The sequence below is a fragment of the Oncorhynchus gorbuscha genome, linkage group LG05 (assembly GCF_021184085.1).
Source record: "Oncorhynchus gorbuscha isolate QuinsamMale2020 ecotype Even-year linkage group LG05, OgorEven_v1.0, whole genome shotgun sequence".
Taxonomy (NCBI): Eukaryota; Metazoa; Chordata; class Actinopteri; order Salmoniformes; family Salmonidae; genus Oncorhynchus; species Oncorhynchus gorbuscha.
In genome coordinates this window covers 52008546-52080634 of record NC_060177.1, presented here as the reverse complement: position 1 = coordinate 52080634, position 72089 = coordinate 52008546, and the positions used below count along the sequence as shown (strand labels likewise).

At 41.6% G+C, this 72089-nt stretch overlaps 1 protein-coding gene, 1 long non-coding RNA gene and 1 pseudogene across 7 annotated transcripts; 2 read left to right on the top strand and 1 right to left on the bottom strand.

The window, feature by feature from the left end:
- Positions 1–5916: 5916 nt before the first annotated feature.
- Positions 5917–7717, bottom strand: LOC124035430 (annotated as a pseudogene).
- A 10359-nt stretch (positions 7718–18076) lies between these two features.
- LOC124036020 (formin-binding protein 1-like) lies at positions 18077–42093 on the top strand. 6 transcript variants are annotated; one of them, XM_046350066.1, is made up of 18 exons: positions 18077–18391; positions 19615–19730; positions 21679–21735; positions 22225–22372; positions 23622–23684; positions 23782–23886; positions 27242–27256; positions 31612–31740; positions 33826–33972; positions 35378–35563; positions 36085–36267; positions 36682–36696; positions 36992–37101; positions 37247–37379; positions 37630–37757; positions 38120–38256; positions 40144–40302; positions 41589–42093. In XM_046350066.1, exons 1-18 carry the CDS (start codon positions 18317–18319, stop codon positions 41594–41596), a joined length of 1914 nt encoding a protein of 637 aa, XP_046206022.1. In that variant the 5' UTR covers positions 18077–18316; the 3' UTR covers positions 41597–42093. The 6 variants fall into 6 exon arrangements, with proteins under 6 accessions (XP_046206022.1, XP_046206021.1, XP_046206023.1 ...); XM_046350065.1 differs by having other exon boundaries at positions 40144–42093; XM_046350068.1 differs by lacking the exon at positions 18077–18391 and adding an exon at positions 19865–19947 and having other exon boundaries at positions 19634–19730; positions 40144–42093.
- A 5640-nt stretch (positions 42094–47733) lies between these two features.
- On the top strand, positions 47734–49315 carry LOC124035143. The gene is made up of 2 exons (XR_006838694.1): positions 47734–48076; positions 48783–49315. It is a non-coding gene; the product is annotated as an uncharacterized LOC124035143 (long non-coding RNA).
- Positions 49316–72089: the final 22774 nt, after the last annotated feature.

Here is a 72089-nt window from a genome sequence, read left to right as displayed (position 1 = left end):
AAATAAATAAATAAAATAAATACAGTAGGGAAAGAGGTAGTTGTTTGGGCTAAATTATAGGTGGGCTATGTACAGGTGCAGTAATCTGTGAGCTGCTCTGACAGTTGGTGCTTAAAGCTAATGAGGGAGATAAGTGTTTCCAGTTTCAGATAATTTTGTAGTCCGTTCCAGTCATTGGCAGCAGAGAACTGGAAGGAGAGGCGGCCAAAGAAATAATTTGTTTTTGGGGGTGACCAGAGAGATATACCTGCTGGAGTGCGTGCTACAGGTGGGTGATGCTATGGTGACCAGCGAGCTGAGATAAGGGGGACTTTACCTAGCAGGGTCTTGTAGATGACATGGAGCCAGTGGGTTTGGCGACGAGTATGAAGCGAGGGCCAGCCAACGAGAGCATACAGGTCGCAATGGTGGGTAGTATATGGGGCTTTGGTGATAAAACGGATTGCACTGTGATAGACTGCATCCAATTTGTTGAGTAGGGTATTGGAGGCTATTTTGTAAATGACATCACCAAAGTCGAGGATTGGTAGGATGGTCAGTTTTACAAGGGTATGTTTGGCAGCATGAATGAAGGATGCTTTGTTGCGAAATAGGAAGCCAATTCTAGATTTAACTTTGGATTGGAGATGTTTGATATGGGTCTGGAAGGAAGATTTTACAGTCTAACCAGACACCTAGGTATTTGTAGTTGTCCACATATTCTAAGTCAGAGCCGTCCAGAGTAGTGATGTTGGACAGGCGGGCAGGTGCAAGCAGTGATCGGTTGGAGAGCATGCATTTAGTTTTACTTGTATTTAAGAGCAATTGGAGGCCACTTAAGGAGAGTTGTATGGCATTGAAGCTTGCCTGGAGGGTTGTTAACACAGTGTCCAAAGAAGGGCCAGAAGTATACAGAATGGTGTAGTCTGCGTAGAGGTGGATCAGAGACTCACCAGCAGCAAGATGTATCATTGATGTATACAGAGAAGAGAGTCGGGCAAGAATTTAACCTTGAACGCTTAGCCAAGCTAAATTTGTTTAGCATCAAGCTAGAAAACTATTAAACACTATTTTGTTGTGATAGCACAGATGTACATTACCTAAAGTAAACTGAGCCTTTGTTCTTAGAAAATAAAACAAATTGGATCTAGAACATTGTTGAAAGAAAGTACAGAAAGTTCGGACACCATCTTATTCTCTTCTCTTACATGTAAACCATTACCAATCTAGCCTAACTCCATTACTTATAATGGGGAAATACCAACCAGTTTTTCACTCTATTAAAACTCCCTTCAATTGACTTCAAACATCACCAAACTTAATTACATAAATTAAACATGTTACCTCAATATTTTGATCACACATACCTCAGCACACATAGAAGGTCACTTTGCCTGCTTGCAAATGTGTGCTAAAAGTGGGGATGTTTCATAGTATTTCTGATTATAATAATTCCCCACCACCACTGCAATACAGTCCTACACTAAGATAAAAGGTGCTATCTACAAACTAAAAGGATTCTTCCGCTGTCCCCATAGGAGAACCCTTTTTGGTTCCAGGTAGAACCCCTTCTCTGTCTAGGTAGAACTCTTTTGGGCTCCATTCCACAGAGGTTTCTTCATGGAACCAAAAAAGGGTTCTCCTTTGGTGACAGCCAACGAACCATGTTGGAACCCCTATCTTAAAAAATGTACTCTTTAGCTTGTTACGTTTACACCAATTCATTCTGTACCCAAACATCTGCCTGATATTCAAGAAAACATGCAACATAGCACAACCACCTTAGAAGGTTTTCGTCAACATCTGCTCGGACTTAAATAGCAGTGTTCCAAGAACCTCCACCAGGGGTGACTGTAGTATCCTCAAACGGACAAAAAGGAGACAAGAGGGCACCCCACACTCATTTTAGATCCCAAGGGGCATGCACTCATTTTCATCACTATCTCACTATCTCTCTACTATCTCCATGTTCTCATGTCTTTTCTTGAAACTCCATACACACACACACACACACACACACACACACACACACACACACACACACACACACACACACACACACACACACACACACACACACACACACACACACACACACACACACACACACACACACACACACACACACACACACACACACTGCTGTAGCATCTTGTTTACATTTCTCACGTGTCCAGCTTTGGCATTGGATGGAACATGTTGCAATTAGATGGGCACAGAGGTATGTATGTATGTACAGTCCTTTCAGCGTGGTGGCAAATTAATTAAACAGGAGAAGAGGACATGGTTGCTTGTGGAGGGAGAGCTGTGTGGCTAAAGGGGTAGAACATCTACAGTGTCGCTGATTGGTTGCTCTGGCTCATCACTTCTTGACTGAAAGAAAGATTTAGAAATGAGTTAGACCAGCAGAAAAGCCTTCATTAATATACTCCCAGAGATAGCAAGGTACCCTGAACCCTAAACCCTAAACTATAACCCTTAACTAACACTAAACTTAACCATGTTACATTTATACTTGATTGAGGAAGGGACATCCCAAGGATCCCGAATAGCACGGACCACCAGGGAAAGCCTATGAACTCCTCTATTCAACCGAAAGCCATGGACACAACTCGTATTGGTTGTCCGATGTAGGCTACTGGGAACTGGTAACAACACAGTATGTGAGTGATTGGCTAGAAATATTTAGATATGTATACAGCGAGATAAGATAACATACCATGCCATGAGGTGTTGAGGGAAAGACTGATTACCTATAGATTGGACATAATATTCTCTAGGCAATTAGCGATAACAGGAAATACACAAGCCGTAGGTTACACTATAGCTCACGGTGGCTACTTCGGAATGTCGGCTTGCACAGGAAAAACTGTCCATTTCTAACATTTATGGTTGAAATTGAATTAATATAAATATAAACTATGAACCTTGTAACTTTCCTTAACAAACAGGCGTCACACAGACGTTAGTAAGGCGTTGGTATGATGACATGTTACACGCAGGTGTAATGTAGACGTTAGTAAGGCGTTGGTATCATGTCATGTCAGTCAGACGTTCAATGGTAGGCGACAGCCACACGGTGGTACGGTTTAATTATAATCTGCTCCCTGTCTGCCCTTTCTCCCTGTGTCTGGTACAGGTACTCCAGCCACCCCCCCCTCTCTCCAGACACACACTACAGACTTTGGACAGATCTGAATGTTTTGTAGGCTAATTAACTTTTACGCTCATTCTGTGAGCTTTACTCAGAATTAACTAGCATAGGCCTACCATTTATTTATTTTTTGACTTTTATAGACTACTGGACTTTTATAGCCTACTAGAGAGCTACTGTTTCAAGTAATTTTGTTGTGTTGAATGACTCTTGAACTTACAATGGCTGTTATTTTTTTTTTCTTGTGCTTTATATGCTATTTGCTCCATGACTCCTGCGCGCTTTGTTGACTTGCTTGTTCAGATGATGTTTGTTCCCACACTCTAGATTCTGACTCTGTTGCTTACACATAATCTTGGCTCCCATCCTATTATAATCTAACCACCTCTCACCATCTTTTGTATTCATGTTACCTGATGAAATTTCTGTACAATATGATCTTGTTGACTGATGCACATTCAAATGTAATAAAATATCAACACTGCAGAGCTCTCCCTGTCCTCTGAAATGTGGATATCTGGAAATGTGCATGTACACCCTGGCCCATCTACTGTCGCTAACCCCAATTCTAACTTGTGCTCTGATTTCTGCTTCACAGATTTCTGGTCTTGTAAAAGCCAGGTTTTTCTGCACGTTAACACTAGAAGCGTATTACCTAAAATGTATCAATTGAAAAAGTGGGATCACAGCTTCAATCCAGATGTGTTGGTCCCTTACTGAGACGTGGTTAAGAACGTGTTCTGAGTACTGATGTTAACCTTTTTGATCTTCCAAAGGTGATGGAGTGGAAATCTTTATCAAGGAACACATTCAGTGCTCATTTGTCTCTACCAAGTCTTTCCCCAAACAATTTGATTTGCTGGTTTTAAGCATTCTGCTTTCAGATAACTCTTTGTTTACTGTTACTGGGTGTTATCATCCTCCATCAGCACCAGCCTGTACCCTACTTGCCCTAAACTCTCTCCTGGCCCCTTAGACTAAGTCTGAATGTGTCCTACTAAGTGACCTAAACTGGGACATGTTTAAATCACCTGACCAAGTCTTAAAACAATGGGACTCCTTCAATTTCTCTTAGATTATTAACAATCCCACAAGGTATGACTCCAAACACACAGAAAAGGCTACTCTCCTTGACGTTATCCTCACAAACAATCCTGTTAGGTGTCAGTCTGGGGTTTTCTGTAATTACCTTAATTATCACTGTTTTATAGCCTGTGTTTGTAATGGTTGCTCAGTTAATTGACCTGTCCTGATTTGTCATAGACGTTTGCTAAAAAAATTTCAATGAGCAAGCCTTCCTTCATGACCTGGCCCCTTTAAATTGGTATAGAGTCAGCTTGATCCCCTCTTTCGAAGATGCTTGGACCTAAACAAGCACACTGTTACGATGAGTGAAGGGGGGGGGGGCAAGAGCGGATTCAGAAGAGGAAGCCGGGATGAATGCACGAAAAGGTTTATTGATCACAGAGAAATGTGGAGTGCAGAACCGGGGTAGCTCAGATGAGGTACAAAAACCAGAAGTGTAGACTGAGGTTGGAGTTGGCTGAGTAGAGCAGAGGAACAGGTCCTGAGGGGAATCCAAGGTAAAGGTGGTGAGTGATATCCAGAGCAAAGTGGTTGGTGGTGAGATGTGGAACAGGAGAGAGGAGCCAGAGACAGAGCGGTACTGAGCAGAGATTACAATCTGAACAACTTGTCAATAATCAAATGACTGGCTTTCTTGATGTCTATAGTGTTATCTATGGTATGCAATCTGGTTTCTGCTCAGGTTATGTATGTGTCACTGCAACCTTAAAGGTCCTAAATAATGTCACCAATGCCCTTGATTCTAATTAATGTTGTGCTGCTATTTCTATTGACTTGGCCAAAGCTTTTGATAGGGTAGACCATTCCATTCTAAGGAGTATGTGTGTCTCCGAGGGGTCTTTGGCCTGGTTTGCTAACTACCTCTCTCAAAGAGTGCAGTGTATAAAGTCGGAACATCTGCTGTCTCAGCCACTGCCTGTCACCAAGGGAATACGCCAAAGCTCGGTCCTAGACCTCAAGCTCTTCTCAATTTACCTTAACAACATAGCTCAGGCAGATGGAAGCTCTCATCCATTTATATGCATATGATAGTCTTATACTCAGCTGGCCTCTCCCCAGATGTTGTGTTAAACACTCTACAACAAAGCTTTCTTAGTGTCCAACAAGCTTTCTCTGTCCTTAACCTAGTTCTGAACACCTCCAAAACAAAGGTAATGTGGTTCAGTAAGAACAATGCACCTCTCCCAACCGGTGTGATTACTAGCGCTGAGGGTTTAGAGTTTGAGGTAGTCACCTCATACAAGAAAAAACAAATAATAGCAATTTTCTATCATCCACTCAACTGAAATATTTTTAAAAGAGTAGTGAACCTAATTGAACCTACTGAAAACCTAACAAATATATTCCAATATGATCAGATAAATAAAGCAATATGATCTGTCAGTAATATTTTCAACAGACACAAAAGACAAATTTCCTTTATATAAAAATCATAACATGAACATTAAATTTATTCAAGGCACCATCAGTAGCCTATATTTTAGCAAAAGTGGGATTTACTTCAAAGAAAAAAACAATAATAGCAATTTTCTATCATCCACTCAAATTGAAATACAATAAAATGCAAAAATCTATTAATCAAAAACAACACTTTGTTTAAGGAGAAGTAACATGCATGAAAACAAATATTAAACTTTAACTTTTAAACTTGAACTGAGTAAAAACTCTAAATATGTGATTGCACAGTAATGCTTGTTTGAGGTTGAGGGTGATACTTGGTGGTGTCCCATCTTTTCCACAAGTTCATCAATGTTCTAGGCTCTGAGCTGAGGAAATCCTCAGAATTGAGTGGAGGTGTTCAGCAGTAAGTCGACTTCTGTGTGATGTTTTGTTCAAGTTCATCAAAGAAAACAGTTGTTCACACAGGTATGTGCTGCCAAACATAGACAACGTTTGAGCAGCCTGGATGCGCAGCTGGGGCATTGTGTCGGGGAGGAAACGGGCGAACTCCGCAGCACCCACTGCCGCATATTTTGCCCTCAGTGCATCATTGCATTGGAGGTCAATCAACTCCATTTGGAGGTTTGGTGGTGAGCTTTCCACGTCAACAGCAAATGGGTTACCGAGCAGTTCCAACCTGCTTTTTGTGCTTCAAAGTCAGCAAATCGGCGTCGAAAGTCAGCGGCAAGCATACCTATTTTATCAGCCAACTGTGCGCTCGGGAACGCACTGGTAGAGAGCTTCTCTTTCATGGTCTGGCAGCTGGGAAAGTGGCTCAAATTTTCTTTCCGCATCTGCGTCTCCCACAGAGTCAGTTTGGTTTTAAATGCCTTCACTGTACTGTACATATCAGAGATGATCCCGACCCTGCAGCTGCAAGTTCATTGCATTCAGATGACTCGTAATGTCACACAGAAAAGCCATTTCACACAGAAACATTTCGTCTCGGAGTTGTGTTGTGTCTTTCCCTTTGCTGTCCAAGAACAGACAAATCTCCTCACGAAGCTCGAAACATCTTTGAAGCACCTTTCCCTGGCTTAGCCATCGCACCTCTGTGTGATAAGGCAAATCACCATGCTCCGTTTCTAACTCCGTCAGAAATGCCTTGAACTGGCGGTGATTCAAACCTTTGGCTCTGATAAAGTTAACTGTGCGTGATGATGATGCTCATTACATGCTCCATTTTCAAGGCTTTACCGCACAACGCTTCCTGGTGTATGATACAATGATAAGCTGTCAGCTCACCTGTCGCGTTTTCCTCTTGCATCTTTTCCCGTATCTTCGTCACCAGTCCGCTCCTGTGTCCACACATCGCAGGTGCTCCGTCGGTTGTCAAACCCACGAGTTTTTCCCAAGGCAGCTCCATCTCATTTACACATCTTGACACCTCTTCATACAAATCATGCCCCGTAGTTGTGCCATGCATAGGACGTAAAGCCAAAAACTCCTCTGTCACGCTTAGGCTGGAGTCCACTCCGCGGATGAAAATTGACAACTGGGCAATGTCAGAAATGTCGGTGCTCTCATCCACAGCCAAGGAATATGCAATGAAATCTTTTCCCTTTTTCACAAGCTGCTCTTTTAGATTGATGGACAACTGGTCTACTCTCTCGGCAATGGTGTTTCTGCTCAGACTCACATTTAAAAAGAGTTGCCTTTTTTCTGGGCAAACTTCGTCACAAACTTTAATCATGCAGTTTTTGATGAAATCCCCCTCCGTAAATGGCCGGGCTGATTTAGCGATCTCTTCTGCCAAAATAAAACTGGCCTTGACAGCAGCCTGGCCTTGTGATTTGGCTTTTTGAACAGAGCCTGTCGAGATTTGAGGCCTCGTTTTAATTCCTCTGCCTTTTGTAGCCTTTGTTCCATGTCCATATTCTTGTTTTTGTCCGCGTGTTTCGTTTCATAATGTCGTCTCAGATTATACTCTTTCAGTACCGCCACACTTTCTCCACACAGAAGACACACAGGTTTTCCAGCTACCTCCGTGAACAAATACTCCGACTCCCACCTTGTTTGAAACCCCCGGTTCTCAGTGTCCACCTTCCGTTTTGCCATTTTTGATGGGTATCTGAAAGTTAATTTTACTGTGATGCTGACAACTGCTGTGCCAATAAATATTGAAATGAAGCAGCCTACTGCTCGGTGCGTCACCGTTGCATTGTGGGAAATGTAGTATTGGTGCGTGTAAAAGATCTGCGGGCTGCCGGCTTGCTGCGGTCTGCGGGCCGGTTCTAATAACAAATCAAGATCATCCCAGGGGCCGTAAAAAACCTTCTCGCGGGCCGGATGTGGCGGCCCGCGGGCCTTGACTCTGACATATGTGGGCTAGATGGTACACTGTCCTTCTCTCAGCATATATCCAAGCTGCATGCTAAGGTTACATCTAGACTTGGTTTATTCTATCCTAATCGCTCCTGTTTCATATCAGCTGCCAAACTAACTCTGATTCAGATGACCATCCTACCCATGCTAGATTATGGAGATGTAATTTATAGATTGGACGGTAACGGTGCTCTCGAGCGGCAAGATGTCCTTTACAATTCGGCCATTAGATTGTCCACCAATGCTCCTTATAGGACACATCACTGCACTCTATACTCCTCTGTAAATTGGCCATGTCTGAATACCTGACGAAAGACCTACTGGTTGATGCTTGTTTATAAAAACTCTCTTAGGCCTCACTCCCCACTATCTGAGCTAACTACTGCAACCCTCATTCTCCACATACAGTACCTGTTCTGCCAGTCACATTCGGTTAAAGGTCCCCAAAGCACACACATCCCTGGGTCGCTCCTCTTTTCAGTTCGCTGCAGCGAGCGAATGGAATGAGCTGCAAAAAACACAAACTGGACAGTTTAATCTCCATCTCAACATTCCAAGACTCAATCATGGACACTTATTGACACTTGTGGCTGCCTCACTTGATGTATTGTTGTCTCTACCTTTTTGCCCGTGGCGCTGTTGTCTTTGCCTAACAATGTTTGTACCACGTTTGTGCTGCTACCATGTTATGTTGCTGCCATGTTGTGTCGCTACTGTGTTGTTGTCATGTTGCGTTGCTGCCATACTGTGTTGTTCTCTTAGGGCTCTCTTTATGTAGTGTTTTGGTTTTGTCTCTTTTTTTTTTTCAAATTATTCATATGCCATTTCTCTCCTGGGTGTATGTTTTGTCCTACTTGCATTTTGGCAAATGTTTGAAAATTTTCATTCTGTCATTCATTCTGAGCACCTTGGGTTGTCAAAAGTGCGCGCAACTGGTTAACTGAAGTTAGGTGCTGGATAGCAGAGATGAGTGAACAGGCACACTGTAAAGTGTCTGTGTGTAGCTGGTGAGATGAGTCAGGCGCAGGACAGCAGATATGAGTAATGAAAGCAATTTTACTCAAAATATATCACAATACGCGTCGTATAAATACAAGGCCACAAATATAGACCGCAATTCAATAAACAATTACTCACAAACAAACATGGGGGAACAGAGGGTTAAATAATGAACAAGTAATTGGGGGATTGAAACCAGGTGTGTAAGACAAAGACAAAACAAATGGAAAATGAAAAGTGGATCAGCGATGGCTAGAAGGCCGGTGACGTCGACCGCCGAACACCGCCCGAACAAGGAGAGGGACCGATTTCCGTGGAAGTCGTGACACACACTTTATTTGGAAGAAGGAAAACAGTCGGACGCAACTGCGTAACGACACTCCCGCCAAAGGCAAAAGCGAATAGCGCACTCGTCACACAAATAATGTACAGCATACAATACCACGGGTTCCAAACAAGACCCAGTGAAAAACCAGCATGAAGAGTCACACATGACACGTAACGAACAATTACACACACAGATATGGGGGGAACAGAGGATAATATACACGTAGAGTGATGAGGGGATTAAAACAGGTGTGCGGAAAAACAAGACAAAACAAATGGAAAATTAAAGGTGGAGTGACGATGGCTAGAAGACTGGCGATGTCGACCGCTGAGTGTCGCCCGAACAAGGAGAGGAGCCGACTTTGGCGGGAGTCGTGACAGTTCCCCCTCCCTGACGCACCTCAGACTCCTGGAGCGGGCCAGCCACCACCGGCCTGAGGAGAGACACATGGAATGAGGGGTTAATACGGTAATCGGGGGGAAGCTGTAACCTGTAACTAAGCTCGTTCACTCTCCTCATGACTTTAAATGGCCCCACAAACCGCGGACCCAGCTCCCTGCAGGGCAGGTGGAGGGGCAGGTTTCGGGTCGAGAGCCAGACCCGGTCGGGGCCTCACTGGGGTGACGGTCTGCGCTGGTTTTCTGGCGCAGCATGGCCTGAACCTGTCGTCCACCGCAGGAGCCTCGGTCTGACTCTGATGCCAAGACGCCAGAACCGGCTGGTACCCCGTACACACTGGAAGGGGGAGAGGTTAGTGGAGGAGTGGCGGAGCGAGTTCTGATCCATCTTGGCCCAGAGCATGAACGCCGCCTACTCCCCGGGCCGGTCCTGGCAATAAGACCGCAATTTGCCCTCATCCTGGTTCACTCTCTTCCACCTGCCCATTACTCTCAGGATGAAACCCAGAGGTAAGGCTGATCGAAGCCCCCAGACGTTCCATGAATGCCTTCCAGACCCTCGAAGTGAACTGGGGACCTCGATCAGACACTATATCCTCAGGTACCCCGTAGTGCCGGAAGACGTGCGTAAACAAGGCCTCCGCAGTCTGTAGGGCCATAGGGAGACCAGGCAGAGGGAAGAGACGGCAGGACTTAGAGAACCAATCCACAAAGACCAGGATCATCGTGTTTCCCTGTGCGGGGGGAGATCGGTAAGAAATTCCACCAACAGGTGCGACTAAGGCCATTGTGGAACGGGTAAGGGGTGTAGATTCCCTCTGGGCAGGTGCCTAGGAGCCTTACACTGGGCGCACACCGAGCAGGAGGAGACATAAACCCTCATATCCTTGGCCAAGGTAGGCCACCAGTACTTCCCACTCAAACATCGCACCGTCCGACCGATCCTATCAATATACACCACTACACCCTGCACATGCAGGTCCCTGAAAATCTTGTCTACAAGGGCTAGGAAGACTGGTGGAGCATTCATCACCCCATACGGCATGACGAGGTATTCTAAATGGCCTGAGGTAGTACTGAAAGCTGTCTTCCACTCGTCTCCCTCCCAGATACGCACCAGGTTATAAGCGCTCCTGAGATCTAGTTTGGTAAAGAAGCGCACCCCGTGCATTGACTCAATCGCTGTGGCTATGAGAGGTAGCGGATAACTGTACCTCACAGTGATCTGGTTTAGACCTCGATAGTCAGTACACGGGCGCAGACCTCTTCTTCACAAAAAAGAATACACCCCCTTTCCTTGCATGTATTTCCATAATTTGCCCCTCAGAAAAACAATTCTGACACTGTATATGCAGTGGTCGTGTATTCATGGATGCCAAAGGAAGCAAGGCTTCCCCAAATATTTGACCAATAAAAATGATTAAATAATACATTTTTCATCTTACTTTGTTATCACAATTTTCTGTAAATTCGCATGTGGCAGAATCTCACTGGAGAAATCAAACTAGCGAGGGAAACAGCGCCCCTCTGTCTCAGTATGTGCAGCCCATGCATCTGATGCTGTATGGACTAAAAGAGTATAACATGTTGCCTTGCGCCATAGCATTTGTTTGATTGACGCCAGGAAGCATTTGGCCTCCCTTGATAAAAAAATATGAAATAATTAGCCAATCAGCGTTGCACTGAGCTCAACTGTGGGTTGTCCTGGTGCAGAAAAACGCCCTCCAAGGAAGGCCAGCTTGGAATTGTCTTCAAACCAATCCAATCACTTCCTAAGCAAAACATAATTTTCAGAAAACGTGTCTGCTTCAGGTCTGCTTGTGTTGATGTCCTGCATTAGCTAGATTGCTAAATTGGCCATTTCCTAAGCCATGGATGGAGATGGGGATTTAGACTTGTGGTTTTGCATAAAGGGCAATGATGATTCTGATCTAACCATAAATTAATGTTGTGCCACTGGCCTGAGACGATTGAAGTTCAATATGTAGGCTAGATGTAACCTAGTAGGCTCACATTAAACCTCTACAGGATCAATGTCCCCCCCTACGGGATGGTTGAGCTAACGTAGGCTGATGTGATTAGCATGAGGCTGTAAGTAACAAGAACAATTCCCAGGACATAGACATATCTGATAAGGGAAGAAAGCTTAAATTATTGTTCATCTAACTGCACTGTCCAATTTACAGTAGCTATTATAGTGAAATAAATACCATGCTATTGTTTGAGGAGAGTGCACAGCTATGAACTTGAATGTGTATTAATAAACCAATTAGGCACATTTGGGCAGTCCTGATAAAACATTTTGAACAGAAATGCAATGGTTCATTGAATCAGCCTAAACCTTTGCACATACACTGCTCCCATCTAGTGGCCGAAATTCTGCCTAACCTGGAATAATACATTGTGATCTTTCTCTTGCATTTCAAAAATAAAAACGCATGTTTTTTTCTTTGTATGATCTTTTACCAGATCTAATGTGTTATATTCTCCTACATTAATTTCACATTTCACCTAGTATCAAAGTGTTTCCTTTCAAAAGGTATCAAGAATATGCATATCCTTGCTTCAGGTCCTGAGTTACAGGCAGTTAGATTTGGGTATGTCATTTTAGGCTAAAAAAAATTTAAAACGGTCCGATCCTTAAGAGGTTGTTTAACTAGCTAGGTAACTTCACTGGTTCATCGTTGCCCATGCAAGGAATTTAGGCTAGCAATTATTTTAGCTATAGGCTATGACAACAAAAACGAAAAGTGTACCATGTGACAGAGCCATAGATCGTTTCACCAGCATGAAATAGAGGAAGATGGCATAGGCATTCAACTAGTCTACAAGTAGGGTGAGTCAACATTGTTTGTTTTACTTACACACACGCACACACACACACACACACACACACACACACACACACACACACACACACACACACACACACACACACACACACACACACACACACACACACACACACACACACACACACACACACACACACACACACACACACACACACACACACACACATATACAGAAATCAGTTCTAGGGGTAGCCACATGAAATTTAGCAACATTGATTGGACTAAATGTTTTTTGGTATCTTTACGTTTGTTTTCAGTGTATTAAACTAAGCATATACAGTATAGCCTTGTTGCTTTGATGTTTAAATGTTAAAGTTTAAATGGTGCTGCAATAGCGGAGGCAGTGCTCCTGTTGTCTTTGTGCTAACTTGCTGTAAATCCATGGTTCTAAATCAGTTGAAAACATTTCACTTGCTTGTCCATGCTGCAGATGATATAACTGTTTGTTACAGTGCCTTGCGAAAGTATTCGGCCCCCTTGAACTTTGCGACCTTTTGCCACATTTCAGGCTTCAAACATAAAGATATAAAACTGTATTTTTTTGTGAAGAATAAACAACAAGTGGGACACAATCATGAAGTGGAACAACATTTATTGGATATTTCAAACTTTTTTAACAAATCAAAAATCCTACTCGGATGGTATCGCGCCGTCCCAACCTTCGCTCTCTCTCCCCCGCTACTCTCTCCTCTTCCATCCTATCATCTCTTCCCTCTGCTCAAACCTTCTCCAACCTATCTCCTGATTCTGCCTCCTCAACCCTCCTCTCCTCCCTTTCTGCATCCTTTGACTCTCTATGTCCCCTATCTTCCAGGCCGGCTCGGTCCTCCCCTCCCGCTCCGTGGCTTGACGACTCATTGCGAGCTCACAGAACAGGGCTCCGGGCAGCCGAGCGGAAATGGAGGAAAACTCGCCTCCCTGCGGACCTGGCATCCTTTCACTCCCTTCTCTCTACATTTTCCTCCTCTGTCTCTGCTGCTAAAGCCACTTTCTACCACTCTAAATTCCAAGCATCTGCCTCTAACCCTAGGAAGCTCTTTGCCACCTTCTCCTCCCTCCTGAATCCTCCTCCCCCCCCCCCTCCTCCCTCTCTGCAGATGACTTCGTCAACCATTTTGAAAAGAAGGTCGACGACATCCGATCCTTGTTTGCTAAGTCTAACGACACCGCTGGTTCTGCTCACACTGCCCTACCCTGTGCTCTGACCTCTTTCTCCCCTCTCTCTCCAGATGAAATCTTGCGTCTTGTAACGGCCGGCCGCCCAACAACCTGCCCGCTCGACCCTATCCCCTCCTCTCTTCTCCAAACCATTTCCGGAGACCTTCTCCCTTACCTCACCTCGCTCATCAACTTATCCCTGACCGCTGGCTACGTCCCTTCCGTCTTCAAGAGAGCGAGAGTTGCACCCCTTCTGAAAAAACCTACACTCGATCCCTCCGATGTCAACAACTACAGACCAGTATCCCTTCTTTCTTTTCTCTCCAAAACTCTTGAACGTGCCGTCCTTGGTCAGCTCTCCCGCTATCTCTCTCAGAATGACCTTCTTGATCCAAATCAGTCAGGTTTCAAGACTAGTCATTCAACTGAGACTGCTCTTCTCTGTATCATGGAGGCGCTCCGCACGCTAAAGCTAACTCTCTCTCCTCTGCTCTCATCCTTCTAGACCTATCGGCTGCCTTCGATACTGTGAACCATCAGATCGTCCTCTCCACCCTCTCCGAGTTGGGCATCTCCGGCGCGGCCCACGCTTGATTGCGTCCTACCTGACAGGTCGCTCCTACCAGGTGGCGTGGCGAGAATCTGTCTCCTCACCACGCGCTCTCACCACTGGTGTCCCCCAGGGCTCTGTTCTAGGCCCTCTCCTATTCTCGCTATACACCAAGTCACTTGGCTCTGTCATAACCTCACATGGTCTCTCCTATCATTGCTATGCAGACGACACACAATTAATCTTCTCCTTTCCCCCTTCTGATGACCAGGTGGCGAATCGCATCTCTGCATGTCTGGCAGACATATTAGTGTGGATGACGGATCACCACCTCAAGCTGAACTTCGGCAAGACGGAGCTGCTCTTCCTCCCGGGGAAGGACTGCCCGTTCCATGATCTCGCCATCACGGTTGACAACTCCATTGTGTCCTCCCAGAGCGCTAAGAACCTTGGCGTGATCCTGGACAACACCCTGTCGTTCTCAACTAACATCAAGGCGGTGGCCCGTTCCTGTAGGTTCATGCTCTACAACATCCGCAGAGTACGACCCTGCCTCACACAGGAAGCGGCGCAGGTCCTAATCCAGGCACTTGTCATCTCCCGTCTGGATTACTGCAACTCGCTGTTGGCTGGGCTCCCTGCCTGTGCCATTAAACCCCTACAACTCATCCAGAACGCCGCAGCCCGTCTAGTGTTCAACCTTCCCAAGTTCTCTCACGTCACCCCGCTCCTCCGCTCTCTCCACTGGCTTCCAGTTGAAGCTCGCATCCGCTACAAGACCATGGTGCTTGCCTACGGAGCTGTGAGGGGAACGGCACCTCAGTACCTCCAGGCTCTGATCAGGCCCTACACCCAAATAAGGGCACTGCGTTCATCCACCTCTGGCCTGCTCGCCTCCCTACCACTGAGGAAGTACAGTTCCCGCTCAGCCCAGTCAAAACTGTTCGCTGCTCTGGCTCCCCAATGGTGGAACAAACTCCCTCACGACGCCAGGACAGCGGAGTCAATCACCACCTTCCGGAGACACCTGAAACCCCACCTCTTTAAGGAATACCTAGGATAGGATAAAGTAATCCTTCTCACCCCCCCCCTTAAAATATTTAGATGCACTATTGTAAAATGGTTGTTCCACTGGATGTCATAAGGTGAATGCACCAATTTGTAAGTCGCTCTGGATAAGAGCGTCTGCTAAATGACTTAAATGTAAATGTAAAAACTGAAAAATTGGGCGTGCAAATTTATTCAGCCCCCTTAAGTTAATACTTTGTAGCTGTCACGCCTTGGTCATTGTATTTTGTGTTTTCGTTATATATTTGGTCAGGCCAGGGTGTGACATGGGTTTATGTTATTGTATTTTTGTATTGGGGTTTGTAGTATTTGGGATCGCGGCTGATTAGGGGTGTTGTATAGGCTTGGCTGCCTGTGGTGATTCTCGTTGTCTCTGATTGGGAACCGTATTTAGGTAGCCTGGTTTCGCTTTGTATTTTGTGGGTGATGGTTCCTGTCTCTGTGTAGTTTCACCAGATAGGCTGTAATAGGTTTCACGTTCCGTTTGTTGTTTTCGTATTTGTATAGTTATTTCATGTATCGCTTTTTTCCTTTCATTAAAGACATGAGTAACCACTACGCTGCATTTCGGTCCGACTCTCATTCTACAAACGAAGAACGCCGTTACAGTAGCGCCACCTTTTGCTGCGATTACAGCTGTAAGTCGCTTGGGGTATGTCTCTATCAGTTTTTCACATCGAGAGACTGAACATTTTTCCCATTCCTCCTTGCAAAACAGCTCGAGCTCAGTGAGGTTGGATGGAGAGCATTTGTGAACAGCAGTTTTCAGTTCTTTCCACAGATTCTCGATTGGATTCAGGTCTGGACTTTGACTTGGCCATTCTAACACCTGGATATGTTTATTTTTGAACCATTCCATTGTAGATTTTGCTTTATGTTTTGGATCATTGTCTTGTTGGAAGACAAATCTCCATCCCAGTCTCAGGTATTTTGCAAACTCCATCAGGTTTTCTTCAAGAATGGTCCTGTATTTGGCTCCATCCATCTTCCCATCAATTTTAACCATCTTCCCTGTCCCTGCTGAAGAAAAGCAGGCTCAAACCATGATGCTGCCACCACCATGTTTGACAGTGGGGATGGTGTGTTCAGGGTGATGAGCTGTCTTGCTTTTACACCAAACATAACATTTTGCATTGTTGCCAAAAAGTTCAATTTTGGTTTCATCTGACCAGAGCACCTTCTTCCACATGTTTGGTGTGTCTCCCAGGTGGCTTGTGGCAAACTTTAAACGACACTTTTTATGGATATCTTTAAGAAATGGCTTTCTTCTTGCCACTCTTCCATAAAGGCCAGATTTGTGCAATATACGACTGATTGTTGTCCTATGGACAGTGTCTCCCACCTCAGCTGTAGATCTCTGCAGTTCATCCAGAGTGATCATGGGCCTCTTGGCTGCATCTCTGATCAGTCTTCTACTTGTATGAGCTGAAAGTTTAGAGGGACGGCCAGGTCTTGGTAGATTTGCAGTGGTCTGATACTCCTTCCATTTCAATATTATCGCTTGCACAGTGCTCCTTGGGATGTTTAAAGCTTGGGAAATCTTTTTGTATCCAAATCCGGCTTTAAACTTCTTCACAACAGTATCTCGGATCTGCCTGGTGTGTTCCTTGTTCTTCATGATGCTCTCTGCACTTTTAACGGACCTCTGAGACAATCACAGTGCAGGTGCATTTATACGGAGACTTGATTATACACAGGTGGATTGTATTTATCATCATTGGATCATTCAGAGATCCTCACTGAACTTCTGGAGAGAGTTTGCTGCACTGAAAGTAAAGGGGCTGAATAATTTTGCACGCCCAATTTTTCAGTTTTTGATTTGTTAAAAAAGTTTGAAATATCCAATAAATGTCGTTCCACTTCATGATTTTTTTGTTGTTGTTGTCACGGCCTTATTGTATATCACGGTGGCCTATGAATTAATGGGTTACAGAGAAAACAACGCAATTATAAAAAATATTTTTTTGACTTTGTTTACACACCGCTACTGTGTGTGTGACTGTTTTCCCAGGTGATGTCATACCTGAGTTAGTTTCTGAGAAGATACCAGATGTCTTGAAGCAGACTGAGAGTCCCTTTGAATTAAATAAGATAAGTCATTGATAGTGCCTAAAACGCAATTAATGTGGGCTAAGACTGATTAGCAGGTAAATACAAAACAAACATTCCTTTTTTGGGGGTTCAGATGTAGGCCTACTACATGTCTGATTATTATGATTGCTTTATTGTATAGTTCAACTCTTTCAAGGTAATTGATCAGCTCAACCTCTGAATGACCTCTCTGATCCCACAGGTGATAGTTCAACTGGCCAAAAATGCACTCCACAGGGCAACAAAAAGCTGTTATCAACCTTATTCAGAGAAAATTATTACCTTATCCATTCAACAGTTTTATTACATTATCCAAGTGATTCATCACATTATCCAGTTTTATTACATTACCCTATCAAATAACACCATCACAGTAAGTTATTACAGTATCCATTATTATTACGTTGTTATAGCCTACCAGTTGAAGGGCTACTGCATAGATATGTTGGCCTTATCATATGTTTGTTATTTATAATTATGTTCTACTGTATTTAGTTATGTCGTCTACAATTTACAAACCTGCAACTTTTGGCGTGCCTTGCTGGAATTGAACCCGTAATAGTTCCACGTATACACGTACTGTTCAAAAACATATCCACCGTTTTGAGTATCACAAAGCCTATCATTTCATTGTCCATCACAGCAAGCGCTCCAGACTCTACCCGTGAGCAGAGGCTCTAGCAGAGATTTCTATGTGAAGCACGCTGTCATCGGGCTAGGCGGGTGGATGCCCCACATGTAGGAGCAGCAATCAACCCAATATCTGAGGACAAAACACCGTTTGTTATGAGTGAATGCGTCGGTGAAAAGCTACACAAACATTGTGGGATCTTATGACATACGCTGGTACTCAGATACAGGCCTGAATAATATCATTGGACGCATATGCATAGAAATCGTGGATCATTTGGAAGAAATTGCACTGAAACGATGAGTTGCAGATGGGGGACAGAGCTGTGGGTAAGTAGAACCGCGGAAGCACGACCGAGTGATAGGGGCGCAAATATATTAGTATATGAAACATGTTTTAACTATTGCTTTAATTTGATGGACCTCCTTTGATCTGTTCCGATACAAACGACATGTGGATGGCATTGTCTTGCAACAGGGTAGCGAGCTTAAAGCTCCTGCTGCCATGATGCTTCTCTGCGCGTGCATGCAGCCTTTATTATCGGAGGCATAGTGGCCGATTCTATACTGGGTCGCCTGTTAGACGACACGGTCGGCTACTCCATCTGATTTTACAGTCACTAATGTATATAGCGTACTTTTGTTTTTAACCTCAAGATCTATCCCGCCATACAGCCTACGTTAGAAGCAATAGGCTAGTTGTTTTCAATATCCTACCCTATTAGCCTATTACAATCACTAAGCCATTGCAAATGGGGTCCATACTGTGCACGTACAGCTACACAGCGACTCTAGTAACGTTCAATTTGAAAAATTGCCCCCGAGAGCGGTGTTGTAGGCTACGCATTTGGGAATGGGTTTCCTCCGTTGTCTGCCTTAATTGACATTATAGCTGAAATAGCTATTAAAGCAAGAACAATGACGAACAGGGCCAGCAGGTTGAACGGATCCTCATACACCCCTTTTTCCCGCACATAGAAGGGCCTATTGCAAATATCAGAGAGAGTGACGTCTAAAATAATGCATTAAATATGTGTAACGTCATGGAATTCGTTTTTATTTGGAAATGGAAACAATGCCTATAGTTGAAGAGGGCTGTTTTTAAAAATGTTATGCCTACAGGTGTGCACAAATAGGCTATGAATTGCAGAGATGCAAACGTAACCCGCCACCACATATGTTAATTTGAGTTCACAACATATACTATTACACCCCACCAACTGAATGCCAATAGTCTTATTATATTCCCAATTTGCCTCCTGTAGTTTAGGTTGTAGGCCTACATACAATGTGCAGAAGTGTTAGCCCAGACATACTGTTTCAACAAAGACTGTTCTAGACTCTATCCCTCTCTAATTGAACCATAATAGCTCATTTCTATACATTTTTCATAAACATTGCCTCTTGGCTGCAAAATAAATTAGGAAGAAAACACACATCAGAGGTGGTGTAACCTGGTCTAGTTACTGGATGTGAGTTTGGGAATTAAATTGAGGATATGGCTTTGTTTTGATCATGTATTCTTATTTTATTCTTAATCTCTTTTCTTATAGGACCAGTTTGACAACTTGGAAAAGCACACCCACTGGGGCATTGAGTTTGTGGAGAGGTATACAAAGTTTGTTAAAGAGAGATCTGAAATTGAAATCAGCTATGCAAAACAAATCAGGTAAGGCTGGGAAAACATTATCCTCTTCACTTCCCATTTTGATATTGTCATGTCTCTCATGGCTGAGGCGTTGCGGTAGGAGAAGCCTGCCGTACGACTAAAACATATGTTTCGGTATGTTTTGTCGATTTCAGTAACTTTGATAAAAAGACTACAGAGCCTGCATCACCAATGTCATCCAAGTCATGCCACACTCAAGTGCAACGCATGTCATAAGGTGATGCTCACAAGTGACAAAATGATCTCTGGTATCCACATTTTCATATACATTTCAGACATGCATACACCAGAGCAAGAGGGTCCAGTGGTACATGTGTCAGCTGTCTCTCTAGTGTATCACTGCACCGTCTTGTTCCGGTGATTGTCGTAATTAAAGAGAATGACTTCTCAATAAACCCCCGGGTTAAACAAAGGTTAAAAAAATTAAAAAATACATGTTAAATGTAAAGTATGAATTTCAGCCCACTTCAAAGCAAACTTCTAAATTCGGAGGTGAATGTAACCAGGCCTACCCAAAGGTGGTAGTTTATGTAGCAAGTAGCAACAAAGTGAAGTAGATTAATACAGATACATACAGGCCTTCAACTACGTGCAACCGGAAGTGTAAGCCGGGTAGGCAACGCATTACCATGGTTACTAGGTTATCCACAGCAATGACCCACATTCGTTTTCTTCCAATGGTCTTGGGAGCTTCCCACTGTATCATATGGGGTTATTGCCAGACAGTGATAGTCTCTGACAGAGCAGTCCCCGGGGACAGTGGATGAGTTGGATCACTGTCTGCCGTGCACTCACCAAGGAATACACAGCAGCAAATCCCTGCATGCATAATCATCAACCTTGTTTCTGGAGATCATATCAAGAGGTTTTCTGCCTCAGCAATAGTGCAGCCATCAGCTCTGGACTGGATTGGGTGTGTTTTGTTCTCCAGCCAGTATCATTGATAATGGCGCCATTTTAAGTTGCATATGAAGTGTTTTGTTAAATTACGCTTTTTTCATCACCAACCTTAATAGATTTGTAAGTCGATAGTACAGTTGATGTAGTATATTGATTAAGGCAACCGTAGACTACACAAACCAGACTATGGAACGCACAGATTGGACACTGAATGGAGGAATTAAGCCTTCCAAATGATGCAAAAAGCCCCAAAAGACAAGCAGGTGCTTAAAAAGACTAGAGCAAACAAGACAGCTAGGGACTTGTTAGTCATTTTATTTTCAAAGTGTTAACATGAATCTGGGCGTATGGGATTTGTGCCATGTGCTGTGGTGTCAGGATCCAGATTTGTCACGTGGCTGCAAGCAGACAAAAAGAGGCGGCTGGCGCGGCTGGCAATCTGCCTAGCAACACATCAGAATAGATGGTGTGGATCAGAGCACAGGGGGTGGAGGCTACCAGTGGAGGCTACCAGTCAGAGGGGGAGATTGTTTTTACCACTGTGTCATTATTCTAGCCTCAGTTTCTGCTCACGATAGTCCACTCAGAGGCTGTATAATTACAAATGTAATATTTATCCTTTTTTATTTCATAAGCGTCATTGTACAGATAGTACGATGATATTTTAAAGGGGAATCTTGCCGTGAATGCTTTCATAGTAAGTGTAGGCTCTATCTCCAGTTGGATGAATCATCCTGAGATTTACATTTACAGCTAAGGGATGACTTCCTGATACTGCCCCTCTAATGCTGCTCTTTCTTGTCAAATCACTCTGTTGTTTTTAGAGATGTGTACGTATGAGGCCCAGATGCAGAGGTACACAGAAGATTATCCGCCAATCAGCTTGTACTTTTGATACCCTGTCACTGGGCGTCCCTTTCCCATGAGTCCACAAACATACAATATTTGTGTTTACACACCTCCCTCTGTATTTCTCCACAGTCCCTGATTTACAGTGTACTGTATGTTTTCCACGCCTGTACTGAAATTTGTTCCCATTCCCTAACAGAAACCTCTCTAAAAAATATCAGCCCAAGAAAAACTCAAGAGAGGAAGACGAATACAAGTGAGTGAAATGCATCAAGGATTAATGTTCACAGTATCAGGTTGACCGTGCACATTAATGTGGCTATTATTTTTGTGATGATTGTACAGTCATGTAATTCATATACCATCTCCACTCATTACCGGCTGTTAGTGGGTAAAAATAGCTGTTTTAGATTAACAAGGCTGCACTTCCATGGCTTGCAGCGAAACACTCCATTCTGCCCGGAGAACACTGTGTAGCTAAAGCCAAGGGTTTTTCCACAAGGATTGTCTTTTCATCAAGATGTTATCCTTCATAATACCGGGGAACAGTGGGTTAACTGCCTAGTTCAGGGGCAGAACGGCAGATTTTTACCTCGTCAGCTCGGGGATTCGATCCAGCAACCTTTCGGTTACTGGCGGCCCAACGCTCTAACCACTAGGCTGCAGTTGTGATTAGAGTAATTAAATGTGAAATAAGTGAGTGTTTTTAAACACGTTTTGTGGTCACCTCTCGTCTTGTTACCAGGTATACGTCCTGTCGGGCCTTCCTGATGACCCTGAATGAGCTGAACGACTATGCCGGACAACACGAGGTCATCGCTGAGAATCTCACCACTCATATCATCTGTGAGCTGACACGCTATATCCAGGAGCTGAAAGCAGAGAGGAAATCGGTAAAAAAAAAATCCCCTTTCCTGCGCATCGCTCACTTAGTCATGAATTGTACTCTCTCGGATCATGCTCATTGGCGGCTCAAAACTATTTTGAGGCTAGAATACGCAGAGATTATTGATATCACATGATCTGAGCCAAACCAGCCAATCCCTGGTCAACCAGTGGCGGCTCGATGCTTCCAAAAAAATGTTTGAAGATTTTTTTTTTTATCCCCACTCCCAAAAATCAAATCAGCAAATGCAATTGCTGGAACAGATGCAAATATGTCATTGGTGATTGTCATTACTCTGTACCACAGAGCCAGGGATCAAGCTCAGAATCTGTTATGATGTTGCTCACAATTGTATGCCGCCACATCCAATACATCCCAGGGATGGAACTGGGTCAAGTATCCAGGTCAATGGATTGGGAACATGTTGACCCTACTCCCCCCACCAATCCATAGTAGCCTCAACCAGGTCTCTGTCTGGAGCTGGTGGCTGGAACTAATATGATGGGAGGGGGATGTACAACAGCTCCCCCCACACACACACACACACACATAGTTTTGTAAGGCGTTGGTTGTGGCCTTTTGTCTGACAGCATGTCTTTGACGATGGCTCAGCTCAGTGCGAGAAGAGTTAATACTTCTTACTTTTATAAAAAAAATATATAGAAAATCTGGACTGCCGTTCGTGTCGGATTGTTTTTCTTTTCTAACGTGTAGTAAAGGTAGCTTCCATCGATAGCTCACTCCAATGTATGCTTTTTCATTCATTCAATTCCCAACCCGAACATGGTGGAAGTTAAATGAGGTCATGCAACCAGGCATTGAGCATAAGCTTTGTACATCACATTCATATTTACTGCTCCTATATTTTGAATTGAACTTAAAACAAAAGCAGAAGTGCCTTTGAGTCTTCATCTGTGAATTCCCTTGGAAGTCGTATTATACGCTGTGAGCAGCATTGAATCAGTCAAGAATATGCACATCATCAAGTCACAAGTTAGTTTAGTTTTGGCTCAGTAGTTTCACTTCAATGCAAAGGCTAAGTAGTGGATTTTATGCCTTTTTGTTGTGGATATTGTGTGTTTTGTCTAGCTTTATTATTCATCATAAGGAGTATCGTAAGAGCTGCCGTAAGAGATCGACAAGTCTCTTGACTGTCTAGTTATAGATACTAAATTGCTCAGAGGTCAAACCAGAAATTATTCTACTACTGTTTTAAGTGTTTTAACTTATTTTATGATGTGTTTTTTTTTACCCAGCATTTCCATGATGGCCGAAGAGCTCAGCAACACATTGAGAATTCTTGGAAACAACTGGAATCCGTAAGTGTCCTCGTGACGAGTAGGTTTGAGTAATTGAAGAGATGAACGATATGCGACTGAACCATTCCAACTTGACTTGTGAATTGCCTCTCCTCAGAGTAAACGGAGATTTGAGAGAGACTGCAAAGAGGCGGACCGAGCCCAGCAGTACTTTGACAAGATTGATGCTGACATCAATGTGACCAAAGCAGATGTCGAAAAAGTAAGTTATTGACTGACAATGGGTAGCAGTGTGTGTGGGTGCGTGTGTGTGTGCGTGGGTGGGTGACTGCGAATGCCTTGCCTGTCTCTGTGTGTCTGTGCGTGTGCGTGTGTGTGTAAAAGTGCAGCTACTCTTAGTCACCACTCACCCACTCATTAAGCTGTAAGCATGGTTTGCGTGGTAACAGCTTCACTGACAAGAGAGTGCTGTGGCCCTGTTGGAAGATGGGTTGGAGCCAAATATGAATCACTGCTGGTAGACAGTGGTACAGTGCTTCATGGAGCTCCAGCTATAGGCTTTTTCTCATTGTTCCCTCTAAATGTAATGCCTCAGATGGTAACCAAGCTGTGTTACTGTCCTAGTGTACTGCTGATTCCAAAATCTGTACTATTATTTCAGTATTGATTGCAAAAAAAAGTGATAGTACTTTGACATGTTTATCAGGTATCCGATCTATCCAATGTACTGTAGAAACAAAGGTAACTTAATGTACAGTAGTGTCAACGTGCAACATCCCTGTGCTCAGGAAGATTGACATCAACATTGCCCTAGCTTTCTGCCAGTTGTGATAGAACTTCCCTAGAATGTTGTTACTTTGATAAGTTTGGTATTTTAGACCTTAAGAGTTTGATGATTTCTTACCCAGACAGTAGTCTAGAGACTGCAATCCACTGTCTAGAGTTTATTAAACAACCACTACTAATCCAGCTAATTTAACACACCACTAACCAAAAATATATGGGACAGATGGGGGGGGCAAATGTGCAATGTTACAAATATTTGGCCAAATCACATTGAAGTAACTTCAAACCAGGTCATTGTGTTGATTTCAGTTCATTTGGCCATGATATTGCACGGTTGCCTGTATCTGTATAAAGATGCAAAAAGTTTGCAAACCTCCTCAGGGCGCAATTGACTTCGCGCTGTGAAATGCACCACCTACTGTACACAAGTCAAGAATCTCATGAAGCTAATATGAACCAAAATAAACCAAATCAAATAACCAAACTCTGGTTGTTTTGGACCCCCCCCCCCCCCCAACGAAAAAACGTGTCAGTAAATAGAAAGTGACATATCATTTGAAAGCTACAGCCTTTGTCTGCTTGTAAATGAAACTCAAATCTTACTGCTGACAATGTCATAAGAACCCCCCCCCCTCCACCACCCCTCCATAAAGGGCATAAACAATGCGGTATGGTCATATTCATAGAGTATGCAATGTGGGTCAAGTCACCAAAAATGCAAACATGTAATATGCCTGGAAAGAATACACCCTGAGGGTCATTGTACAGCAATGAATTTCCTTGTCGAGCCACTTTACCTTGTACGCATCCTCCACATGGGCCGTGGATCTACTCGTTTACAATAGGAAAAGTGAATGGGAAAAGAAGTTGGAAATGTCCTCAACTGTCTGTGTCTTGTTTAAAAAATCCCGGTAACTTGAAAGCAATGATTGCGAGGGTCATTTTAAGATGTCAGGCTTGAAAATCCGTTCAGCGATTCTACCCCAAACCAGACCAAGCGCCGTCTTGTGATCTCCTAATGCTATCTAGTAGATGAACTGGCAATCAGAAAGGGGATTTACACCAGTGGATAGGTAGAGACTTCAACTTTCTCCTTACAGTGCATTAGAAAAGTATTCAGATCCCTTGACGTTTTCCACATTTTGTTACGGTAGAGTCTTATTCTAAAATGGATTCAATTGTTTTTTCCCCTCATCAATCTCCACACAATACCGCATGATGACAAAGAAAAACACATTTTTATTTTAAAAATGCAAATTTATAAAAACAAACAAAAAAATAAATATCACATTTACATAAGTATTCAGACCCTGTACTCAGTACTTTGTTTAAGCACCTTTGGCAGCGATTACAGCCTTGAGTGTTCTTGGGTATGACGCTACAAGCCTGGCACACCTGTATTTGGGGAGTTTCTCTCATTCTTCTCTGCAGATCCTCTCAAGCTCTGTCAGATTGGATGGGGAGCTTCGGTGCACAGCTATTTTCAGGTCTCTCCAGAGATGTTCGATGGGGTTCAAATCCGGGCTATGGCTGGGCCACTCAAGGACATTCAGAGACTTGTCCCAAAGCCAATCCTGCATTGTCTTGGCTGTGTGCTTAGGGTTGTTGTCCTGTTGGAAGGTGAACTTTTGCCCCAGTCTGAGGTCCTGAGCGCTCCGGAGCAGGTTTTCATCAAGAATCTCTCTGTAATTTGCGCCGCTCATCTTTACCTCGATTCTGACTAGTCTCCCAGTCCCTGCCACTGAAAAACATCCCCGCAGCATAATGCTGCCACCACCATGCTTCACCGTAGCATAGGGGTGGTGGCAGGTTTCATCCAGACTTGACACTTAGCATTCAGGCCAAAGAGTTCAATCTTGGTTTCATCAGACCAGATAATCTTGTTTCTCATGGTCTGAGAGTCCTTTAGGTTCCTTTTGGCAAACTCCAAGCGGGCTGTCATGTGCCTTTTACTGAGGAGGGGCTTCTGTCTGGCCACTCTACCATAAAGGCATGATTGGTGGAGTGCTGCAGAGATGGTTGTCCTCCACAGAGGAGATGGGAGGAGCTCTATCAGAGTAACCATTGGGTTCTTGGTCACCTCCCTGACCAAGGCCCTTTTCCCCCGATTGCTCAGTTTGGCCGAGCGGCCAGCTCTAGGAAGGGTCTTGGTGGTTACAGACTTCTTCCATTTAAGAATAATGGATTCCACTGTGTTCTTAGGGACATTCTGTCACCCTTCCCCAGATCTGTGCCTCGACACAATCCTGTCTCGGAATTCTAAGGACAATTCCTTGGCTTGTGGCTTGTTTTTTTGCTCTGACATGCACTGCCAACTATGGGACCTTGTATAGACAGGTGTGTGCCTTTCCAAATCATGTCCAATCAATGTAATATATCACAGGTGGACACCAGTCAAGAAACATCTCAAGGATAATCAATGGAAACAGATGCACCTGAGCTCAATTTCGAGTCTCATAGCAGGTCTGAATATTTATGTAAATGTCGTATTTCAGGTTTACATTTTTAATAAATTTGCACAAATTTCTAAACCTGTTTTTGATTTGTCATTATGGGGTATTATGTGTAGATTAATGAGGTAAAAATTGTATTTAATCAATTTTAGAATAAGGCTGTAAAGTAACAAAATCTGTAAAAATCTGTAAATTCTTTCCGAATGCACTGTAACCACTATGTTCCTTACAGTTCAAGCCTTTTTGCAGTCTAGTAATTTATTCAGTACATAAATAATAATTAAAAAAAAAATACTTTCACATAATTAGAACGTCTAAAACCTGTCTGTAGTGCTCTGAAACTAACTCAGTGTTTTTGTTTTCTAACATGTCTTAAAGCGGTGCTCTCTCAAGGTAGGTTTACGAGGTCTGTGAGGATCTGTCTCTGTGTTCAATGTATACCCATAGACATAACATTGTCTGTTTCACTCGGAGCATCATTTCAAATTAAGATCTCCAAAGATCTTCTAAGGCTTGTTATGGTTTGGAATGGGTATTTACAGTAAGAAACTGCTGGGGTCTTTTAGTGTGTACAGGATTTCCAAATGATAATTGAGAGAAGACACATCTAAACATATTCATATGCAGTACCAGTAAAAAGTTTGGACACAATGGTTTTTCTTTATTTAAATTTTTTATTTAATCCCCAGTTTACAATTGGCTCATTCTTCCCCCTCCTCTCCCCTGTAACTATTCCCCAGGTCGTTGATGCAAATGAGAACGTGTCCTCAGTCAACTTACCTTGTAAAATAACGGATAAATAAATCATTGTCTACATTGTATAATAATAGTGAAGACATAAACTATATAATAACACATATGGAATCATGTAGTAACCAAAACATTGGGAAAATAATCTAAATATATATTTTATATTTGAGATTTAGCAAAGTAGCCACCCTTAGCCTTGATGACAGCTTTGCACAATCTTGGCATTTTCTCAAGCAACTTCATGAGGTAGTCACCTGGAATGCATTTTTATTAACAGGTGTACTTTGTTAAAAGTTAATTTGAGGAATTTATTTTCTTCGTAATGAGTTTGAGCCAATCAGTTGGGTTGTGACATGGTAGCGGTGGTTATACAGAAGATAGCCCTATTTGGTAAAAGACCAAGTCCATATTATGGCAAGACCAGCTCAAATAAGCAAAGAGAAATGACAGTCCATCGTTACTTTAAGACATGAAGGTCAGTCAATCTGGAAAATTTCAAGAACTTTGAAAGCTTCTTCAAGTGCAGTCGCAAAAACCATAAAGCGCTATGATGAAACTGGCTCTCATGAGGACCGCCACAGGAATGGAAGACCCAGATGTCATGCAGGTGAAAGAGGACCCAAAAGCGACTTGGCGAAAACAGAGTCTTTAATCCAGTAAAGTAAATACAAACAAAAAACACAACTTTCACTCGAAATGACGAGGACAAACTGGAGACTCGATCTTGAACAGCAGGTGAACAGCAGGTTGCCTCGGGAAGGCACTTGAACCAGACAGACTCAGACACCTGCTCACCACGCAGCATCTGAGGAAAACACGACACGACAGGGCGATACACAAACACAGCACGGTGAATTCTAGACAAGGAACCGACAGGACAGGAACGGAACACAAAGGATGAAATAGGGACTCTAATCAGGGGAAAGGATCGGGAACAGGTGTGGGAAGACTAAATGATTGATTAGGGGAATAGGAACAGCTGGGAGCAGGAACGGAACGATAGAGAGAAGAGAGAGCGAGAGAGTGAGAGAGGGAGGGGGAGAGAGAGGGATAGAAAGAGGGAAAGAACCTAATAAGACCAGCAGAGGGAAACGAATAGAATGGGAAGCACAGGGACAAGACAAGATAATAAATGACAAAACATGACACCAGAGTTCAAGTAACAGCCACATCTCAACATCAACTCTTCAGAGGAGACTACGTGAATCAGGCCTTCATGGTCGATTCACTAGTAAGAAGAAGAAAATTGCTTGGATGAAGCAACACGCGCAATGGACATTAGACCGGTGGAAATCTGTCCTTTGGTCCAAATTAGAGATTTTTGGTTCCAACCGCCGTGTCTTTGTGAGACGCAGAGTAGGTTAATGGATGATCTCCGGATGTGTGGTTCCGACTGTGAAGCATGGAGGAGGAGGTGTGATGGTGTGCGGATGCTGTGCTGGTGACAATGTCTGTGATTTATTTAGAATTCAAGGCACATTTAACCAGCATGGCTACAACAGCATTCTGCAGCGATATGCCATCCCATCTGGTTTGCGCTTAGTGGGACTATCATTTGTTTTTCAACAGGACAATGACACAACACACCTCCATGCTGTTTAAGATATATTTAAACAAGAGGGAGAGTGATGGAGTGCTGCATTAGATGACTTGGCCTCCACAATCAACCGACGTCAACCCAATTGAGATGGTTTGGGATGAGTCGGACCGCAGAGTGATGGAAAACAGCCAACAAGTGCTCAGCATATGTGGGAACTCCTTCAAGACTGTTGGAAAAGCATTCCAGGTGAAGCTGGTTGAGAGAATGCCAAGAGTGTGCCAAGCTGTCATCAAGGCAAAGGGGGCTACTTTGAAGAATCTAAAATCTATATTTATTTGTTTAACACTTTTTGGTTACTACTTGATGCCATATGTGTTATTTCTTAGTTTTGATATCTTCACTCTTATTTTACAATGTAGAAAATAGTCCAAATAAAGAAAAACCCTTGAATGAGTAGGTGTGTCCCAACTTTTGACCCGTATTGTATACAGTGCCGTGAAAAAGTATCTGCCCACTTTCGGATTTTTGTCGAATTCTGCATCATTTTTTACACTGAATGTTATTCGATTTTCAACCAAATCCTAATATTAGATAAAGGGAACATGAGTGAATAAATACCACAACATTTGGATACTTATTTCATTTATTTAATAAACAATGCCCCTGTGTGATAAAGTAATTGCACCCTTACACTCAATAACTGGTTTTAACACCTTTTAGCTACAATGACTGCAACCAAACACTTTTTTGTAGTTGTTAAAGAGTCTCTCACGTGGCTGCGGATTAATTTTCTTCATTTACATTTACATTTAAGTCATTTAGCAGACGCTCTTATCCAGAGCCATGCAGTTCTGCTTTAACTCAGCGACATTTGTGGGATTTCGAGCCTGAACCGCTCGTTTCAGGCCCTGTCACAACATCTTAGTAAGGTTTAGGTCTGGACTTTTAGTAGGCCTTTCCAAAACATTAAATGTGTTGCTTTTCAGCCATTCTGATGTAGACTTGCTTGTGTGTTTTGGATCAGTGTGGAAAACCAAACACTGCACTCCACGGAAAGAATCTCATACCGACAGCCAAAGTATGGTGGTGGTAGTATGATGCTTTGGGGATGCTTTCCTGTCTCAGGACCAGGATGACTTGCCATCATTGAAGGAGCCATGAATTCTGCTCCGTATCAGAGAATTCTAAAGGAGAACGTCAGGCCATCCGTCTGTGAGCTGAAGCGCAGCTGGGTCATGCAGCAAGACAATGATCCAAAACACACAAGCAAGTCTACGTCAGAATGGCTTGAAAGAAACACATTCTAATTTTTAGAATGGCATTGTAGCAGGACCTCAAACAAGCAGTTCATGCTTGAAAACCTTCAAATGTCGCTGAGTTAAAGCAGTTCTGCATGGAAGAGTGGGCCAAAATTCCTCCAAAGTGACGTAAGAAACGGATCATGAAATACAGGAAGCATTTGGTTGCAGTCGTTGCAGCTAAAGGTGGTTATTGAGTGTAAGGGGGGAAAAATAGAGGATATCAGAAAGGAGGCCAATACTTTTTCATGGCGCTGCACACAAATAACAAATATAGACACAAATAAAATGCATAATCGCTGAGATTGTAATCTCTCATGGACAGATATATACGTAAAAATAACTGATACCCTAGAATCTGTCTGGAAGGAGTGGGATGGGTGAGATAACGAGCAGCAGTAGTTCCAGTGTTTGTGTTTTTCATCACAGGTTATTTGCACACATCGCGATTTCAACGGTGTTATCATCTTTGGAATTTTGGAAGAGGAGGGCACATTCGGGCCCCGTAACTTGCAATGAGAGCAAATGGAGCTCTTCATTACGGTTCCCTTCCTCGTTCTAGCATCTCTTCATCTCTTCTCTTAACATGTATGGAACCAGAATTTATTCGAGCAGCTGACCAATTACATGAGATTTTAGTTCAGGGTTAACCAAGATTATTAAGATTGCAACGAATACTGTTAGGCATACAAAATGTTACCCTTCAGTTTTGTTTGCTTACTTCGAGTCTTGTGTTATGAAGACAGTCTTCAACTGTCTGCTGGAAGCAGCACCTAGATCTTGTCCTGTCAGTGTATAGTGTGTCTCAGTGCTCACACTGTATGTTTGTGGGTTATGTGCATGCAAAATGAGCCCTTTTGTGTTTTTCTTTTGTTCTTGTTGTTGTTTGTTATGGTCGATGTTTCCATCATTTTGTCATTGTAAACATTCAATATGGATTGAGGTGTCGCACTACTTGACACTAACCAATACTTTTGACTTCCCCCAACCCCCAAAAAAATGTCTTTGTTGTAGTTTTGTGAGGAATCATCCGGATGTTGTTATGCGTGTTAACACGAAATGTGCTTTGTTCGAGTTCTGTTGATCTTTGCAGGGTTTACAGTCCCACTTGTTGGTGTGTGAATCGTTAATCCATCTCTGAACCTCCTCTCTGTATACAGGCCAGACAGCAGGCCCAGTTGAAACACCAAGTGGCAGAGGACAGCAAGAATGAATACCTCACCTACCTGCAGAAGTTTAACAAGGAGCAGAATGAACATTATTATAGCCTTATACCTCACATCTTTCAGGTATTTAACCTCACAGTACTATTTGATTGGTTTTATATACAGTGCCTTCAAAAAGTATTCACACCCCTTTACTTTTTCCACATTTTGTTGTGTTACAGACTGAATTTAAAATGGATAAACATTTCAATTTTGTGTCACTGATCTACACACGACACCCCATAATGTCAAAGTAGAATTTCTGAAATTCATAAAGAAATTAAAAGCTGAAATGTCTTGAGTCAATAAGTATTTAACCGCTTTGTTATGGCAAGCCTAAATAAGTTCAGGAGTAAAAATGAGCTTAACAAATCACATCATAAGTTGCATGGACTCATTCCGTTTTCAAAAATAGTGGTTAACATGATTAACATGATGACTACCCCATCCCTGTACCCCACATGTACAATTATCTCTAAGGTCCCTGAATCGAGTAGTGAAATTCAAGCACAGATTCAACCACAAAGACCAGCAGTTTTTTTAATGTATCACAGAAAAAGTGTAGCGATTGGTAGATCCTAACTCAGTTGTCAGAGAGGAAGGAAACCGCTCATGGATTTCACCATGAGGACAATTGTGATTTTAAAACAGTTACAGAGTTGAATGGTTGTGATATGAGAACTGAGGATAAATAAACAACAGTGTAGTTACTCCGCAATACTAACTTACATGACAGAGTGGAAAGAAGGAAATCTGTACAGAATAAAAGTATTCCTAAACATGCATCCTGCAACAATGCACTTATGTAATACTGCAAAGAATTTGCTGAATACAAAGTGTTATGATTGGGCAAATCCGGCACAACCCAAAATTGCCTACCACTCTTCATATTTTCAAGCTTGGTGGGGCTGCATCATGTTATTGGTATACTTGTCATCAGAAAGGACTATAGAGTTTTAGGATAGAGATAAACTGAATACATCTATAAGCACAGGCAAAATCCTTGTGGAAAACCTGGCCCAGACACTGGGAGACAAATTCACTTTTCAGCAGGACAATAATCTAATACACAAGGCCAAATCTATACTGAAGTTGCATACCAAAACAACATTTAATCTTCGTGAGTGGCCTAGTTACAGTTTCAACATAAATTGACTTGAACATTTATGGCAAGACTTGAAGATGGCTGTCTAGCAATGATTGCTTGAAAGCTTGAAGACATTTTAAAAGAATATTGGCAAATATACACTGAACAAAAATATAAACGCAACATGTAAATCAGGGATGCACGATACATCAGTAAGCATATCGGAATCGGACGATATTAGCTAAAAATGGCAACATTGGTATCGGCCCAATGTCTAGTTTAACACCGATGTGAAAAACCAAAGTCAAAGCTGAGGTGCATATCTATATAAACGTAGGTAAATGAAATATAGCCCTACACAGAACAAAAGCCGAATAATACTAAGCATGCCAACAACTTAACAAGTTCAAGTCGAGCAGTCATTTGAAAGAGTAAGAACATATCAGCGAGACAACACAAAGGCGAAATCCATTAACGCCAAGATAATGGAATTCAATCAACCATTCTATGTCGTGGATGATGTTGGCTGTTGTTAACTGATTTCCTTTTATGAACTGTAACTCAGTAAAATCTTTGAAATGGTAGCATGTTGCCTTTATATTTTTGTTCAGTTTAGTGCAATCCAGGTGTGCAAAGCTCTTAGAGACGTACCCAGAATGACTCACAGCTGTAATCGCAGTCAAATGTGATTCTATCATGTAACGACTCAGGGGTGTGAATATCTAAATGACATATTTCTATATTTCATTTTAAATCAATTTGGGAAAAAAATCTAAAAACATGTTTGCACTTTGTCGTTATGAGGTATTGTGTGTAGATTAGTGAGAAAAATATATTTAATCCATTTTGAATTCAGGCATTAACACAACAAAATGTGTGATAAGTCCATGGGTATGGATGCTTTCTGAAGACACTGTAGTTATACAGTAGCACTTGCAGGCACTCAAAGTGCTTCAGGGAGAAAACATTATTTACCAGTACTCACATCCACCCTATTTACAATATAACTGATGTGTATGTGATTAGCAACTCATAATTCTATTTGAAGGTACAGTAATCAAACAATGTTTTCTTTGTTGCAGAAAATACAGGAGATGGAGGAGAAAAGGATCGAGAAAGTGGGAGAGTCTATGAAGACTTACGCAGAGGTCAATCGAAAAGTGTTACCTATTGTTAGCAAATGCTTAGATGGCATGACCAATGCAGCAGCATCCATCGAGCCAACAATGGTGAGTAGCCTAGTGCCTGTGCACAACATGGTTCTTGTTATGTACAGTCATTTTACATAGTGACAAACTGTGTGGAACGTGCACAGACAAATCTGTTGCACATTTTTTGTGACATTATTTCTATACCAAAGTGTGGAGAGAATGTGATTGCCGTCATCCATTGTTGTATTCACAGAAGCAGTAAAGGGTTGGCAGCCCATAGGAGGACATAAATTATTCACACCTTCAAAAGGCTTACTTTGGCAGTTTTATTAATGGTCTCCACTTTCACATGAATGAGAATTGTTGCTATGCAAAGTCGCATACAGGTGTCGTTGGGTGTTTTCACCGATAGTGACAGCGGAGTCACCGATAATGATAGTTTTATCCTATACCGCAAAGGAATCAAGATGTTGGGCATTCATTGACATATGCCGTACTGGTGTTAACAATAAATGCTGTAGTCTGGACTGTATAAAGTGTCTCAGACTAAGAGTGTTGATGTACAATCAGATCCCCCTGTCTATTGATTATAATTAAGGTAAAGCTGATCCTAGATCAGCAGTCCTACTCTGAGACGCTTTCTGTGGTGGGTTTCAAGAGCCATGCCTTTGCTATAATTGTGTCTTCCTGCGCTTCAAAGGGGGAGTTTAGGTCGATTCCACTTCAGCGGGAGCAGAAAATATTTGTATGTATCACAAACATTTTTTTTGTAAATCATGGTGAGTGGGAGTTTTAGGCCTTTTTTAGACCCAAACACAACTTGATACATGCTCTAACATATGGCGAGGGCATGTATGTCTAGATTCTGATAATACACATTTTAACATTAATGTATTAAACATAAAAATATGAATAGGAATATCTCAAAACTACAATTTTTGTTTTTTCTTATTTTTAGACATATTGTTTGCAACAATATACTCTTCAAAACAGATCATAGCCCTCCTTTGGGTTTGGACAAATCACCAGCAGAAGGAGTTCCTTTTTGATTAAAAGAACCTAGACATACTCCTTTAAGAGCACACTAAAATGAGTATAATGACACCAAGGTGTTGCCTGTATCATGTACACTTCACAGTCTTACAAAAGGCATGTTTAGGTCTAAAAAAATGGCCAATTCCATCATAATGTTGGTTTGTGATACAAATGTCAAAACTATTTCAAGTCCCATGAAGTTTCTATGTGAGTATTGCCAGAACAATCTGAGATACCAAAAATATTTCCTGCTCTCGCTGGGGTAGAATCGCCCTTTTGCATGTCGCAGTTTTGACATTGGCTTTCGAGAGGAATACTTCCACTTTAAAGTGCTAATTATTTCCTTCTATTTGGTTCAGTTTGGTGCCTTCAAGCTGAAATACATTTGGTGAATATTCATAATATTCCATCTATTATACATGAATGAAATCACTTCCCCCCCCAACAGGATACCAAGCAGGTGGTGGAGTCCTTCAAGTCTGGCTTCGAGCCACCTGGCGACGTAGAAGTTGAGGACTATAGTCTGTCTATGAGGCGGACCGTGTCAGAGTCCAGCTATCTGAACTCGCGGGGGGAGGGCAAGCCCAGCCGCAGCAACAGCAGGGGCAAACTATGGCCTTTCAAGAGAAACAAGGTAAGAACAACACCTTCAGTCCACAATACTGCCCTCTACCTACTGTACTGTAATAGCCATGGCCAAGTTCGGCAGGGCACCGCGTTGTGGAAGGTTCAGACAGAAATACATGTTGTAGATAGAGCACACGTCTCTCTGACATGAAAAATAAGGAATCCTGTCCGCTCTCTTCATGACATTTCTTCCTGAAATGTTCCACAATGTGAACTGAACGGGGCACAGACGTCTGCCTAAACTGGAGAGTGTACATCTTTGTAATATGAAATAAATGCTTGTTTGGAAGCACAATTTATCTAAACGTTCAACTCGTGCTCGAGCAGTGTTCTCTCGTCGTCGCACAATGACGTGCTCATACTCTGTACATGCTCTTTTAATCGCTGCTGTCTTAAGTGTTAGTAACCAGATTCTTTCTGTTGTCCTTCGTTTCATTATTATTATTATTTTAAATCATTTTTGTGTGTTCATTTTCCTAATTTCATTTATTGTTTTGTTCCATACCGCTCCATGACCCTTACCCATAGCTCATGTCTTTGTTAGCTTCCCCACGCCAACCACCTCCTCCCCCCCCTACCTCCCCATCACCCGGTGCCGTGCCCAACGGCCCCCAGTCTCCCCAGCAGCCCAAGGAGCCCCTCTCCCACCGCCTCAATGAGTTCATGACCTCCAAACATAAAATGCAATGTTTAAGGAGTCTGACACGCGGGGTAAGTTGATTTTGTACGGGCAGATTGACTCTTAAGACATTGATGTGGTGACTATGGGCTACTGATAGTGGCTCCTGCTATTGCTCATTCCCTTGGAATGGGATCCGTCCGAGCCTACTACCTGCAGACAATAATTAGAAAATTGTGTGTATTCTGGCACTGTGTTCTTTTCCAATCTACGAATGGTGTGTATTCATTTTGTTCATTGTTTAACATTTGTTCATACTGTAGGTGGATAAAATACAATGCTGCCAATGGTGAATGAACTGTTCAGACTGACATGGCGTCTATCTTAATATCCACAACCCTTCATTGCTGCTTGTGCTTGTACAGTTTCATACTTCCGTCTCAAAGTTTCAAACATATGTTGACATTGTGTCTTTTTCGTCCCATTGTCTCCCCTCACTTGGAAAGCTTTCTCTCAAGCTGGTAAGCATGACTGGTTTCCTAACTCTTCAGATGGTTGATGACTATATTGTTTTGTAGTGCACACATTACAGGTACAATCTAGATCACTATAGAGGAAAATTGCTCAGATTCGCTCAGATCTCATTGTTGATGATAACTATATGAAGTCAATATAAAGACATTTAAAAAAAAAAAACATATATAAAACAATATAAAGTCACTTCTCCATGGTGTTAGGCTTCTTTAATAGGGTTATGTATGTCTGGGTGTTGATTTGTTTGTTTGGTGGTTGGTTGGTTTGTTTGTTTTCCCATAGGGTTCTGGCCCTGAAGATTGTAGTCACCTGCCTCCTGAACAGAGGAGGAAGAAGCTCCAGGCCAAAATCAATGACATCAACAAGGAGCTACAAAAAGAGGTGGATCAGAGGTAGAGTAAATGTGTGAAAGTCCAATTGTGTCTCTATATGAGAAGTTTTAAACTAACCCTGGTCTGTTTAAAAACGGATCAACTCTTCAGTGTGAATGCCTGTTCATTCGGAATGTGACAAAAGCTGTTCCATTTTGTGTTGTAGGGACGCTCTGACTAAAATGAAGGACGTGTACGTACGGAACCCACACATGGGGGACCCCAACAGCGTGGACCCACGATTAGAGGAGATCGGACAAGATATTGACAAGTTAGAACTGGATTCAAGGAAATATGAAGTAAGTTGAACTGTTACACAAGGTTTATGTCAATGCTGGTTAGATATTTTGTGTTTGTCTAGGGGTAAGTGCTGCCAACTGCAGGCTCCAGACTCAAATCTGGGTTTGAATCCCTTGTCTGACACGTTCACCGCTGTCTTTCCCCTGATCTGTCTCTCTTTCTCATTCCCGATCTCTATCAAAAATATTCCACTAGTTTATGTGCAAATCAAGTATTGTTTAGTCGAAACCTTTTGATGTCTGTCCACAGGCCTGGCTGCTGGAGGTGGAGACAAGGTTAGCAGAAAAGAGTGACCCACACAGACGACAAAGTGGATTGTACGACTCCAACGCTACTACACCTGTCAACAACAACTGTGCACCTGTCAACCGAGAGAGGTAGAACAAATGTGCTCATTACTATAGCTCAGAATCAGTGGACCAGCAAACTGAAAAACCAAAACCAAACCTCACACTAGCTAGCTAACAATGTGTGTCACAACAGAGAACTATACTATTTGACTGAAACTTCTTTGGGGGCTTGTTGCACATGATTTATTATGCTCTAAAAAAAAACTAACGAGGACTGTCTATTGACTCAATGTATGCTTTTTAACACAGCTCTAAATGGATTGGTTTATGGATTTGACACACGTCTCACCAGGGACATATAGGCAACCTTTTATGATATGATATTAGGGTTTGTACATACAATATCCATGTTGTTGGTCTTTAACTGTTTGTCGTCTTTGTGCGGTTAGCCCGGACGGCAGCTATACAGAGGATCATAGCACAGAGCATCACCTCAAATCTCGGAGCACCGACTTTGATGATGACTTTGATGACGAGGACCCACTCCCCACTATCGGAACTTGTAAATCGCTTTACCCTTTCGAAGGTACGCCAATGCCCCCTCTGAAAATACGTGTTGTTGTTAGATTGGGGTTTGTTGTACTGTTCAGAACATATGTCTCACCTGGTTCAAATAACAGGGAAGGGGTTTCTTCCGTCACGTAGAGTTCATGTACAGTTGGGTTAAAACATTTCCCTGCAGGTAAAGAATAAAGTGCTGTAAAGAGGATATGACTCATTGAGGCGTATTCTGAAATTTCACCTATGTATGCCATTTCCATACAGTTGAAGTCGGAAGTTTACATACACTTAGGTCATTAAAACTGTTTTTTCAACCACGACTCAAATGTCTTGTTAACAAACTATAATTTCAGTTAGGACATCTACTTTGTGCATGACACAAGTAATTTTTCCAACAATTGTTTACAGACAGATTATTTCACTTATAATGCACTGAATCACAAGTCCAGTGGGTCAGAAGTTCACATACACGAAGTTGACTGTGCCTTTCCAACAAGTTGGAAAATTACAGGAAATTATGTCATGGCTTTAGAAGCTCATTTGAGTCAATTGAAGGTGTACCTGTGGATGTATTTCAAGGCCTACCTTCAAACGCAGTGCCTCTGCTTGACATCATGGGAAAATAATAAAATCAGCCTTGGGAGCAATTTCCAAATGCCTGAAGTTACCACGTTTATCTTCACCATGGGACTACACAGCCGTCATACCACTCAGGAAGAAGACGCGTTCTGTCTTCTAAAGATGAACGTACTTTGGTGCAAAAAGTGCAACTCAATCTCAGAACAACAGCAAAGGGCCTTGTGAAGATGCTGGAGGAAACTGGTGCCAAAGTATCTATATCCACAGTAAAACGAGTCCTATATCAACATAACCTGAAAGTCCGTAAGGAAGAAGCCATTGCTCCAAAACCACCATAAAAAAGCCAGACTATGGTTTGCAACTGCACATGGGGACAAAGATTGTACTTTTTGGAGAAATGTCCTCTGGTCCAATGAAACAAAAATAGAACTGTTTGGCCATAATGACCATTGTTATGTTTGGAGGAAAAAGAGGAACGCTTGCAAGCCGAAGAACACCATCCCAACATTGAAGCACGGGGGTGGCAGCATCATATTGTGGGGGTGCTTTGCTGCAGGAGGGACTGGTGCACTTCACAAAATAGATGGCATCATGAGGGAGAGAAATTATGTGGATATATTGAAGCAACATCTCAAGACATCAGTCAGGAAGTTAAAGCTTGGTTGCAAATGGGTCTTCCAAATGGACAATGACCCCAAGCATACTTCCAAAGTTATGGCAAAATGGCTTAAGGACAACAAAATCAAGGTATTGGAGTGGCCATCACAAAGCCCTGACCTGAATCCTATATACATTTTGTGGGCAAAACTGAAAAAGTGTGTGTGAGCAAGGAGTCCTACCAACCTGACTCAGTTACACCAGCTCTGTCATGAGGAATGGGACAAAATTCACCCAACTTATTGTGGGAAGCTTGTGGAAGGCTAGCCGAAACATTTGACCAAAGTTACACAATTTAAAGGCAATGCTACCAAATACTAATTGAGTGTATGTAAACTTCTGACCCACTGGGAATGTGATGAAATAAATCAAAGCTGACATAAATCATTCTCTGTATTATTATTCCGACATTTCACATTCTTAAAATAAAGTGGTGATCCTAACTGACCTAAAAAGGGAATTTTTACTAGGATTAAATGTCATGAATTATGAAAAATGTCTTTAAATTTATTTGGCTAAGGTGTATGTAAACTTCCGACTTCAACTGTAGGTTATTGCTAGATGATTACAAACAAACTTGGTGCAGCATAGGCTTTTTGTGAACATAATATTTTAACACACTCAACTGTAAAATAACAATGACTCGGCGTTTTACTTTCTTGTCTCTACTTCTCAGGTCAGAACGAAGGCACCATTTCCATGGCCGAGGGGGAGCTGCTGTATGTCATCGAGGAGGATAAGGGTGACGGGTGGACGCGGGTGCGCAGGAACGAGGATGAAGAGGGATACGTTCCCACATCTTACATCAAGGTCTTTTTCGACACAAATGCCAAAGGTGCTATGACATACATATAATTGTCATTTTATGAGATGGGCAATGGGTGGACAAACATATACAAAAATCTCTTTGACATTTCAACCCCCCTGAAGTTTCCGAAATATCCAAGAATCATTTTGGAGACGGAACTCGCAGAACAACGGACTGTATTTACATTTGTACTTGTGCTTTTTACCTTCTACCATCTGGCACCCGTTCAAACTCATTTTGGAGAAGTCTTTGTTTGTGTGTATGAACAGGTGTGGATGTGATAAGTTGTCAGAACCAACTCGACACCGCTGTCGATATCAGCTACACCTTGCTTCTAGCACTAATAGTAATAACCAAACGTCAATTTCTTGATTTATTTGACCAACAAATTTAGATATGTACAGTAAGGCTTCTCATATTAGAAAGCATTGCATCTAAACATATCAATTCCTCTTTGGAATAGCTATTATTGCATGCCTAAAGACAAGACTCATGGTATGCAGGTTATGCTCTTCCAGCCTCCACTGCGTTGCATGCACAGTACATAGTATATCTGCGCTTGAGCAGCGACCATCATTGCTGTAAGCTTGCGAAGCAGAGAGGCAAACTAAATCAGCTGTTGCATGTGGACATGTTTCAAAGTATCAAAGAGAGGACATGACTTTTTACACAGTAAAGCAAAAAAAACAATGTGATAGTTAGAAAAGGACACTGCTTGCACGTTGTCTTGATTAGCAATAGTACGACATACGAGTGTATTCCCTTCTACAAGCTGTTGGCCCTCCTCCAAAATCTGACAAAGGGGCTTCATTGAAGGGCCTAAACTACTGAATGTCGCGCTAAGTCTACAGTTGTGTTCTCGACAGATAGACAGTCATTTCATTCTGAGACGCATGGTGATGCACCCGCCATTCCATCATTGGCATGATATTGATTTCTTGTTTTTATAATGATCAATCTATCCCTGCTTTATTTGATACTGAGTTGTTCTGCATGCTTGAACCAATTGACATGACAAATTAAGTCAAATCAGATGAGCATAGTATTGTAACCAGGTAGTATTTCTGTTTTGAAAATGATTAGCACATGTAAACCTAGAGTTTTCTGTCTTTAATTTGCCATTGACGTTCAGACTCACGCCCTCGAGCAGCATAGACTCGACTGTATGCACACGTAATCTGCCGGGATGATTGTCAGAATGTGAAGGAATGTCATGGGTTTACTTTCGCTTCTCTTAATGCATCACCACTAACATGTCTTGTGTGATTTTTGTTTGTTTGTTTGCTTTTTTGTTTGCTTTTTTCTTATTGCAGATTCCTAAAAGTCTCTGGCTCGCACAGGGATGGCAGGGCACAGGTCCTTGCGAAAAAGAGCCCTCCTCTTAAAACTGTAGTCAGAGAGACGACAGACTAAAGGGACAAAGTTGCAAGGCAGTCCAATTTGCGACCCAGTACAGAAATCCATTGCGGGTTTCTATTGAATGGATCAAAAACAACACACATTGCGGGGCAACTACCATTTCTAGTCATTTTCCTCTTGATTGTCTCTGCAAGCTTGCTTCTTGTTTTTCTAACTGGAGATAAGTATCATGTTGTGGGCTGCTTGCTGTTCTACTGTACCTTGGCCCCCAGGGGCGGTACTTGTTTCAGGGGAGAGGAGTCTGAGACAGCCTTGTTACACATTGGTGGCTATTCTAAACCTGCATTTCAATCTATCGTCACAAACAAATTCTACACTGTAGGAAAAAACTTATGGAAAATACCGCGACACTTTGGCTGAAATTCCATTGGTTAATTCCCATGGTGAAGGAAAAAAGCCATTGTGTCTACGTCAAAAAAGCATGTTCACAGTAATGTCAATCAGACAAAACGGAAGAAAACAAAGCGATGTTGCTGCTTCTCCAGTTGGATTCAACACAGTAAACGCCTCACAATTACTGTACACACCCATGTATGTATTTTGGGGTATATAGATTATATTCTGATCACACATAAATTACACTGATTGTTGGCTTGAAACACATCTGCACAAATTTGTTGAGCACCAATTTGACTTTTGACTTTTAGTTGAAGTGCATTGTGTAATCACCTGACTGGAGCACTCAGTGCAGGTTTACAGGTTGGCATACAATCTGAACGAAGATCTCACTCCTTTGCTCTCTCCTGTTGTCTTGCAATACGCACATGAGTGACAGCTCCTCTCTCTGGCTACACCCCCACACAGGCACTAGCCATGGTGATTGTCGCACAACTCTCTCCGTCTCTCACCCTTCTCTCTGTACTTTTTCTCTCTTTTTCTGGCTACTTGTGGTGGAGGTAGCTACTCTTCGGTTGGCGCTGTGTTTCTCTACGCATGCATGCTTGCCCTGTCTTCTTGCCTGTGCCAGTCCTGTGGGGGGGGGGGTCTCTATTACATTAACTCATCATTTGTGGTGTGTTATCTTCTTTCCTTCTTACCCTGTGTTTGTGCCTGTGGTTTTGTGATTTTATATTTTGGGGGTTATTATTCTTTTGTCAACGCATGACCACTTTGCTTTCCCCTCGAATTCTTGATATGTCCATGCCGTTTCTCTTCCGGAGAGACGCTGACAGTTTCATATCTCTCTTCTGTTTGTTTTCTAAACGTTTTAAAGCTTCTTTTAACTGAGGTTAATCTGGGAGCGGCTTCTCTTTACATTATCTGGTTGCCAACTCAAACTGACAAATTGAGGTATTCGTACATCCATTGATAAAGAGATGCAGTACATATTAGCGAACTGGAGTCTCAGTGTATTCTGTAAGTATTTTGTGCTTTGAATTCACTGTGTACTGTTCCTTTGAAAACGTATCTGTATACTGTATATAACTGGTGTGAAAGCGAAGTTTGTTTCTTGACCGTTGACAGTAATGATGTAATTATCCTCTGGTGTGTGTGATATGTGATAACTATATGCTAAAGCTTGGAATCGTGTCTTCATTTTTCATTTATTTTATAGTAAAATAATGCCTGTTTATTTCTTTTGAGAAGAACAATACCTCTTTGTTATTGTTGGGCTTTGTTTCTCCTGGAAATGTTATCTGAAGTCTAATATACCATGTTGGAGTTTGGAAATAAATTTAAATATGAAGTGGGGGAAAAAGGGACGTGTTACTGTCGAAAAGCATACAACGGCTGCGGTAGTGATGTTTTGCTGACATACAGTAAGTGCACTGTGAGGTTCTGCAGACTAAATGATGAATGTTACAGATACATACATTACCATCACATCTTTCTGTCATTACAGCTCGTTCTAACACTTCAGCCCACTAGATGGCATATTTGTCACAGGAAATTCTTCTGAGTTGCTGGTGCTTTCCTTGCGAGAGAGTGTTTGTGTGCTCAATTGCATGCTTACGTTCTTGCTTCATTATTTCGCCACCAAAAAAAAAACAAATTTGCTCAACATGCACATCACATACTGTACAGTTAGTACAGTATCTTATGACTGATACGCGGATAGTTCTCATGTGTCAATTCTCTCGTTGGATACTCTTTTCACACTATTATGGCTGAACCATACATACTGTGCTGGCTTGGATATTTAGTTTTCACATTTGTATTTGTTTTATTATGGGTCCCCATTAACTGCTGCCAAGGCAGCAGCTACTCTTCCTTGGGTCCAGCCAAATTAAGGCAGTTATACAGTATACAATTAAAAACATGACATTACATTTCACAAGAGATGAAGTGTGTGCCCTCAGGCCCCTACTCTACTACCACATATCTACAACACAAAATCCATGTGTGTGTGTGTGTATGTTATCACATTGGTCAGTAATTAGTTCAGCAGGTGACAACTGCTAGGCCACGATAAAGTTAGTAACTTCTGACATCACTTCCTTCATTTGTTCTCGATTAGATTTGAATGTTTGGGAATGCCATGGGCTTCAGGAATGGGAGCAGAGTAATTCAAAACAAGTTTAGTAACTCATGCTTTAGCCAGCAGCCCTGGCGTTCTGTTTGAGTGTGACAATTGGGTTGTTTCTGCGCCCCACCCCTTATACATCCTGTGCTACCCCTCCATCTTGTCCATTATTAACTTTTTTTTGTGTTTTTTGGTCCTAAATGACATGGATCATTAATACACTAGACAGCAGACCATTCTAGAATGCCTGCTTGTTCTACTGATGTACGATCATAAAGACGCCAAGCAGAAATGAGCCATTGTAACACAAGCTGTGCTATTTGAGCTGTATTTCTCAAGCAGATTCAGCCTTAGGGCAAGAATCCCCCTCCGGAACACTGCTGTGTGTGTGTGTGTTGACAGTCATTTAGGCATCATAACGTTTGATGAGCTGGGGAATGTGCAGCCAACCCCCATAAACGGTCGTTCCTAGTTCTCTGAAGAGTAACAGGAGCCTTGCCCTTGGGAGCCAGGAATTCCTGTTTGGCTCCCAGTGCTGGAAATCATGTCACTGCTCTGGATTGAGACCCCACCCCTCTTTATTTGAAAGGGATCATTTACACCTCCTCATAAACATCTTTAACACTGTCTAGAATGAAAAACATCGGAAAATAAAAGCCATACAAGACAATGTGTTAAAACATTCAGTAGTTCTTGATCCTTGAAATATGTGGGAACCATTTATGTTGGACTTTGGTCATTGATGGACTTCAGTTATAGCCTTAACACTGCAGACTTATTTAGACTCCAATGGATTCATGCATTGGAGACGTGTCTCTGTGGAGTTAGTAAAAATGACCAAGACCACTCCCACAGACAAGTTGTCATGTTACTAAGGTCACAGACTGAAAAGACCTTGCAAAAACAATGTATCGAACACATTTGCACAGACTATAAAACCTCTTAGCTTATTATTCAGTAAAATATCCTATTTACCTTTTGAATATCATATGAAGCATTTTGTTTTCATCAAGAAATGATATGAACAGCCTAGTTTGAACCATATAGGACCAATGAGACATTTTTTAATGTGATGACATTGAATCAAAGTGTTAAACTGATTGGATTTGCACAAAGTCATCAACATAAAGGAATTTCATCTTATTATCCAACGTTTAACCTACATCCAATGACATGCTAGCTTTTTATCCTGATTTCACATCGAATTCACGTTTGTTGACAACATAAACACACTGAACAAAAATATAAACACATCATGTAAAGTGTTGGTCCCATGTTTCATGACCTCAAATAAAAGATCACCTAAATGTTCTATAATGTACGTACAAATACCTTATTTCTCTCAAATTCTGTGATTTTTAACCCATCCACCTGACGGGTGTGGCATCTCAAGAAGCTGATTTAACAGCATGATCATTACACAGGTACACCTTGTGCTGGGGACAATAAAAGGCCAGTCTAAAATGTGAATTTTTGTCACTCAACACAATGCCACAGATGTCTCAAGTTTTGAGTGAGCATGCATTTGGTATGCTGACTTCAGGAATATCTATCAGAGCTGTTGGCAGAGAATTGAATGTTAATTTCTCTACCATAAGCTGCCTCCAACGTTATTTTAGAGAATTTGGCAGTGCGTCCAACTGGCCTCACATCCGCAGACCACCTGTATGGCGTTGTGTGGAAGAGCAGTTTGCAGATGTCAACGTTGTGAACAGAGTGCCCCATGGTGGCGGTGGGGTTATGGAATGGGTATAAGCTACAGACAACGAACACAATTTCATTTTATCAACGGCAATTTGAATGCACAGAGATACCGTGACGAGATCCTGAGGCCCATTGTCGTGCCATTCATCTGCCCCCCATCCCGTCATGTTTCAGCATGATAATGCACAGCCCCATGTCGCAAGCATCTTTACACAACACCTGGAAGCTGAAAATGTCCCAGTTCTTCCATAGTCTGCATACTCACCAGACATGTCACCCATTGAGCATGTGTGGGATGTTCTGGATTGACGTGTATTATAAAGCATGTTCTGGTTCCCGCCAAAATCCAGCATCTTCGCACAGCCATTGAAGAGGAGTGGGACAACATTCCACAGGCCACAACCAACACAAGCCAGATCAACTCTATGTGAAATAGATGTGTCGCACTGCATGAGGCAAATGATGGTCACATCAGATACGGACTGGTTTTCTGATCCACGCCCCTACCTTTTTTTGTGGGGAGGTGTCTGAGACCAACATATGCACATCTGTATTCCCATTCATGTGAAATCCATAGATCAGGGCCTAATTTATTTATTTTAATTGACAGATTTCCTTTTTGAACTGTAACTCCATAAAATCATTGAAATTGTTGCATGTTGCGTTTATATTTTTGTTCAGTATAAATGTAAATCAAAACTATATGTTGAAATGATGTCTGTGCCCAGTGGGATGTTTCCACTTTTAATTAGGTGTTTGCACCAGTTTTTTCAGCAAAGGATAAACTTTTCACCAGGTGGAACACTTAGTAATTCTCGTCCCAGGTGTACAGGTGTAGGATATTGATTTGACCAGTATTGTAGCAGCAAGATAATCCTGCTGAAACAGGACTTGAATGTTTAGTCTATTCACACTTTTCTCGCCACTGCAATGTTGCTTATTCAGTGGTTAGGCTATTAGCTAGCCATAATTAGGCTACGTGAAAAATGCAATATAGTGAATTTATGCGGTGCAGGAAAATTCTTAACAACAACAGAGTGGTAAAATGATGATCCTACACCTGTATCAACAGACCAATGCCACTGGGCAAAAACTGGTTTAATCAGCGTTGTTGGAATAGACGTTGAATTGATGTCAGTGCCCAGTGGAATGCTTACAATGTGAAACTCATCTAACTGTCAATAGGTTCCAATAAGTCCTCTCCTCAAAATACAAAATTGTACAACTAGCATACTTGAATTTAAATCTGTAATATTGGTGGAAAGTAGCAGGACAGCGTTTCCTGTTTGAGAGGAAGCGGGAAGTGACTGGAGGATGGTGATACTGCACTCTGGGCCCTCAGAACAATACAAAGTCTCCCTCACACAGGAAACGGATCTGCGTCAAAGTGGAGCTAACAGAGTTTTATAAAGGCCAACGGCAAAGACCCTAACGAGGCAGGATAAATCACTGTTTTCAATCCACACACTTTGACTTATACCCCAGTCTTGAATTAAAAATATCCCTTCGAAACAATGACTGTAGGCAGCTAACTATATACTCCCTTCCATATGTATTTGGATAGTGAAGTCATTAAAAAATATATTTGGCTCTATACTCCAGGATTTTGGATTTGAGATCAAATGTTTGATATGATGTGACAGTACAGAATGTCACCTTTTCTTTGAGGGTATTTTTATACATATCTATTTTACCATTTAGAAATGGAAGCACTTTATGTAGCTAGTTTAAAAGGCTTCTGACCTTTGTAATTTCCCTTTAGAAATGTTGAACTTGATTTTCCCTTACGAAAAATGTATCAGGCCCTACAAAAACGTCCATTGATGCTGCTTTATACCTGGACGCTAGACAGCACGTAGTTCTTTGAAGATGTCATTCATGGAGCATTTTCTGCAGGATGGAGTGTGTTAGCACTTCACAACTATTTTATCAGTTGGAAACACACACAGGAATTCCGGTTTGGGAATGACCATCAAGTTCCTGGCTACTACAGGAAGGTGTGCATAAAAAGCACTTCCAGAGTGGGCAGCCTCTACCAGTCCTCTCCATTCAGCGAGGGAGCACAAGGGAAGTACACATTTGTATATATTGATGAAACCAAAATTGGGAGATGGCCTAGATGATAGGCCTGAAGTCAGTCAATTGAGTAGAGGTGAGGTGGCAGCTGTAACCACGGAGTCTCAAGACGCTTGGCATTGTGTTCTATATTCTATGGTAAGTTGTGAGGACAATTTATTATTTAGAAAATAACTTATTTTTTTTTCCAGGAGAAACTTCAGTATGCAGTTGTTTGATAATATGCTAATCATGATGACGTCGTATGATACGCAAAAGTAACCAAGGATAAAACGTTCATAATCAAACTATTAGTTATCGGTAGTTTAATTTATCAGATGCTATTTATTATTTGTCAATTGATTAGTTGAAACACCTAAATGTTTCCCCATGAAGCCTAAAATCGCAAACTTTTTTTTGTTGCATCACGGTGTGTTGATTTAGCCTCGCAAACCACCTGATCCTTTTGAGGTTAAATGAATAGTTCACTTTAAACTCGCAGGATTAAGCGGCTGGCAAGGCTAGTGTTGACGCACCCAGGATCAGAAGTCGACTTCAAATTGTGTAATTGACAGCACTAGTTTCAATTATTCAATTCAAAACAGGCCAAATTATGTTCATTGTCATTTTCTAACGATAGCCTATGAAACCTGAATTCGTTTCTACATTTGAGTCAAGAAATGTTCAATTAGGCATGTCTTGTGCTGATCAATGCTCTAACAAATGCCTTGGTTTATTATCCTAGGCATTGCAAGCTGCCCTCTAGGCCTATTTATTGTTCTGCTATTCCAAATGAGCCCTTGATATAATGTGGCCTACCTTTGACATCAAGTTGTGTAGGCTAATATCCCATTGTTTCACATAGATGGAAACTACCCTTACCTCTAACCTCAACATCCAATGAACCTGGAGGCCTGCAGTAATTTCAAAGTGGGATGGGATTGTTGACTCCTCTAAACCAGACCAAACCTTGGATTTCGTCCCACAGAAAAACAAGATCAAGAGTATCTGCCTGCTTTACGGTCCATTATTACTTTTGGTACGCGCTAGGCCAGTCTCAAACTCGTACCGTGAGTAATAATGCACTGTGGCTGTCACTGCCAACGAGGGACAGACCACACCACCATATCTTACGTTCACTGTTCTCCATATTCCTATGCATCTCGTTGTTGTAAAGCAAGAAATGTGATATATTCATGAAAACAGTGTTGGAAACTCTAAGGCCTTGTGTGGGGAAAGACAGAATTTTAATATAATCCTTTGTCTACTTTCATAAACAGATTATTCATTTTACTTAAATATTATTGTTGAGTTGTTTACATGAAATATGTTGAATTTTCTGTACCTTGTGATTGTAAGCTATATGCGAATGAATAATAATAAAAATACTTGAATTTAGCTTAGCCAATAGCATTGTAGGCCTTGTGCATCTACCAAGGCTTCAGTTGAAATACCCCAACATTGAGCTTTGTTTGTGATCTGAGCACCACAATACTTGCTTTGCCTTTACACTGATTGGTGAATTTTAAGCATACCCCCCCCAATCTTAAAGTAACTGGCCTGTGAAAATGTCACTTTAAAAAGTACATTCTGGTAACTCATATCCAAATAATGTTGTTTCATCCTATGTTCGTATTTTTGGCCAAAGCATAAATTGGAGTACTAGCACTTCAAAAAACCCACCTCAACGGACTGTTTAAAAAATGCTTGTTACTTCCTCATAGAGGATGATGGCCAATCAGCACTCCAGAGGAGGATGAGATGGCCAGTCAATGGTCTATTTGAATGACCAGTGTACACCCACACCATCTGTTGTTGGGGTATGCCAACACCGTTGTTGGGGTATGCCAACACCGTTCCAATGCAGAAAATTTGCTTTTTAACCTACTTAATAAAAACAATTTTGAAGGAAAAATATTTTTCTCGTATTGTAAGTAATTATAGGTCATTTTCCATAGAAATCTGGAAACATTTGTCAGTTGCTTTAAGATGACTGCATTAAGTCACTCTGGAGGATCAGAGCATCTGCTAAATGACTAAAATGTTATACAGAGCTGCAGAATAAATTCCCTGAGCCTTGTGACTGTTTTTGATTGCGTATGTCTATCATTTTTCATAAACCATAAATAGCCTAATTGAATAATGTTCAGAAATATTATAGTCACTTATCCTACTCAGATGTCTACCTATAATAACCATGACAAATTGCCCCCCCCACCCAATACACCTTTTTATTACTTACATATGTGTTGGTAGCAACTAGCCAAAACAGTACTCTTGTGCATCGGGATGGGAATCATTCATCTCATAATCATGGATTCTGCAAATAATGAGGAAACTCATCCACTAAATGACAATGAAGCTATGAAAACCAGTGTTTAATTTTTTTTATTTAAGTTTTACCCCTTTTTCATGATATCCAATTGGTAGTTAGTCTTGGCCCATCGCTGCAACTTCCCTACATACACTGGAGAGGCGAAGGTCGAGAGCCATGCATCCTTCGAAACACGACCCTGACAAATTGCACTGCTTCTTGACATACTGCTCGCTTAACCCGGAAACCAGCCGCACCAATGTGTCGGAGGAAACACTGTCCAGCTGGCGACCAAAGTCAGTTTGCAGACGCCCGGCCAGCCACAAGGTGTTGCTAGAGCGCGATGAGACAAGGAAATCCCGGACAACGCTGGGCCGATTGTGCACTGCCTCATGGTTCTCCTGGTCACGACCGACCGTGACAGCCTGGGATCAAACCCAGGTCTGTAGTGATCATTATGCCTAATTCTATAACACTTATCGATAGTCACTTATCATGGCATAATTAATACAGAAATATAATTATATAAGGTGTCAGATTACATTTAAATGAAGTATTTTTCTGCATATCTAGAGCTGTCTGTATCCTGACCAGTGGTTCTGAATATGCTTCTCTGCATCTCTACTAACATATCGGTAAACTATTGAAAGGAATGTCTTATTCTGTACATTTAGTAATTACTTGCTTTTCTAATGTCTATCAACCTTGCCAGCAGGCATGCCAGCTAAGTGAGTTAGACAAGCTACTCTAACTTGATTGATAGCGTGAAATGGCTTGGTAGTAGCTAGTTATGGAGTTGGGAGATTGGCGACCTACAGTGCCTTGCGAAAGTATTCGGCCCCCTTGAACTTTGCGACATTTTGCCACATTTCAGGCTTCAAACATAAAGATATAAAACTCTATTTTTTTGTGAAGAATCAACAACAAGTGGGACACAATCATGAAGTGGAACGACATTTATTGGATATTTCAAACTTTTTTAACAAATCAAAAACTGAAAAATTGGGCGTGCAAAATTATTCAGCCCCTTTACTTTCAGTGCAGCAAACTCTCTCCAGAAGTTCAGTGAGGATCTCTGAATGATCCAATGTTGACCTAAATGACTAATGATGATAAATAAAATCCACCTGTGTGTAATCAAGTCTCCGTATAAATGCACCTGCACTGTGATAATCTCAGAGGTCCGTTAAAAGCGCAGAGAGCATCATGAAGAACAAGGAACACACCAGGCAGGTCCGAGATACTGTTGTGAAGAAGTTTAAAGCCGGATTTGGATACAAAAAGATTTCCCAAGCTTTAAACATCCCAAGGAGCACTGTGCAAGAGATAATATTGAAATGGAAGGAATATCAGACCACTGCAAATCTACCAAGACCTGGCCGTCCCTCTAAACTTTCAGCTCATACAAGGAGAAGACTGATCATAGATGCAGCCAAGAGGCTCATGATCACTCTGGATGAACTGCAGAGATCTACAGCTGAGGTGGGAGACTCTGTCCATAGGACAACAATCAGTCGTATATTGCACAAATCTGGCCCTTATGGAAGAGTGGCAAGAAGAAAGCCATTTCTTAAAGATATCCATAAAAAGTGTTGTTTAAAGTTTGCCACAAGCCACCTGGGAGACACACCAAACATGTGGAAGAAGGTGCTCTGGTCAGATTAAACCAAAATTGAACTTTTTGGCAACAATGCAAAAATGTTTGACGTAAAAGCAAGACAGCTCATCACCCTGAACACACCATCCCCACTGTCAAACATGGTGGTGGCAGCATCATGGTTTGGGCCTGCTTTTCTTCAGCAGGGACAGGGAAGATGGTTAAAATTGATGGGAAGATGGATGGAGCCAAATACAGGACCATTCTGGAAGAAAACCTGATGGAGTCTGCAAAATACCTGAGACTGGGATGGAGATTTGTCTTCCAACAAGACAATGATCCAAAACATAAAGCAAAATCTACAATGGAATGGTTCAAAAATAAACATATCCAGGTGTTAGATTGGCCAAGTCAAAGTCCAGACCTGAATCCAATCGAGAATCGGTGGAAAGAACTGAAAACTGCTGTTCACAAATGCTCTCCATCCAACCTCACTGAGCTCGAGCTGTTTTGCAAAGAGGAATGGGAAAAAATTTCAGTCTCTCGATGTGCAAAACTGATAGAGACATACCCCAAGCGACTTACAGCTGTAATCGCAGCAAAAGGTGGCGCTACAAAGTATTAACTTAAGGGGGCTGAATAATTTTGCACGCCCAATTTTTCAGTTTTTGATTTGTTACATTTTTTTGAAATATCCAATAAATGTCGTTCCACTTCATGATTGTGTCCCACTTGTTGTTGATTCTTCACAAAAAAATACAGTTTTATATCTTTATGTCTGAAGACTGAAATGTGGCAAAAGGTCGCAAAGTTCAAGGGGGCCGAATACTTTCGCAAGGCACTGTATCTAGTTGGCTAGCTAAAGCCAACTTCATAAAATTGCTAGGTGGCTAGTATTACAGAGAAACCCCCCAAAAAATGTGTATTTATTCATCAAGGAGGAATCTTGGGGAAAAAAAGTTGTACAAACATACCTCCTAAGAGTCTGTCTGCACCACCCCCCCCACCCCCCCTCATTGGTACACTTCAACTGTGAGAGACGGAATCAATCCAGAAAATCACGTATGGTTTTTAAGTGATTAATTTGCATTTTATTGCATGACATAAGTATTTCATCACCTACCAACCAGTAAGAATTCCGGCTCTCACAGACCTGTTCATTTTTCTTTAAGAAGTCCTCGTGTTTTCCACTCATTACCTGTATTAACTGCACTCTGCCTGTTTAAAATACACCTGTCCACACACTCAATCTAACAGACTCCAACCTCTACACGATGACCAAGACCAGAGAGCTGTGTAAGGACATCAGTGCTAACATTGTAGACCTGCACAAGGCTGGGATGGGCTACAGGAAAATAGGCAAGCAGCTTGATGAGAAAGCAACAACTGTTGGTGCAATTATTAGAAAATGGAAGAAATTCAAGATGACGGTCAATCACCCTCGGTCTGGGGCTCCATGCAAGATCTCACCTCGTGGGGCATCAATGATCATGAGGAAGGTGAGGGATCAGCCAAGAACTACACGGCAGGACCTGGTCAATGACCTGAAGAGAGCTGGGACCACAGTCTCAAAGAAAACCATTAGTAACACACTTCGTCGTCATGGATTAAAATCCTGCAGCGCATACAAGGTCCCCCTGCTCAAGCCAGCGCATGTCCAGGCCCATCGGAAGTTAGCCAATGACCATCTGGATGATCCAGAGGAGGAATGGGAGAATGTCATGTGGTCTGATGAGACAAAAATAGAGCTTTTTGGTCTGCAGGAAGGAGAAGGATGAGTGCAACCCCAAGAACACCATCCCAACTGTGAAGCTTGGAGGTGCAAACATCATTCTTTGGGGATGCTTTTCTGCAGAGGGGACAGGTTGACTGCACCGTATTGAGGGGAGGATGGATGGGGCCATGTATCGCAAGATCTTGGCCAACAACATGACTTAAATGTAAATGTAAACAACCTCCTTCCCTCAGTAAGAGCATTGAAGATGGGTCGTGATTGGGTCTTACAGCATGACAACGACCCGAAACACACAGCCAGGGCAACTAAGGAGTGGCTCCGTAAGAAGCATCTCAAGGTCCTGGAGTGGCCTAGCCAGTCTCCAGACCTGAACCCAATAGAAAATCTTTGGAGGGAGCTGAAAGTTCCTATTGCCCAGCGACAGCCCCGAAACCTGAATGATCTGGAGAAGGTCTGTATGGAGGAGTGGGCCAAAATCCCTGCTGCAGTGTGTGCAAACCTGGTCAAGAACTACAGGAAATGTATGATCTCTGTAATTGCAAACAAAGGTTACTGTACAAAATATTAAGTTTTGCTTTTCTAATGTATCAAATACTTATGTATAAAATGCAAGTTAATTACTTAAAAATCATACAATGTGATTTTCTGGATTTTTTTTCACAGTTGAAGTGTACCTATGATAAAAATTACAGACCTCTACGTGCATTGTAAGTAGAAAAACATGCAAAATCGGCAGTGTATCAAATACTTGTTCTCCACACTGTATGTGCTAAAAAACCTAAATAACAAATAGTTAGCTGACATAGGCTAGTTGATCCGGACATTTCTAACAAGTTACAAATAGCTCTCTAAGGCAGTGGTTCCCAACCTGGGGTACTAGGACCTCTGGTGGTCCCTGGCCTATCCACTGGGAGTACTTGAGAAGACTAATGAGATCATAGGCTTACTGGTCAACTGTACATGAGGGGGTACTTCAGGGGTACTCTGGACAGAGCTAAATTCAGTTGGTGGTACAGTAACTGAAGAAAGTTAGGAACCATTGCTCTAAGTTATGCAATGACTAACATGACAAGATGAACTGATGATGCACTACCCACAGTTTGGGAACCACTGCACTAGAGTATCTAGCGTCCTGCCTCTGTGCTGCACTTTGGAAGGAACAAAGAAGGAACACTTACTTGGGAGAATATGGGGTATGCTTTGCCTTCTCCAGTCAATGTGCCCCCTCTGTAAAATACCGTTTTAACAGATATTTTTTTATAAATAATTATGATCATAAATAATTTAGTAATCATCTGAAATATGTAATAAATTATTAGAATTCTGAGGGGGCACATGCCCTTGTGCCCTCTGTGGATATAACGTCTCTGGGTGAGTCTTCCTCAGGTTGTTATGGGGATCATTTAAATTGAACCCGCAATGTGGTTATGCATGGTGGCTTTTTTCCCATGGTCACCACTCACAGGGTAGCGGTAGCCTCTATGCTTTCTGTTTTCAGGGAAGGTGTATGTGTGTGTGCAACATTGCCATGGTAGGTTTGATTGAATTGCAGCAATTTGTAATTTCACAGCAACAATTCAGCAGCCTGAAACTAGACATTCATAATAAGTAACCTAATATTTCAATAAGATAGCCTTAGTGTTTCCAACTAATGTACCTTTCTTTTAACCACATTGCAAATAAATGTTATACACCCCAAAAATATGTTTGCATTTTGTTTTTGATCATCAAAGCACTGACCCATTGGTTGTCTATTCCAGTACAAAGACAAACCACCCATTCTAATAGACATCAAACCAAATATGGAGGCAAGAGACCCAACTGTTCATGAAATAAAAGTGCCATAAACAGCATGACAATCTAAAAACCGCACAATGTGGAAAACAACATGATTATATAGAAGGATCTGTCTGAACGTATATACTGTACTCTATATCATTTACTGCATATTTATGTAATACATGTATCACTAGCCACTTTAAACTATTCCACTTTGTTTACATACTCATCTCATATGTATATACTGTACTCGATACCATCTACTGCATCTTGCCTATGCCGCTCTGTACCATCACTCATTTATATATCTTTATGTACATATTCTTTATCCCTTTACACTTGTGTGTATAAGGTAGTAGTTTTTGGAATTGTTAGTTAGATTACTCGTTGGTTATTACTGCATTGTCGGAACTAGAAGCACAAGCATTTCGCTACACTCGCATTAACATCTGCTAACCATGTGTATGTGACAAATAAAATTTGATTTGATTTGATTTGAACCTGATTCTGTTCAATTTTCCCTATCCCTTTAGGCAATGTTTAATGGCAGTTTTCAGAACCCAATCTGAAAAGTGGGATGTTCAGAGATAACAGTTTCAACACATCCATTGAGACGAGCAAAATCACAAGACCTGAAACCATCCCCATGTTCCAAGACAGGATCAACTTTCATTATGCAATCGACAATGGGAATGGTCAGAATAATTGAAACCATTACTCAACCTAGGCGAATTGTTCTTCATTGTTACATTTGTATGCCATCCATTATCTTTGCCTGTTACACAGTAAGTCCAATTCCTTTCATTAGTATTAAAACATCATACATCATATTTATTAGACCCTACCATGGATGATTAGTTCTTGTAAGTCGCTCTGGATAAGAGCGTCTGCTAAATGACTTAAATGTAAATGTAAATGTAGTTCAATAAAAGCCTTGCCTCAAGATCAATCTTGACCACAAGGTGGTGATCTAACAACAAATTGCAGCGCATGTTGCTGGCTCATGCATTGAGGATACGGGAGAGACATTATATATACAAAAGTATGTGAACACACCTTCAAATTAGTGGAATCGGCTATTTTAGCCACACCCGTTGCTGACAGGTGTATAAATTCAAGCGCACAGCCTTGCAATCTCCATAGACAAACATTGTAATTAGAATGACCTTACTGAAGAGCTCAGTGAAGTTCAACGGGATGCCACCTTTCCAACAAGTCAGTTTGTTAAATGTCTGCCCTGCTAAAGCTGCCCCTGTCAACTGTAAGTGCTGTTATTGTGAAGTGGAAATGTCTAGGAGCAACAACATCTCAGCCGCGAAGTGGTAGACCACACAAGCTCACCGAATGGGACCACCTAGTGCTAAAGTGTGTAGCAAGTAAAACATTGTCTGTCCTTGGTTGCAACACTCACTACTGAGTTGTAAACTGCCACTGGAAGCAACATCAGCACAATAACTATTAGTCGGAAGCTTAATGATATGGGTTCCTACGGCCAAGCAGCCGCACACAAGCCTAAGATCACTATGCTTGCCTTCATTGGACTCTGGAGCAGTGGAAATGCCCGAATGCATAGTTCCAACTGTAAAGTTTGGTGGAGGAGGAATAATGGTCTGGGGCTGTTTTTCATGGTTCGGGCTATGCCCCTTAGTTCCAGTGAAGGGAAATATTAACGCTACAGCATTCTAGATGATTCTGTGTTTCCAACTTTGTGGCAACAGTTTGGGGAAGGCCCTTTCCTGTTTCAGTATGACAATGCCCCATTGCACAAAGTGAGGTCCATACAGAAATGGTTTGGCGAGATCGGTGTGGAAGAATTTGACTGGCCTGTACAGAGCCCTGACCTCAACCCCATTGAACAACTTTGTGATGAATTGGAACGCCTACTACGAGCCAGGCCTAATCGGCCAAATCAGTGCCCGACCTCACAAATGCTCTTGTGGCTGAATGGAAGCAAGTCCCCGCAGTAGTTTTCCAACATCTAGTGGAAAGCCTTCCCAGAAGAGTGGAGGCTGTTATAGCAGCAAAGGGTGGGCCAACTCCATAGTAATGCCCATGATTTTGGAATGAGATGTTCGCCATGCAGCTGTCCACATACTTTTGGCCATATAGTTCAGGCTTTATTACACTTACATTTTGAAAAGGATAAACATTTATCCAACTCCCAGTCCCTTTTAAACAGAAGGTTTATGTGAGTTTTAGATATTCCATTTACTTTTAAAGTGATCCTGCAAATGATATTTAACCATCTTGGATTGCTCCAGAAAAATGGGTCATGGTAATGCAACTATTAAAATATTGTCTTACGGTGGTTGCTAGGAAACTAGTGAACCCAAGACAAGTATTAGAAGAAAGAAATCTGTGGTGATTCGTCGATATTTAGATATTTTTTTGATGGACATGAATTAACTAATATAGATGGTGTAAATGTTCAAATAAGAGAATAGTAGTGAAATGCCCTCCTCACAGGGTTATGTTGAGTGATGTGTACAGCAGAATACAGTAGGTATATCTGTGCGTTAGCTCCTTTGAGTAATGCTTGTACACCCTATACTTTGAATCAAAGCATACAGCCTCTATGTGTGAAGCCATAGCCCTCAATTGTTTTGCATTACTTAAAGGTGGGTTTCTCAACCCTTTTCCTTCTGAGGACCACTGAAAAAATCCGGGGACCCCCTACATCACATATTTAAGAGGAAAAAGTGTGCTCAATATTTAATATCTATACAATATATCAAGATTCTTACTATACAATACAGCATATCACCAGTGTTGGGGAGGGATGTAGTTAAACTAGTAATTTAACTACACTTTGCAGTAGCTTGGTGGTAGTTAATATATATATAATATATGCCATTTAGCAGACGCTTTTATCCAAAGCGACTTACAGTCATGTGTGCATACATTCTAAGTATGGGTGGTCCCGGGGATCAAACCCACTACCCTGGCATTACAAGCGCCATGCTCTACCAACTGAGCTACAGAAGGACCAAAGGACAGACGTTAAACTAAATTCAAATATTAGTAGTGTTTTAAGCAGTTAAATACTTTGGTTTGCGCTGTAGCTAACGACTTAAAATATACACTACTTAAAAAAAAATATGGGTGAGGTAGATAATAATGGTAGCTTGGTAAACTATATTTTCAGAGTAGCTTCCCCAACACTGTATATCACATTGCGTAACCAGAGTGCATGTTTTTATGTCTGCAATAGTCATTATCCCTTGCAGTGTAAGATCAAGTTTCCAATTGTCATTCCTCCTTAAACCTCACACATAACCACCTGTTCGCCAATACACAGAAACAGTCAGAGGTATAACTACTGCATGTGTATCCATCAAATGCTTATTTCTGGGCATATTTGACCATCTCTAATCAAACACTCACCCTGTCAGCTATGGATTAAAATTAGGTGTCCAAAAAGCCCTAGCACAGTCACAGACACATTTCCCTCTGTTTTAGAGTATAGAGCTCTCACATTCTCCAGGGAGACTAGACCCATTTTCAACTCAGTAATGACTCTCAGGAATCTGACAGGCTGGGGTTGGCAATGGGGCTGAGATCCTGCAATACCCTGGCACTGAATGGAATCCACATTACATCTGGCAGGCTCTGTTAGTGCTATCAGATGTGAATTACACGGCCATGCGCGGTCTGTTCTTTCACCGTCTCCTCCTTTGTTCTGTCTTTGTAACTTTTGTAGGGACAAAAGGTGATGCTAGGAATTGTGGTTAACAGATGCTTCGGATTGCTTAGAAACCGATTGTCAGGCAAGCATTTGGATTTGATTGTATTTAAAGTCAGTTACTCTATGTAATGTGCATTTGGAAAGTATTCAGTCCCCTTGACTTTATCCACATTTTCTTACGTTACAGCCCTTTTCTAAAAATGGATTAAGTAAAAACAATTCCTCATCAATCTACACACAATACCCTATAATGACAAAATGAAAAAAAGGTTTTTAGAAATATTTGCAAATGTATTAAAAATAAAAACAGAAATACCTTATTTACATAAATAGTCAGACCGTTTGCTATTAAACTTGAAATTGACCTCAGATGCATCCTGTTTCCATTGATCATCCTTGGGATGTTTCTATAACTTGATTGGAGTCCACCTGTGGTAAATGCAATTGATTGGACATAATTAGGAAAGGCACACAACTGTCTATAGAATGTCCCACAGTTGACAGTGAATGTAAGATCAAAAACCAAGCCATGATGTCAAAGGAATTATCTTCAGAGCTCCGAGACAGGATTGTGTCAAGGCACAGATCTGGGGAAGGGTATAAAAACATTTCTGCAGCATTGAAGGTCCCCAAGAACACAGTGGCCTCCATCATTTTTAAATTAAAGAAGTTTGGAACCACCAAGACTCTTCCTAGAGCTGGCCGCCCAGCCAAACAGCAATCGAAGGAGAATGGCCTTGGTCAGGGAGGTGACTAAGAATCCTATGGTCACTCTGACAGAGCTCCAGAGTTCAGCTATGTCTGAAGCACTCCAACAAATCTTTATGCCTTTATGGTAGAGTGGCCAGACGGAAGCCACTCCTCAGTGAAAGGCACGTGACAGCCGAGTTTACCAAAAGGCACCTTAAGGACTCTCAGACCATGAGAAACAAGATTCTCTGGTCTGATGAAACCAAGATTGAACTCTTCGGCCTGAATACCAAGCGTCATGTCTGGAGGAAACCAGGTACCATCCCTACGGCGAAGCATGGTGGTGGCAGCATCATGCTGTGGAGATGTTTTTCAGTAGCATAGACTGTGAGACAGTCAGGATCAAGGGAAAGATGAACAGACCAGAGTACAGGGAGATCCTTGATGAAAACCTACTCCACAGCACTCAGGACTGGAGCAAAGGTTCACCTTCCAACAGGAAGCACACAGCCAAGACAACGCAGGAGTGTCTTCGGGACAAGTCTCTGAATGTCCTTGAATGGCCCAGCCAGAAACCCATTCTAACATCTCTGGAGAGACCTGAAAATAGCTGTGCAGCGATGCTCTCCATCCAACCTGACAGATCTTGAGAGGATCCGCAGAGAAAATGGGAGAAACTCCCCAAATACAGGTGTGTCAAGCCTGTAGCGTCATACCCAGGAAGACGCAATGCTGTAGTCACTGCCAAAGGTTCTTCAACAAAGTACTGAGTAAAGGGTCTGAATACTTATGTAAATGTGATATTTCAGTTTTTGTGAAAATGTATTGCTTTGGTATTGTGTGTAGATTGATTAGGGGGGGAAATTACATTAATTTTAGAATAAGGTTTTAATGTAACAAAATGAGAAATTCAAAGGGTTTGAATACTTTCCGAATGCACTGTGCATGTACTCCTCTTCCTGGGTGAAGAGGTGTTTCCAAAATCTTCTACTACCTGATCATATTGAGTTATGTGTTATCGAAACATTTTGAAATAGACCGTTCTTGGTATGTGGTGTGTGATCCTATGTGAACACAGTAGGTAAGTGTTCAACACCGGATCATGTTTGGTGATGCCTTATCTGAGGACCTATCTGTATTGGTGAGGCATTGAGAGGCATGCAGGAGAGCTCTGACAGGTTCCCTAGATTGTCAGACCTGTCTTCTCTAATACTGCTTTAATTTGTCTCTTTGTATTGGGGCTTGTAAGTGCGTGACAGGTTTTCAGAGCTTGTCTGGATTTCATTGGCCTTAAAAAAGCGTGTTTTGGTGCTCACAGAGAATAGACTAGAGCTTTTAAGGTCAACATTGAAACACAATAGTATTATATATTTTACATTATAAACTGGGTGGTTCGTGCCCTGAATGCTGATAGGCTGAAAGCCGTGGTTCACGGGTATGACAAAACATTTATTTTTACTGTTCTAATTACTTTGATAACCAATTTATAATAGCAATAAGGCATCTCGAGGGTTTGTGGTATATGGCCAATATAGTATGGCTAAGGGCTGTAATCCAGGCACTCCGTTAAGAACAGCCCTTAGCCGTGGTACATTGGCCATATACCACATCCCCTTGTGCCTTATTTCTTAATTATAAAGGGGAAAACATGCGTGTTCCCATTTTTCACCCCCCATAATCACCATTAATAACTTAACGGCTAGGCCGATATTCCCATAGAGTGCATTAGGTTTACCATGGTTTTGCTGACTGTTGTGAAGTAATTGTACTCCATTACATAGTATGGCTCCAAAACGAATTATCACTCAGAAAGAGTGATTATTTACATGTAATCTAATGAGTTGTGAGGCTCTTGTGGAGAGTTGGTGAAGTGGGTCAATTGATGTCTGGGCAGCCAAAATAGCCCGAGTTACATTCATCTTGGTTACATTCTGCTGCCAAGACAGTCACAACAAGGCAAAGCAATGTAAGACAATCCTTGGTTAACACATCTGCTGTAACTTCCATTGTAGAAGCTGCAGGTTACGATGATAACATCTAACAAGCTAACAGGAATCTCTTGTCGTGCCCTAAAACCGGGTGCACATGTATCCAGCACCATGGACAGTGCCATATCAGTGCTAACTTGAAGTCAAAATGAGAAAAAGTAGATATGGAAGTGGAGGCGGAAACAGATGTCAACTCTCCAGCATATACTGCTCTTAGATTCTTTGGTATCCCGCTACAACGTCAATGGATGGTGGTTGCTGACTATAACCCAATACGGGTTCCAGGTGTTTGATTATACTACAGATAAGATGTACCATTTGGACTACAGATTATGCCATTTTATAAACACATCAGTGAAAGTAATGGTGCAAGGTTCATTTCCCAGAGAAGCAGCAGGCGAGTTAAATACTGTAGCACTAAAGAAGTGAGGCGGAATGTGCCCTGGAAGAATGCATCCAGGCATCTACTCACCTCAGGTTTGATCCTCATTTGACATCTCGTTAACCTTTTGTGGCTGACCTGTGAAATCTGTCTGTGTGCCCACCACTCACTGAGCCATACGCTCAGCATGGCTTTGCTAGAGACTCCTCTGACATCCTTCAACCGTTCCCACCAGAATGGACCAAGTAAAGCACCGCACTTTCACAAGTCAGTAAACCATTCTACAGCCGAAGTATATTTGATGTTTTCAATGCGTTTATTTGTTTTGTTCTATGGTAGACAAACTTATTTTGTCAGTCAATCTTGCGTAGGCCTACTTTGTGTTTGTGTGTGCGTGTGTGTGTGTGTGTGTGTGTGTGCGCCTGGGCATGTGTGTGTTTTCCAATAAAGAAGCAGATGGAGCTGTCAGCTTCTCCTCCATGCACAGTTAATCTCCTGAAAATCTAATCCTGACATTCCACCATAGCTGCTCACTACACCAGTGCTTACCATAGTTTTCATAGATTTAGTTAGGGTTTGGATCTCATCGAGCAGATTCTGTGAAAATGAGGATACAGTATGGCTAACCATTTGGCTTTTCAATTGAGCACTGAAAAGTCCTTGGAGTTAAGCTCAGTTGAGCACTGTCCTGACCTGCAAAAGGAGCCGTTGCTATAATTAAGTTATTGCCATTAATTGCTCAAGACTAGATCACTCTATGAGAGAACTTTAGTGCTCCTTTAAAGAAAGGAAAACTATACAAGGAATAGGTTAATATTTCAGTGCACTACTATTATAATATTATATATATAACTATAATAGGCTCATATTAATTATTGTTATTTTTAGATAAAGGTCTAATTTATTGACCTCTGACCCTTTGATATGGATTTAGAAGATGCAGAATCCAAAATCTACGCTGGGATGAAACCAAATTGGAGTGACTGAAAAAGCCATTACGGTATGACATTTATCATTTAGATACAGAAATGCGAAGAGCAGAACTGCGAGCTGCATTGTGCAAATATGTGGATGGAATGCCTCTTTCATATGGCTGGGAAATGTGAGTCAGTCAAGGCATTCTGTGAGTATGAAATGTACTGAACTTCATCAGTCAGATAATGAGATCTGTCTTGAAGCTAATGACCTGCAAATGGGATTGGAGTCAGATCAATTCATTTGTATTAATATTTTAATTATTCAAAGAGCAAGGGTTTCTTCAAAGCAGGTTTTTCTGTCCTTTGATCAGATTCTTTGACAGAACCTATAGAATGGATGACATGTAAACTGTAAAAATAAACCAACTTTGTGGAGACACTAGTTATATATTGACAACATGATTGTTCTGGTTCAGTATTTATACAATGTTGGACAGCATAACATGAATGCAACGGAGTAGACTAACAAGGGAAATGCATGCCTTGTTCTCATGCCAAACCCTAAGGCTACATAGCTTTGAATAAAACCCATCAAAGCCGTAGTACAGAATGTCTCTATCAGCAAATTGCCCCCACTGAGAACCGTATTGCTCATCTCTGTGCAGCGCTTGTCTACTACGTTGTTTGAGGGGAACTCGGTAAGTCTCTTGACGCCCGAGTATAGAGGCTGGGTATACACATAGCGCACATGCCAGGGTAGTCTCTATGTGCCTGAAGTGTTCTTAGCACTGATTTTCTTGGCCTCAGCTAGAGAAAAATGAGAGCGCACTCCGTGGTATTTGTCTCCTTTCTCTTGAAAGCCTTAAAACACTAATGACTGTGTTTCCTACCTCAAGGCATTGTTTGCCATCTCTCTGTTAATATACAGGGCTGTGAAAAAGGATTTGCCACCTTTCTAATTTTCTCCACTTTTGCATATTTGTTACACGGAATTTTATCAGATCTTCATCCAAGACCTAATATTAGATAAAGGAAATCTGAGTGAACAAATAACACAACAATTACATACTTATTTCATTTATTTCTTAAACAAGGTTATGCGATGCCCCTGTGTGAAAAAGTAATTGCCCACTTACAGTCAGTAGCTGGTTGTGCCACCTTTAGTTGCAATGACTCCAACCAAATGCTCCAGTAGAGTCTCGCACGTCACTGTGGATGAGTTTTGGCCCACTCTTCCATGCAGAACCGTCTTATTAACTCAGCGACATTTGTGGGTTTTCAAGCATGAACGGCTCATTTCAAGTCCTGCTACAACATCTCAGTTGGGATTAGGTCTGGACTTTGACAAGGCCATTTCAAAACTTCAAATGTGTTGCTTTTTAGCCATTTTCATGTAGACTTGACTGTGTGCTTTGGATCATTGTCTTGCTGCTTGACCCAGATGCGCTACAGCTTCAGCTCACAGACGGATGGCCTGACATTCTCCTGTAGAATTCTCTGATACAGAGCAGAATTCATGGTTCCTTCTACTAAGGCAAGTCGTCCATGTCCTGAGGCAGCAAAGCATCCCCAAACCAGCACACTACTATCCCCATGCTTGACCGTTGGTATGAGATTTTTACTGTGGAATGCAGTGTTTGGTTTTCGCCAGGCGTAATGGGACCCAGGTCACCCAAAGAGTTATACTTTTGACTCATCTGTCCATAGAACATTCTTCCAAGAGTCTTGATGATCATCCAGGTGATTCCAGGTGCTTTTTGGCAAACTTGAGTCAACCTTTTGGACGAGATGGTTCCCATTATGTCTGGCGAAAACCAAACACTGCAATCCACAGTAAGAATCTCATATCAACAGTCAAGCATGGTGGTGGTAGTGTAGTGTGATGGTGAAGTATATATTTTTTTGTATTTGTAAACTCAGGGTCTCTTCATCTAATATTAGGTTTTGGTTGAAGATCTGATATCATTCAGTATCAAACATATATAAAAGTAGAGAAAATCAGAAAGGGAGCAAATAACGATAGCTAACACACCTCACGCTGCTCCGTACATTTGACCGTATTTTAAGGCCCAAAAGACGTAGTACTTCCAGATCAACTGTAATATGAATACCATTGTAAAGCATAATTTCTCCTCTTTCCAGCAAAATCAATGACGAGACTTTCATATTGCCCGTCTCTGCATGATTGAAGAAGGCAATGGAGCGTTGCCGGGTCTTTAAAATAATGGAGGGTGGGGAAGCAAAAGCTACTGCGTATTAGTGAAAGGGGGAGATACAGTGGCCTGTGAAAGTATTCACCCCTTTGGTATGTTTTCTATTTTGTTGCCTTTGCAACCTGGAATTAAAATAGATTTTTTGGGAGGTTTGTATCATTTGATTGACACAACATACCTACCACTTTGAAGATGCAAAATATTTTTATTGTGAAACAAACAAGAAATAAGACAAAAAAAATAAAACTTGAGTGTGCATAACTATTCACCCCCCCAAAGTCAATACTTTGCAGAGCCACCTTTTGCAGCAATTACAGCTGCAAGTGTCTTGGGGCATGTCTCTATAAGCTTGGTAACATCTAGCCACAGGGATTTTGTCCCATTCTTCAAAGAAAAACTGCTCTAGCTCCTTCAAGTTGGATGGGTTCCTCTGGTGTACAGCAATATTTAAGTCATACCACAGATTCTCTGGGCTTTGACTAGGCCATTCCAAGACATTTAAGTGTTTCCCCTTAAACCACTCAAGTGTTGCTTTAGCAGTATGCTTAGGGTCATTGTCCTGCTGGAAGTTGAACCTCCGTCCCAGTCTCAAATCTCTTGAAGACTGAAACAAGTTTCCCTCAAGAATTTCCCTGTATTTAGCGCCACCCGTCATTCCTTCAATTCTGACCAGTTTCCCAGTCCCTGGCGATGAAAACGTCCACACAGCATGATCTGCCACTACCATGCTTCACTGTGGAGATGGTGTTCTCGGGGTGATGAGAGGGGTTGGGTTTGTGCCAGACATAGCATTTTCCTTGATGGCCAAAAAGCTACATTTTAGTCTCATCTAACCAGAGTACCTTATTCCATATGTTCCCACATGCCTTTTGGCGAACACCAAACATGTTTGCTTATTTTCTTCTTTAAGCAATGGCCTTTTTCTGGCAACTCTTCCGTAAAGCCCAGCTTTGTGGAGTGTATGGCTTAAAGTGGTCCTTTGGACACATACTCCAATCTCCTCTAAAATGTAAATAAAACACTATGAAGAGTTTATATAATTTCTCATGACATACCTATTTCAAGGTTAGTGTTGAATTGAAATGGGCTTTTTAGGGTGGTGCTACCTTTATCGTCACAATTAAACTGCGGCTGTTAGGGTTTTTGAGAACCATGATGGCTGGCAGTGATTACGCAATTTTTTTAAAGACCTGGCAAAGCTCCATTACCTTCATAAATCATGTAGAGACGGGCAGTATGAAGGTCTCATAATTGATTTTGCTGGAAAGTGGAGAAATTGTGCTTTACAATGGCATTCATATTACAGTTGACCTGGAAGTATTACGTTTTTGTGGCGTTAAAATAAGGTCAAATGTACGGAACAGCACAGTGTACTAAAGTGCATTAGCTATTGTTATTTGCCCCTTTTTCACTGCACTGTATTCTGAGTGAACATTGTGGCAAAAGACAGATAAGACTGTACGATTATATTGTATTACCTAACCCTTTTCATTGTTTGAAGTTTGGAAACTTTGTTGATATTTTTCTGGCACATTAGCTCAATGGAAATACTGGTGGAATGGCCTACCTTATAAATAGGTGTAAAAACACAATTGAATGGAATAGTGTGAAAATAATCTCAACTGGCAGTTTTTATAACAATGTGTGATATTACTTAGGCGGCAGGACATACGGTAAAACACTTTCTTTGGATGGTCTACAGACTATCAGTAACATTTGAACTATCTACTAACCATAACCCTAGCCATAACCTTAACCCTTATCCTAACCCTAAACTTAACCCTAACCCTAGCCCTAACTCTAACTTTAACCCTAACCCTTATTCTAAACCTAATTCTAACTATAGCCTTAGCAAGCAGTTACTCATCAACAGATAATGTGTTAATAATATGACCATCTGTACATTTTCTTTCTTCCTTTTGTACATTTTTCCTTTTTCATCCTATTACTCACCAGTGATACAGAGTGCCAACCAGCACATACCACAGGACTTGAGTCTCTGACATATGGCATTTGAAGTCCAGGGACCATCTGGGCCTTAGCCTTTGTATGGCACACTGCCCTGCTCCTCGCCTAAGCGAGGCAAATACTGAGCCTCAACCAGAATGTCATCCAAATGCCACACCAAATGAGAGTATGAGCAGCCTTTGGCCAAAACAGAAATACTGCTTGTATTGCCTGTTTGTAATACTCAGTATTCATCATATTTGTATATTTTGGAGGGGATCACATTTTGCATCTAGTCCAACTGGGTCCATTTGGTCAGTCCAAGCTGTAATTGTGTATTATGAGATGAGTTGAGCTCAATTGTAGAGTCCTAAATTCCACCCTTCTTCAGTCTAACCCATTCTCGCATTATCTAAGCATTCTAATTTCACCCAAGTACCTACCACATTACCATTTTGATGTTGTTTGTGATGCATTAACCCCCCCCCCCCCCCCACACACACACACATTCGAGAAAGATAAGCTTATCAAACACCTCACTTTCACTGAAAACTCTTTATTCTCCCTCATTTGTCTCACAATGTACATATTTGCAAGGTGCAGCACAACTATTGTCCTTGAGCTACTGTAATGTCATTACTGATCTGTCGATTTACCTGATTAGAATATCCCTATATGCATTTTAATAAAGTATTTCACCAAACTCCTGATAAAGATGCAGGACTGATGTTTATCCAACGTTTCAGTGTTTAATTCATGTTTATTTAATCAGTTCATTTCCATTCATGCTATGATATATTTTGTTCTCTGTCGCTCTTGGGGGGATTCCAAATAGCCTAGTCAATGGAGAGGCAATGGGGAGGTCTAATGAGTTACTGCTGCCTTGTTTCCTGCCGCTGTGCAGACGTGGCCTGGCCAAATTGTTGCGTAGTCACAAAAACTGCACAACTCCCCGTTGATGTGGTCTATAATGTTGAAGATCAAACAGGACGTACACCTAAGGTATAACACGTCAGCTGTCACTTCTGTTGAGCTTCCTAATGCCACTGTAAAGGCCACTGTCATCAAGATTTCCCATGTATCATGCTCTTGTTGTTGACCTGCATTACCAAAAGCCAGTGGTATTGATACATGGCAGTGAATGAGGCAATCATGGCATAGTTTTGCCCTTCGTGTGGACTTGAGGAATGGGAGAAAAGATTGCGTGCTGTATATTGTGGGAAACAAACATAAAATATGCATTGGGTTGTCTTATTTTCGAAAATGAATGATTTATATGCGACTGCTAATTAAAGATGTAAGCCAACATTTAGTGCAGCAAAATACCAACATTTGCAATTCGTAAGGATGTGTTACTTCAGTGTCTGAAGTCCCATGTCACTTTTTGCATAATGTTTTACACATACAAAGAGCAAAGAGTTTAAAAGAGAAACATTATTTTAGATGCCAACTCCGTGTTTAGAATCACGAGAGATGTGGTGGCAGACAGAGGTATATATGTTCTCTATTGTCGCGCGTGACATTTGTTACATGTTGGTGCAGGAGCTTTCACGGCTATTACGAAGATTAAGCACAAGACATCATCAATCAGCTCTTTACTGTACTAATATCACCATTGGAATTTCTTGAGATTTTCACTCAAACCGTTATAGATATCATATACGAGCACAGACATTTTCACAAGTACAGTAAAAGCCCGAACAAAAGATTGCCGAGGCGTTTCATTCCTCGCGCTGTGTCGGAAATATAACATCAATGTGACACCCCCAAAATCTGCATAAGACACAATCCCCCCCCTGTTTTGCATCACACACACCCTCAAAGCAGTTGTAATAATATGTTACGGTCTTTCAGGGAAGCCATGACATTGACTGTGAATTCCGGGGTGAATTTGCATGGAGCTCCTTTGTTCGTGGCTAGAGGACTTTACTTCTTGTTTTGTTCTTGTCTCTTGGAGCTGGTTTAGCCTCTCCGCTCGTCTAGAAGGCTTTGTGCCCCCCCCCCTCAAAGCCAGCACAGGGGGATTTGTGGATGAGGTAAAAATAGACAGAGCAGATGCTCTTTTTTCCCTGGAAGCCATTATGAGTAGTATCTGAGGTGTGGCTCTGGAGACTGGCACAGAGATACGCTTTAACACTTTACCACATTGACGAAGAGCGAGGTGATAGCTGAAGGATGACTGAAGTGTTGGAGAAAGTACACACGAGGCAGAATATAGTTGAGAAATAAAAGCAGGAGAACATTGCAACTGAACTGGTGTGCATAACTTAAAAATGTTTCAGATTACACATAAGGTATATATCCATTTATAAGTTATACGTAAATTGTTAGGAATTTAACATTTAGGATATTATGCTTTGAAATTCTGGGTAGATATTCACTCTGTTTTACAGATTTATGGTTTGTGCTGACCTCCTTCTCTGGGCAAGTCTTTTAAATACACCATATTGTAGAATAGAATATGATATGTCATCTCCAAACAACAGTAACATTTTACTTGAAGGGGATATACTGTACATCAGGCATTGATAACATCTTTGTATCGTATGTCATCTCTATTCATACATACTGTACGTAGTGTTATTGGAGAACGTTCTTGCAATGGAGGACATTTAAAACGTGTGGTGTATTTTAAGTTAAAAAGGCTTCTGAGGTCTGTAATTTCCACTTTGAAATTTCAGACTTGATTTTCCCTTACGAGAAATGTATCAGTCCCTACAAAAATGTCCTTTAATTGTAATCCACATAATAATGAACATTTGCTGTTGCTGCAGGATTATTTTCCTGCTGTAGCAAACCGGCTCGAATTAAGATCCTACATATGTAACACCTTTACTGATTATATGAACGCCTAATGTACGTGTTCATTTACACTGTGGGCAATCTGACAATCTGATATGTCGATAGCAGAATCTATTTCAAATTCAATTATAGAATTTCACAGATGCAAGACTTAATCCCGTTGACAAATATGTTACATTGGATTGAGATTGATTTGAAGCCTAGAGAAGGATGAATGGTTTTCATTTGTATAATCACAAGTGACTAGACTTCAGAATACAATGTTGAACATTTCTGGGAAATACCTTTGTAGGCCTGCTGTGGTTATTGTGAATGCACCATCTGTGCTGATGTAATTACTCAGAACTAAATGACTAGAACACTGTCAATGGGACACTCACAAGGTGTAAGGATATCCCTTTAAAATCCATGTGTAACAGGGAAATGTTCGGTAGAGGAAACATTGATTGATGATTTGGTTCCATCTTAAATATTGGTTCATTGCATTAAACTGTGCATACAACACATTTACAGGCACAAAAGGGATGTGAGAGATAGCTGAGAAAGCAATCAGTCAAAACTCGACTGAGAATCGGATTGATTCTCTCTGTGGGGAAGCGTCAAATTCAAGTGCATCCCACACCACACTCTGCACTATGTTACTAAAACATAACTACTACCACAAGATAGGATATGTAGTGGACACAAGCCAGAATATGAGGATGTGGAATAGTATAGTACTGTACAGTACAGCAAATTTAGAATAGCCCATTGGAGTTCAATCAGCATGCAGTAGCTAAAGAATGAGTACAATGATTATATTCAGAAGGATTATAGCATCACAGTATTCCTACTAGAGAAAGAGATGATTGCACTGAATTCATGGAGCATCAGGAATAATACTGTACTAACCAAAGTGGGCTACCTCCGTCAAGATAAACATCTTACCTCCAGATTCTTCATTCCCATATGGTGTGCAACAACTTGGAGCTAGAGACTCTGGTATGTGATGTCTTCTTTTACAGGCCTTGTTGCTTCTGCATTGTTCATCATCATTATTGTCGGAGCGAAACCAATCATTTTCTCAGCGTTGGGGGAAGTGTGGAGAGCTAATTAAGTGTGTTGTGTTTTGTGGCTGAAGCTCAGTCAGCGATGTACGGCGCTGTATCCAGACCAGCTGTTCCGTGCTGCCAGAGGGAAGAGGTTATTGCAGTGTACCTCTGTTGCCATGGAGAGGGAATGGTGGATCCAGATGAGCAACAATAGTGAAATTACTTTAATGTGCTTTCTTTCCTCTCCTTTCATCTTCTGGGTTGTAAAACTGCGTTTTTGTGTCCTATGCTCCATTGACCAAACAGTTGCATACGTCGTTTGGATAATGCAATGAGATGTGAAGCACTTGTTTCAAAATCTGTGAGACCAAAAAAAATCTGCATTTTACGGATGCATTGCAGAAATGGGTTTGATTGAGGAAAGTCATCTTATTCGGAAGTTTATTTTCTAGGACAAAGACTCGATTGTAGAACAAAGCTCATGTTTATTCATATGAATGTTGTTGCAGATACATATGCAAGCTCAACAGAATAAAATGTTACAATTTATCACTCGAAGAAACAGACAGAAGATTTGTGATGTCAAATCAAAAGAAATTGCCAATGGATACTTCACTGGCTCATAGGTACATTGTTTGCACATTCTCGTGATCGTTACAGTGTCGTTTTTTGTTGTTGTTGCCTGACAGAAATATACAAGCTCGTCAAATACAATACAATCTACAAAGACAGGCTATCACAGTAAATATCAATACCAACAATAATAACATACTGTATATATCAACCCCAATGACAATAAGAAAGTAAAAAGCCTGCCTCCTAGCAATGCTAGACTAGTCTCCTGTACAACAGCGTCATAATGTTGCAAAATACATCCAGAGAAGGGAACCATTTTGGTTGGTAAAAATGCCCATGCAAAAAGAAGATAGAAAAGAGAAAATACACACCACAAAGAAACATGAATGAAACTGGGTGCTTCCAACAGTCTTTGCCTTAACTGTCTGTAGTCTGTGTTCCCAGATATACGGTATTGTCATTGACTAGATTCTTTACACTGTGGTCCATTGGGCCTCATTTATCAATCATACTCAG

Excerpts from the sequence above, each read along its gene's own strand:
- LOC124036020 (XM_046350065.1), top strand. The coding sequence starts at position 18,317 with ATGCATAGAAATCGTGGATCATTTGGAAGAAATTGCACTGAAACGATG. Across the intron at positions 19,731-21,678 it reads AGCTATGCAAAACAAATCAG|AAACCTCTCTAAAAAATATC; the intron begins GTAAGGCTGGGA and ends ATTCCCTAACAG. Across the intron at positions 35,564-36,084 it reads GGCCTTTCAAGAGAAACAAG|CTCATGTCTTTGTTAGCTTC; the intron begins GTAAGAACAACA and ends CCTTACCCATAG.